General features: G+C 39.9%; 1 protein-coding gene across 1 annotated transcript; it reads left to right on the forward strand.

Annotated features, from left to right (window-relative positions):
• The first annotated feature begins 4584 nt into the window (after positions 1–4584).
• Positions 4585–39084, forward strand: LOC132485372 (zinc finger protein 474-like). The gene is made up of 3 exons (XM_060091884.1): positions 4585–5607; positions 35786–35966; positions 38933–39084. The coding sequence occupies exons 1-3, from the start codon at positions 4585–4587 to the stop codon at positions 39082–39084; spliced, it is 1356 nt and encodes a 451-aa protein (XP_059947867.1).
• The last annotated feature ends 33005 nt before the right edge of the window (positions 39085–72089 follow it).

The raw sequence follows: 72089 nt of genomic DNA on the forward strand, positions 1-72089 counted from the left end.
TCCTCTTTAATCTTTGAGGGTTTCAATAAAAATTGTTCACTCAAAAAAAAAAAAAAAAAAAAAAATTCCAGGAAAGGAGGTATTGTGAATCAGTTTCTTAAGAACCATTGGCTTAGTACTTAAAGTTTCAAGCTTTTTTATTTCTGATTTTTAGGGAAAAGTATATATTTAATAAGTCAATTTTGCCTAATAAAACCTCTCAATTTTTTTCCTCATCAAAAAACGGTCCTGAAATTTGAAATGTCACTAATAGAATTCATTTTATGCCTAGATAATGACAACTATTCAACTATAACTCAGTGTTAGGTTTTCATGTGAGTAAAAGACTCTTATAAAAATTGGCTAAAATACAAATAAACATTTATTTCTCTTATGTAAATAAGGCCCAAGGAAGGCACTCCAGAGCTTCTATGATGGCTCTAATATTATCAGGGACCAAAGTTCATCAACATCTCTACTCTGTCATGTCAAGGGTTACACAAATATAATCTGACCCAAGATGGCTGCTAGAGCTCCAGCCATTAGTTATCAGTATGAAGGAAGGGCAGAGGAGCAGGTTGTGTCCCCTACTTTTCAATAGGAGCTTTTACAAGTGCCACATAATATTTCCACTAGCTACAAAGAAACCTGTAGTTTTTTGTCTGGGAAATCATGTGCCCAGCTAGAAAGTGGGGGTCTGTTAACTTGAGAGAATTTGCACAGAGTAACTATTGGTAGGGAACTAGCTGTCTCTGCCAGACTCTGGGAGGGATATTACCTAATCAATCAGAATTCTTAGTGTAAAAGAGTCTATCGGCTCTTTTCTGAAAGCAAGATTTCATTGGTAAGGAAGACTGGAGTGTATATGAGGGTACCAGGCAGGGGAGGCTACTGAATGGGGTGGATGGAGGATATTGAAGACAAACCTCCTCTATTTTATAGTTTTACTCAGAGCCAGCATAAGTCCCAACTCCACCTTTCTTATTTATTCATTTGTCCATTTAAAGAATTTGGATTCTATACTAACAGAGAAAAGGTCATGTATCCATGTTTATTTTGTTTCAAAGAGCTAAATTATTTTTCAAAAGACTTCATCACACTTCTGCTTGTGTTCTTTCCCCTCTCTTTTAGAGAAACACCTCCTAATGCTAAGATGGGTTTTGGATTTTCATGGTTATTATATTCATCTTTGTGAGTTTGTCCCTCCCTTCCCATGAACACCAAAGGGCATGGAAAAATGGCATCATATTGATAAAACGTGATACCTTCCAAGACATTCTTTAAACAGTCTATTTGCAAATATGGTCAAAATGAATCATTCAGGCCAGTTGGAGTGAACATTTCTCCATGGATGCTTGGGGTGAAACTGGCTGGCTTTGCAAAGTGGTTCTCTTTATAAACTAGCAGCATTGCTTTACGATGTATCTGGGTGACAGGCCAAATTCTTAAGTGATTTAAGTATAAGTGTTTAGTATTTTCCAGCACTCTCACTTTTAGAACTAACTTATAGGATAGAGCAGCTGACTATGCTGTGCCTTGTCACATTGCCTTAGCAGAATCACTGGCAGAAACATCATAAATTTCTCCAGTTCCCCAAAATTTCACTCTCTTCCAGCTACCTCATCTTCCATACATTGATACATTTAATCACAATAAGACAATTTTCAGGAGGACACTGGAGGAAGAAAGAGGATGATTAAAAAAGAAAAGATGAAGATTCAATGGGAATTTTATGATGCTTTGTCATTTTTGCTGCAGAGAAAATATTTGTAGTGCACAAGCACCTGCATGCATAAAGATCCATCCCTAATCAAAATAGTGACAGGGCTGCAAACTGAATGCCATCTGACCTCTTTGGGAAGCCTTCACTTTCACCCTGCAGCCAATTCCCCTCACCCGCCACCTGCAGCTAGTAGTATAGATTTTTGTTAAGGATATTGGTGAGATCAGGAAAGGATTATGTATTGCATACCACACAGGGAAAAACTTCATCTAGAAAACCATTCACAGCAAAATAAAATGATCCCTATTGCTTAAGGAAAAACACTGTCTTCAGTAACCTCAGTTTCTCACCTGCTTTTTCCATCTTGGAGATTTCTCTTCTTCTGTGCCCTATTCCCCTCCTCCCTTTCACCTCTTCCTTCTTCTAAAAGGGAACATAAAAGCAGGTGAGAACTTAGTTACCTTCCCATGGCGTATATGAATCATACATTAAAACAGGGATAATAAACTTAAGAGAAGAAGCTCTGCCGGTGGAATTTTAGGCAGAATGAATAATGGAAAGAGTCGAGCATTGGAGCCAAAGAGAGCAGGAATTGATTCCCAGTTCTGTCATTTAGAAACTGACTGTCTTGGGCAAGTTACTTGTCTTTTCTGGGTCACAGTTTCTTCATTTGTAAAAAGAAAATAATAATACCTGCGTCATAATCATTTGAGAATTAAATGAAATTATGTAAATAAAAATTACAATATCTGATGCATAGCTGGCACTCAGTAAATATTAGTTCTCTTACTTTATGAATAGGGAGATGCAGGAGGTGTTGGAGCAAGTCATTGGGCTTTCTCAGAATTCTCATCTCCAGGGAGCAGTGTGAGGAGGGGGTCAGACTGCAAGCAAGTCTAGGGAAATAAGCTCACTTGATAGCACTGATTTTTCCAATCTGTCTCCTTAAGTACTTTTGCTGTCTGCAACTTCCTGGTATCAAGGAAAATGGGAAACTGAACCAGGAGATCCTTGGTGAACAAGAAATCAGAACCAAAAAAGCAGAGTGGTTTGGAGGATTATTTCAGTCATGTGCTGTTTAAAACCTGATGAAATAATTTTACTGGATTCTTTGTGTTCTCTAGAGCCATTTTCTCTTTGGATGGTGATGATCAAGTGATAAATTTTGTTTCTTCAAGCTTCATTTTCTGTGTTGGTCATTCTGTTTGGGGCCAATACATTCTTTTGTCACATGTGTTAATATCACTGTCTTAGGATCTGTCAAAATGAAGAATAACTTCCTTTTCTGTGCCAGACCTGATTTGATAGCCTTAATTGCAAAGATTTAGACCTTTCTTGGCACCAAAATACGGGAACTGGGTGCATATCTCACAATTCTTTTTGTCCCTTATCAACCGCAATGCCCAAACAGTGTTTTGATATTACCAGCACGGCTGTCCTTGCTGTGCCTGAAGCCGTGTCTGCTGTGGTCTGCAGGGTCCAACCTCAGATCAGGTGCTGCTCCCTCTGTGAATAGGAGCCTCTAATCCAGAGTGAGGTCATCCTTCAGGAAATGAAGAAGGTCCTAGGACTTTTGAAAATTATCTTTCTTGAGTTAGATTGTAGACCTGGGATAAAACTGACTCATGCCTTTACCCAAGGTAAAAACTCCTTTGGCTTCTGACCATAATGAGATCTTATCAGCTCTTTCTTCTGGTTTAATAAAATTGTTGGCCATGTTTTTTACAAAAGGTAATTTGAAGATAGATAGATAGATAATATCTATATAGAGATATATCTATAGAAAACAAGAACGTGAACACAATAGCTATAAAAAGAGCATCAAGTGAAGTCTGAGCATCTTCATCCCAGGAAAGATGTACAGATATACTACCAGGAAGAGTATAGCCCTGGGTTGCATCCTTGGCTTGACAGTTATGGCCACAATTTAATAATACTCCAGTCCCATGATGAAGAAGAGTGGATACCTGGTAGGTTACAAGAAGATTACATCTCTCTGATGGTTTCCCTGATAATCCTCCTATTCACTATTGAATTACTTCTTCTGCCGGTTCTTAACCCTAGGCCCATGGACACTCAAAAATTCTAGCATATTACTATAGCTCAAGTAAAAGATAAATCACAACTAAAAATATTTGATAAATTATTTCAATAAAATTAGTTTCACTTGTACTAGTAAGAATTTTATTTTTTGCTTTTAAAATTATTATTCTGGGAAGAAGTCCCTAGGCTTCAAAGAACTGACAAAGGAATCCATGGCACTAAAAAGAATCCCTAAGGTAGTGGAAGGAGGTCTTTTTACATGATCTGCAGTTTCATTAATCTAATTTTCAGAGACCTTGGTTCTCTCCTGCATGATCTCACCACCATGCCTCTTGGTTTGTGCCATATATGTCTGTGATGTGCTATTAATGTCCATCTTCCTTTGGGCAGAACACTACTTTCAACACAGTAACAGTGCAATTCATAATGGAAATTTTTTTGTATTTATTTCAATGTTTACTGAACAAATCCTAAGTGCTAGTTACTATGCTAGCCAAAAAGGATACTAGGTCAAAAAAAAAATCACTGTTCTTTATCAACTTAAAATCTAAGTGTGTGTGTGTGTGTGTGTGTGTGTGTGTGTGTGTTTGTATGTGGTAACTTCTTGATTTATGTTTCCCCTGCAGATCTTGGAGGCATCTGAGGTTTCATGGGGACTTTCCAGCATTCCAGACTGCTGCCCTGCAATGAAGCTCTGAGTCACTGTCTTTGGGTCTAAGGTACTGGCTACAATGTGGAACCCCAGAACAGCCAACCTGACTAACCTTCTCTCTAAGCAGAAGCCCAAAATATGTCTGGCCTGAAATCAGAGCAAGCACTAGAGAAAGACTTCTTTGTTAATGGAAAGAGGAAAGGAGAAAAGGGTTTCCAACACGTTGCAACAGTCTTTCCACCATTCTAAAGAGCCTACCTTCCTTATAAACCAAGCTGTTCTATCTAGTGCATGCCATTCTAGCTTTTTGCCAGAAATAGAGCATGTCAATCCTGGTGAAAAAATAAAGACGGACCCTCAGAAAAATAGACCTGGAACTGTAATACTCCTAAAACGGTCCAGTAGGAGGATTATGTTGGAAAGTCAGCCCAGCCCCCCTGTGATTCCATCCCGCAGGCCCGGGTTCCAGGTGTGCCATATCTGTGGCCGAGAATTTGGGTCCCAATCGCTTGGCATTCACAAGCCCCAGTGCTTGGAGAAGTGGCGTACTGAAAACAGCAAGTTGCCCAAGCACCTGAGGAGGCCAGAACCTTCCAAACCACTGCCTCTCAGTGGAAGTGGATCCTACAATCTTCAGGCAGCATTCCAGAGTTCCCAGGCTCAGCTGCTGCCCTGTGAATCCTGTGGTCGCAAGTTCTTGCCAGATCGGCTTCTTGTTCATCAAAGAAGCTGCAAGCCGAAGGGTGAGGGGCCCAGGGCACCAAACCCCAACAGTTCTGATAATCTTGCTGCTCTCAAGAAAGCTTCTGGTGGCATCCCAACCCGACCAAGGGCTCTCATCTGCTACATTTGTGGTAGGGAATTTGGCACTCTGTCCCTTCCTATACATCAGCCCAAATGCCTGGAAAAGTGGAAAATAGAAAATGACCAGCTCCCCAGGGAGTTCTGCCAGCCACTACCGCGGAAGCCTCAGCCCCTTCCAACTGGACAGTCCAACCAAGAGGGGCCAAGTCGAGCTCAGCTCGTACCCTGCCCAAATTGTAGCCGGACCTTTGCCCCTGACAGCTTTCTGGTACACCAGAGAAGTTGTACAGCTCAACTTAGTGGGCCAAAAGTTCAGGATTTGACATTATGGACTAAAGGTGGCCTCAAAGAGTCCACTAATTCCAAGCAGCAAAGGAACATGGCAGTACCCACTGTGACTGATAAGGTAATTCGTGCCACATGATACGCACTGGGTGGGTCTGGGGGGTACATTCTGCCTCCAGGGGAATGAGAGAAAAATGTCCCCAGAATCAGCTCCCTCAACTCCTAGGATGTTTTCTTTCAATGCCTTATTTCTGCCTCAGTACAGCCTAACTTGACCCCCTGTCAGACTCCAGGGCTATATCTCTGTTGGCAAAGTAGACATAAAAACACCCTTGCCTGGTGGATTCATAGTCCTCTTCCATTCTGCTGCCTAAAAGAGAGATGGACTTCTTTCTTCCTTGATCCCTCATACCAATAATCCTTGGGAGAGACTGTTATTTGAAAATGAGTCAGTAATGCTGTGTCTACATTACAGAGATATAATTCCCATTCCAACAGCCAATATTTATTACTGGTTTATTTTAGTCATCTACCTTAGGAATTCATTTTTGGCAATGCTGGTTATACTGAGTTTATCGTACTAAAATAAAATCTGTGTCAAAAACCCCAGATGACTTTAGCATAATTAAACACTGGAGCACTTGCAGAAATAAACATGCTCTAAAATGCAGCATGTTTTCTTTTAACAATTATATGGTTGTAGTACCTGGGGAATGAACCCCAGTGCAGACCCAAAGCCAACTATGTGTGTTCATGGATCTAGGAAGTGCTCAGTTTCCGCTGCTGCTCTGTACCCTGTGTTTGGGTCAGACAACAGGCCATGACTTGGGCAGTTGTAAATAACCATGACCACAGGGATCCCCAACCTGTATGGTGAAATGTTGTTGGGCCTTCACCTGAAATTTCATCATCAACCAGGACTGGGGAAGGATGCAAGATAGAGTGTGGTCCATGTGTTTTGTCCTTCCATGAAGCCAGGGAAGTGGTTGTGCTGCCAGGTGTCACACCTTACAGAGCATCAAGTCGTGAGAAATAGGAGGTGGTCAAAGTCTTTTCTCTGTGATTTGCTACTTGAAATGTCCCACCTGCAGGGGTTCTTTAAATGAACTCTTCTCAGGAAACTAAGGTTACCCAAGCTATTGCAAAAATTAAACCAGAGGGATTGGGGGATGGGTAGCCATACTTCATTTTTTTCTTCGTTACTTCTTTTATTGAATTACTTTGGCAAATGTCGGGTACTTTTTCCTAACTTCTATGTTTAAAATGAAATCTTTAAATGAGATCTTTCACTTACTGGTTTAGAAGGTTCCAAGGCAGTGAGCCTAAAGCTGAAGAGTCAGACTAATGGGCATATTTTCCGATGAACTTGAAAAAGAACAGCTAGTTTCTTTGCCGAATGAAAACCCGAACTCGTAAGTGTGGCATGGGCTTCAGGCTGGTCTCATAAACATGAACTGTTTTTCTCATCTTCTGGCTGTTGCTTTTCTTCCAAAACGTGTGGGGTCTGGATTAAGTGAGCAAAAGAATCCATGTCTTAGAGCCACAAATCTGAAACTAGTGTTCTGACTTTCAGCCCTGTTTCCTGATTGTATGCATTTGCTTTAAGTGTTCTCATTACAGATCTCAAGATAGGAAAGAGTGTGGTCAGAATTCTCGTGCTTGTTGCTGTAACACATACTTTGTGCTCCCAAGAGTGGAGCCAGCAGGCTGAGCATAGCATGTTCTCACTCAGTCACGACTGCTGAGAGAGGCTGGCCTGGGCCCCCGGCTTCACAAGAGGACACCCCTGACTCACTCAGTCATCTGGAGGGAAGAATGTCAGGAGGAGAGGCCAGTGAGGGCTGTTGGTGACTTGCGCTTTTAGATCAGAGTAGAAGGAATCCTTTGGAACAGGGGCATCTAGAGGACACAGCTCTGTCAGAGTATGACCAACTCTGAAAAGGTGCGTGTCAGTGAGAAACTGGCACCCACTGCCATCAGATGTGTGCTGGCCCTTTTGGGGACCACACAGGCTTTAGTGGAGGGCATAGAAATGTCATCCAACATAGGGTCCCTTTAGCTGCCAGATTTGGAGCAAGCTTGGGTTCATTAAAATGGAGAAAACTCCTAGTCTTCTGAGAGGCATAAGATCTCTTGAACCAACAGACTTTATCCCTTGCCTTGAAAAGACATTTGCCACTGCATTGTGCTTTCAGCAGAAAGCCTCTCCTGGGTGGTGTAGTTTTCTCTTTTGGTTGCATTTTGACCCTGTCTATTGCTGTTTTTCTATCTTTGTATCATTTAAGATTTAGATAGTGCAGTGAATCATTCATTTCCATAAAGATCACTGCCTTGTGCATTATTAGATTTCAGAATTTCATCTGCCTGTGGCGGCCAGCTTTTGGCTGACTGTGAGACACATGCATTGTTTTTTCAGTTCAGATGTTTGCTTCCTCTCTTCTCATGTCAATCAGAACAATTTCCCTCTAGAATCCTTGATCTGACTTCAGATTAGAATCAGCAGTCTTGCCCAGTGTTCTCAGGGGGCTCAATCTTGTGGTGAACTCAGGTGAGAAAAATATTTTCAGAATCATGATCACATAACTTGGAAACAACTCATTGCAGTTGGGTAACAGTGACTGTTTCGCTGGCAGAGTGGATTACCCTCCGCTCGGAATGTTCCTCCTACATAGATTGGCTCAGTTCTCTGATGACACAGATGGTCCTGTTACCCGTCAATCAAATCTAAACAAACAAACGCTGCTAAGACGATCCTCCTCCAAGTCTCGATGGGCATTCTGTGCCAGCTCTGCTTTGCCCTCTCACCACTGAATGGGCTTGAATTGTTCCATTGCTTCTCATCCAAAATGTAGGGCTGAATTCACTCTCTCTGATCTCACAGTGAAGTTGTGAAGGATCCCAAGCAGCATGTAAGAGGAATAAAACCCTTGATGCGGATTTTTATTTAAAAGGACCTAGAGTCTGTCATACAGAGTGAAGTAAGTCAGAGAGAGAAAAACAAATACCGTATGCTAACACATATATACGGAATTTTAAATAAATAAATAAATGATAAATGGTTCTGAAGAACCTAGGGGCAGGACAGGAATGAAGATGCAGATGTAGAGAGAATGGACTTGGGGACATGGGGAAGGGGAAGGGGAAGCTGGGATGAACTGAGACAGTGGCATGGACATATATACACTACCAAACGTAAGGTAGATAGCTAGTGGGAAGCAGCCACATAGCACAGGGAGATCAGCTCGGTGCTCTGTGACCGCCTGGAGGGGTGTGATAGGGAGGGTGGGAGGGAGACACAAGAGGGAGGAGATATGGAGATATATGTATACATATAGCTGATTCACTTTGTTATACAGCAGAAACTAACACACCATTGTAAAGCAATTATACTCAAATAAAGATGTTTAAAAATAAAAAAACAAATAAAAGGTGTGACTGCCTGGGGTGTTGCTCTCCCATTATATGGTGTCAGAGCAACCTCAAACTCCCCTTTTTTCCTCTAAAAGAAGGAAAGCCTGAACAAGCAATATCCAATTTAGCAAGATTTTAAAAGTAGTGTTAATTCCAGGTGAAATTTGATGCATAATATGGAAAACTATAGATTATCATTTTAAATTTTAATATTGCATTTATTTAATGCAACCCTTTGATGTCTGTTTTAGCAAGCAATGGTCTAAGTAATGCTAGAAGTATACAAGAATAGAGGTCACTATTACCTCTTATTTTAATATGAGTGAATACATTTTAATATTTACATTTAATATTTGGGAAAATTTTCCCTTTTCTATAAGCTGATAGTATTTCATTCTTTGACTTAAGGCCTTTCTGGCTAATTGGAACACAGATTGACAGAGTTAATTAAATATAACTACAACCTAAAATGAAGCATTTGTTTAATTACCTTTTATTAGTTACATAATGCTTAGGGTTATTTTCTTAGTATTTTTCTGGTAACATGTGAAACACTGTTTCTAAAAACCCTATACTATATTACAAAATAGGCACTATTTTTCTTTAGGGAATGTCTTTTTTTTTTTAATAAAAAATTGTCTCTCTGGATGTAGTTTTAAGCTACCTTTGGCATCCTTGATGCTCAGGTTTGAACTAAAATCCCATCAGACACATCTCTAGCATCGGGTGCTGCCATCTGGTGGTTTCTTTTAATGTAATGTCTTCTACACTTAAAAATATTTTTGCCTTTCTCTTTGTGTTACCTTCATATTTGAGAACGTGCCCTTATAATACAAACTCAGATTATTTAGGGCTACAGTTATATGTTTGGTTTAATATCATCAGTGATGTTCCATAGCTAAATATCTCATTCTCTAAAGGCAAACCTGTCAGTGGGAAGGTCACAATCAGAAAGACTCAGCAGGGTAGGATGGATGTTCTCACATTGTCAAGTGTTGTGTGTGTGTGTGTGTGTGTGTGTGTGTGTCAGGTAAAAAGTATTTGGAGTTTATTAGGAGGAATGGAATAAAGGGAAGTAACTTTTATTAAATATCTTTATGATCAGTACTTCATATACATGTTCTCATTTTAATCCTCATAATATTACTATATGACAGATATTACTTCCCTACTTTCCAGGTGGGGAAACTGACATTAAGCAAGTAGCCCAAAGTCACACAGTGGGCTCAGAAATGGTGTCAGAGCCAGATCTGTCTAATTCCAAAGAACAATACCTTTTTATGTCACTAAAGAGAGAGGCATATGTGTGGTACAAAAGGGTATGGCTATGCTGCCAGGCTTATAAGTGTTAATTAAGCAAGACAAAGAGGACAGAAGTTTGTTCATTCAATAAATATTTATTGTTAGGCATTGGACTAAGTACTAAGTATAGAGTCATAAAGAAGGTAGACACAGTCCTTGATCTCCTGGAGTTTTTAGTCTTATGGAGGAAATGATAGGAAATAAATAAAAATAAATATAAACATTCAAATTGTAATGTGACAGTGTCTAATGGTGGGAGGTGGACATTTAGGTTCTTGGTTAGAGACAACCTCATGACATTTCAGCTGAGACATGAAAGGTACGAAAGCATTAGCCAATAGTCAGGATGTGAGGGGATGGGAACGACAGGAGGAGGAGACATGCTGGCTAAGGGTAGCATGTATGAAGGCCTTGAGGTAAGAGAGATCTTAAAATGGAACTAAAAAGTCCACATGTGGCCAGAGTGTGATGAAGGGAGGGGGTAGGCACACAAGATAAAGCTGTGGAAACAGCACAGTTTCTGCCAGCTGCCCAGTGGACATAGGGACATCAGTTATTTGGCTGTTGCAGGAATCCAGGTAAAAGCACATGAGAGCTTGGCCTAGGGTGTTGGTAGCAGAGATGGAGATGAGGTATAATGGGCAGAACCTGGTAATAGGTAGGATGTGGAGGAGTAAGGAAGGGGGTCAAGGATGACTAAGATTTCTAGCGTGAGCAACTGCACTGCTTGTGTCACTTTCTATAATGGGAAAAACTTGAGAAATGGGTAGGCTCTTGGGGAAAAAGCCCAATTGTTTCATTCTGGACATAGCAAATTCAAAATGCTTGTGAGATATCTAAGTAGGTAAGTCAGGCTGAATATATAAGTCTGCATCTCCAAAGAGGAATTGGGCTGGGATATACATTTGTGCATTGTTAATATATATTTAAAGTCATCAGAATGAGTATAGGGCTAGAAAAATCAACCCAGGGCTGAGCCCTGAAGCATTGCAGTATTTAGGGGTTAGAGGAGAAGGAGCTGGAGAATAAGTGACTGGAAACACTGGAGGAACGACTTGAGAGCATGGTGCCCTGAAAGTTGTGACAGGAGAAAATGTGAAGAATAAGGGTGGGGAAAACAGTACGCAATGCACAGAGGTAGGATGAAGGTTGGAGTAGGATGAAGGCCAAAAAATCTATTTGATTTGGCAATGTGGATTTAGTTTGACACACTTGGAGAGAACACATTCAGAGTCGTGACGGGGGTTGCAGACTGTATGGATGATAAACATAGGATGTGTTTTGAGAACTTGGGCTTAGAGACTAGAAGAGAAATAATGGGTAGGCTAGAAATAGAGATTTTAGGTTAAGAGAGGTTCCCTTAGAAGATGGGAGCTTGTAGACTACATTTGAATATGCTGGATATTGATCCAGTAGAGAGCAGGAGAGGTGATAGGAGCAAATGTAAAACCTGGAGGAGAAATGGACACCAAGGTGGGATCCCAGCCTGTGCAAAGGGAGAGGATTAACAAGAGGGGACACTTCTCCATTTCAGGAGGAGGTTGAATGCAGGTGGAGGTAAGATTGTAGGTTGTTAGTGGGAAGACGAAGGAGCTATAGTCTGTTAGCTTAGATTTTATATTTTCTCAGTGAAATACCAGGTAAGCTTATCAGGCCTATCAGATGAGAAAGAGAGACATATAAAGAGAGAGGGAAAAGTGAATCTTAAGGGTCTACTTAGTCCTTTGTCTCTTCATGCCCTCAGTTAAACTGAGTTTCTGAAATAAAGACAGGCTCCTAGAACTGTTTGCCTCTTTAATTCCAAAACACAAGCATGACTTGGAACTCTTTGGAGGTGGTAGATAAAAAGTTCAGTGTGATCCTTCTGTGGGTTCTTATCCTTATAGCCATCTTCAGTGGCCCTAGTTCACCTCGTCATGCTCATCAGTGCTGATCATGAAAACCAGGCTCGACCTCACAAACCAGCCCCTGATGATGCTGCCAGCTGGGCCACTAATATCCAGCTCCATGTGCCATTTCTTCATCTTTCTTTGGTGCCAACCATGCCTGAATATCAGGGCAGCATTCTAGGATCCCATGGCTCTCAGGTGTACCAAGCGCAACTCTAAGGTAACAAGAGCATTCCCTTCTGCCCTGTTGGCTCCAGAAACCAACCCAAAGGAATCTGTGTGTATATAGCGTGTGTGAAATATGTGTTGAGGGTGAGAGTTACACATCTGATGTGAGAGCAACAACATCACCAATGAAATTGATATATATTACTTCCTAATATAAAAATTTGAAGAATAATATTCATCTGTACAAATTACACTCTAACGTATTCATTTTTAAAAATCAGCCTCAAATTATAATTATACGTATGTCGTACATATCCATAATGAGAGAGACCATAATAGATATAGCTACCTCTCTCAGAGCCCAAAGATGAAAGCAAAAATAAGTGGTCCTTGCATTGGTACTCCAATATGTGGATTTCTGCTTCTCTGAAAAGAAAAATACTGATGGTAACCTCTGTGATAAGAGAGGATCACATATTATAAATTCAGGTATTTTTCAAGCCTAAAATGAACAGAACTACAACATGCTGTACCCTCAGATAAGTTTTCTAGCTTAAATGATTTCATGTGTCTTCCTAAGCCTGCTCTTCATGTCACCCCCATCTCGCTCCTTCCAGCCCCAAACACACAGACATCCACATTTTCTAGTGATAGATGCTTAGGAAATCTTTATGTAATGACCGAATGGATATACATAGTTCTTAGAAACCCAAATTCCAAGGTCAACAATTAAAATCTCTCCCAAAATTCTTAGACCTCCACCAAAGGCAGTGCAACACAACCTTGAAAAAGTTCCTCTTGAAACGGAGGTGATTGTCCTATGAACAGACTCTCACTGCTAGATGTGAGGACAAGTTCAGCTTTATGAATAGGTGGAAATTGAGAGAATTTGACTTAGGACTCACCTCTTGCTTTCCCTTTATATTATGTAATTCATCTCCTTCTTACATCCATTGTCTCTTTCACATATTTACCTCTGTGAGGCTGTCTTATAGGGAGAGAGATGTCCTACAAATTGAAGAAGGGTCTAATAAATGGAGGAAATCAATAAATTTCCAATAATCCTGCTCCAAGCACCAACTCTGATGCCATAATGCTGTCATTAAAAGTCCCCAAGCAGCTCTCACATCCTGGCTACCTTTGTTTAAGCAGAAAAGGTAAAAACATAAAGATATCACTGGTCCCAACCTAAAGCTTCAGGAAATCAGAGGCAGAGGGTAGAGAGACAGAGAGGAAAGGGAGAGATTGGGACCAAAAACTCTGATAAGAAAAGAAAAGGAAAAGACAACGACCAAAGAACAAAACTATCTCCTAAGGTTAGAATCCTTTCTGTCCTATATCCAAGATGATATTTTTCTTCTTTTCATTGGAAAACTTCTTTCCTGGGCCTTCCCCCAGAGCTGGGGGCCCTTTAGCATACAAGTTGTAGACAAACCAGTCATGGGAAATAACCTGTCTTCCAAGTTCCAGGTCAGATAGTGCCTATGCTTTACTCTTTTTCTCTCTAACTATAGCAGCTGGAAAAACTGTGTCTGCCACAATTTTTAGGTTTCTCCTTTCTTGTCCCCATTGCTTCATTTTACCCTGTGACCTGGAGCCATCTGACCATGAAGGTCAGGCCTGGTGCCAAACTGAGGATCACAGGAACCAGACACCAGGGACACATCCATTTTCTTCAAGGAAAGTCATTCTTACAAGAATTTGCCAAGAGGTTGAATCAATATCTCAAACACCTCACTTTCTAACCAATATCCTTCCAAGGGATCAGAAAAGAACGCTTCTATCTCAAATGTGAAAAGAAAAAAGAAAAAGAAAAACCTTCAGCTAAGAAATTGTATTCCTTTCATAAACAGAAACTAATTTGGAATTCGTACTTTGACTTAGATTTTTCAGCCTTTGTATGTTAGAACAAGGAAGTAAATAGCTAAAATGCCAAACATGTATTCAAAATACCAACAGTTTGTTTTAAAAAAATCAGGAACATGAAAATACTTTAATGTTAGCAGCATTTCCAAATGAATGACTAAGTCTTATTGTTAAAAGGAGCAAAACAAAACTCCAAATCACAAATAGCAGACTCTCTAATAGTTGGCCAATAGACAGGTTAGATTGGAAAATTCCTTTACGTGGCATCCAGTGATTTCCAAAAAACAATTTCAAACAATGATCCTTCCAGATGTGACATTTTGGTAGGATTGTTTGAAAATGTGAAATGTGAAATACCAGTGGTATTGAGACAATCAAACTCTGCGATTGTTGAGGTTTGAGACTGAACTACAGAGTTACTCCTATATATTAAAATGCTATTAGTACTTTGTCCGCGTGTGTAGGACATGCCTGGGGGAATGGAAACTTAATTATACACTTTCAGTCTCAGTCAAGTTTGTTGAAATTGTGTTTTAAATGGCCACAGGCAAAACTCTGACTTTGGGAATGGCTTTGGGTGACCTGGATCTCCTTTCCCTTTCAGCACCTTCTGCATCTTCCCCGCTCCTACCAACCCCCATATTTTGATACTGTTGGAAGGGGGTTGGGAAAATCTGATAAAATTCTTCATGGAAAAATCTCTCGCATAAGACTATTTGCATTTTGAAAGAGGATCTGGGGAGAAAGTATTTTAATCCAAAGGAATGAACTTTTGAGGTAGTCGAGAGAGCAGAAGTAGGAATTTTATAGGTTTCTCTCAAATCCCATGCAATGGCTGACTGTGGACACATAAGGCAGAGCGTGATACTCTGCCGATGACGGATGACATTACTCCTCATGTTTCCAGAAGCCACTGAAATCAAACAGACCTGGAATCAGTTGACAGATGCACAACAAAATCACATATCTCTGAACAAATTACTTCCCTCAGCCTCAGTTCGGCAGGCAAGAGCTTAAATGTGAGAATACCCACAAAAGACCTGGGATCGTGTGTGACAAACCACCACATGTCATCTCCTCTGTGCTCCCTTCACAGTAGCAGTGCAGTGACAGGCAGTCTGAAGATCCACTGTCTGGGTGAAAAGCAACTTCACCATTTACTAACAGCTCTGTACCTCAGTTTCCTAGTTTGTAAAATAGGGGTATTACATTTTATCCAGAGGATTATTATGAGAAGTATTGAGATAAAACATGTTAAGTGCTTAGTACAGGGCCTGGCACATAGAAAGTGCCTCGTAACTGTTAGCTGCTACTTGGTCAGACATTTTCAATATTGTAATACGCACATGGATTTCTAAAAGAGGTTTTACTCTTTTTTCCACAAGTACAGGGAAGAAAAACTTTCCCTCATATTTCCCCATCTAACCTTACTGCATTCTACGACATGCCTTGTGCACTTACCACAGACATTTCAATTATTTGGCCTAATAGAAGAGATCAAGAGTGTGGAAAATCTAAAACAGCAGCTATGGCTCAAATTCTTTATGTTTAATTTTGTCATGCAGAAAGAGGAACACTATTGATGGAATGATACCCATTCAAAAGCTGCACAGTCACATAACAATTCCCTCAGACCCTGGCAGGATTGGCTCTGTTTTTGACAAACTGGAATCCAGCTAGAAGTGAGGGAAGCAAAATATCCTCTAGCAAGTAAATGACTTAAGGATTATGCACAGTTACTGTGTGGAAGTGCTGTTGGACCCTCCTCCCTTCATGGAGAGTTTTCTTTTGCCTAAGGACAGGTTTCCAGCCTCCTGTCAAGTTCAAAGTGCCTAAGTGCTTATACTCAAAGGGAGCAGGTAATTTTCAGTGTGACAATTGCTAATGTACCACTGTGCATTTGTTTTCTAAAATACCTCCCTACTTTTTAAATCCCAGAGCCAGAGATTCAGTCCTTTGACTCAAAGCACTGACTCCATAGGAAATTCCAGCTAAAATGCATAGATTCCCTAGCTAGGTAGCAAACCATGTCTAGCTGTTAGCATATTAATACAGATTAACCATAAGTTTAGCTCATTTCTTAGAAATGAGATGTAAGGCAAATACCTTTTATTGGGGAGATAAGTGGAGAGAGGGAGTGAAAGAACAGCTGCTCTAAGTCACAAGCTCATATGCTTTCAGGGTTTGGGCAGCTGCATGTAGGGCCATAGGGAATGGTGGAGCCTGTGTTATGCTGGAGAGTAAGTCCCACCTAAGGATATTCACACTGGAAACTTTTAAGAACTTTGTGCCAGTCAAATAAAACTTGGAAGTCCATTGGCTGAAATGGTGGCAAGTCCATCAGTTTACAATCTGAGATCCAGAGTGTAAAACAGAGGGGACATAGTTCCATGGGGTAGCCTGGGTGAGATGCTGTAAAGAGGACAGCCTGGGTCATGAAGGACCCATGAGGGGACCAACATAGTTGTGTAGTGATTGAGTACAGGGTCCGCTGGCACACATGCTTCATGCCGGGGCAAAGGGTAGCTCACCCTAGCTGCCAAACACCATTTGGATCACGTGTGGGAGACTCCAGAACAATGAGGCGATTCTTGTGGGTCAGATATCTGGGAGCCAAAGCTTCTAAAAATTTTACAAGACCACAAAAAGTCCAGGACCCTAGAGAGGTTTCCCATCTGGAGAGTAGTCTTCAGAACTAATCAGTCTGACTGAGTTCAAACATATCAATGGGCAAAGAAGTCAAGAATGCTTACTCCACTCAGCTAGCCCCTTTCTCCCCCTGCCCCTGTTTCTTGACTAATTTCAGGGGGAATGGGCTCTGTACACACCAAATAGGGATCTGTCAACTAGACTTATTGCCTCAGACAAAGAGCTTAGGAAAAAAATAAAAAATATTCCCAAATAAAGGTGGTGAATTTAAATACGATCATTCCCACAGTTAGGGCCAATTCCCGGTTCTGTCCCTAGCATAGTGCCTTGCACATTGCCTGTAATCAGAACATTCTTCTGAGCAACAGCATCTGGGCTACACTTGAACCACCTCCTGAGAGACAGCCCTTTCCTCCAAACGCATTTCCATTTAGTGCCATTCTCATCTGCTGAATCAGTCTCAGCTGTGTTTTCAGCAGATGTCTCTGGTTTCTTTCCACTCACAGTGCAACTTCAGTGTCAATATTTAGAATCCAAGTGCTTTATTGGCTTTCACGAAGTTGAAAAATCTCTGATTCAACCCAGATATTTACAGACTGGCTCGTTACCAGTCATGCTCCATCTGAGAAACAAAGTACACATCAACCTATAGGGCCAATTCTAGGCCTTGTCCTGAGACAGGGCAAGGATTGTCCTGTGTATTCTTTTCCATGGCCACCATATTTAAATTGTGTTATCTTGTGACTTGTGTCATTACAACCAGATGGTTTGAAAATGTCTTAAGGTGGGGCATCTTTTTCTAATTTACTCAAAGTGGTGGTGCAGGCCACAGGGATAGTTTCCCTTTCAGGACATTCTCACACCTCTGGGTTCTTTGATTTCTCTTTGACTCTTAGGTTAATGAATGTCCCCAAATGAACACAGGGTATGTGGCTGTTTTGCTACAGGGATGTTATGATGCAACCTAAAAGGAAGAAAAAGGACCATTAAACTCTCAGCAGTGTTTGTTTCTAAGTAATGTGTGAAGCATGTTACCTGGGGGAAAGAGCGAGGCATTTTATTTACATACATAATTTGGTAATAAAAAAGACATCTTTTACATTTTGATATAGCTGCTTAGGCCCAGACCCACTAAAATAGCCTCTTTGAAAAGAACAGGCCAACTGCTTCAATGACAGCAAATAAATCCAGGTAACTATGGCCTTACAATGTGCAAATGTGCGAGGCTTCCTTTGTTCCCTGGTAGCAGGGAGGTAATTGTACATGTGACCTTTTAAAGGCAAAGCTCTCAGCTCTCTTTCTTCCTGAGGGGATTGAGTCTGGAAATGATCATTGGAGGCTGAAAGGAGGGCAAAGGCAAAGCCAGGGAAAATGTAGTGGAATGACTAGTGTGATACAAAGAGAGCCTTACAGTACCCCTGAGATTTACTGAGGAAAACGACTAACTTAACTTACTTGTCTTTTGTGCACAGGTACTCATGCTCGTGCATGTGAGTGTGTGTGCACACGCACACACACACTCATATACTAAAGGACCTTGAACTTTCTCTTACTAGAAGATGAGAAACTGGCGTTAGTTATGTTTCAAATGCCAGATGCCATACACATGGGCACAGAGGGCTAGCCCTGCTTTTAATCTATCCATCCCTGGTGCAGGGGCTCAGGCCCTGACATTCTAAAATTGGATTTTCTGGATGAAATTGTATGTGAATGGAATTGTTACCCACTGCACTTACTCTGGCAAAAATGTTAATGTCCTGGAAAAGAAACTCAATAAAACACTTTATAATTTTCTCTAGTTGTTTTTTTTTTTTTTTTAATTTTCCTCCCATGGTATTTTTTTTTTTCAACTGGAGAATTTCTTGGGCGACAAATTAAAGGGTTTAGAATTTAGATCACTTAAAAATATTCTCCAGTTTCTGGCAAAAGTAACCCTAAAACACATTATTTGATTTTGGAATTTCATCTGACAATGTGTATTGCTGACTTTGAACTGACTGCATTGCGTGAGCAGGGGGATGCAAAAATACTCCACTAAACTAGGTCTGCATGAGTGGTGTTTAATCAGCTTCACTGAGGAATGATATACAAACAATAAACTCCATCCATTAAACACATGCAATACAATGAGTTTTGAAAGTTTTATATACCTGTCACCACCATAACCCCTGATTTGATTTTTAGCCATTACAGCTTAGTTTGGATGTTATATAAATGAAATCAGGCAGAAATGTAGTCTTTTATGTCTGACTTCTTTCAGCATAATGATTCTGAGTTTCATCCATGTTGGTGTGGGTAGCAGTAGTTATTTTTTATTGCCAAGTAATAGTCCATTGAATGGTGGAATTACACTTTGTTTATCTATTCATGGACGTTTCCAGTTGCGTTAGAGTTTTTATTATCACTTAAGAGTGCTGCCTACTTCAGTGCAGACAACCAGTTTACATTTTTTCAATACAGAAGAATCAAGGTGTTTTAATATGTGAAAAGTATAAATTGCCTCATATGGCCCATTCCTTGATCTGATTCTATCTCAAAGGTCCTCATCTTTGAACTGAGGTCTCAACACAGTCAAGACAGTTTCCATTACTGTTTTTCATTGCCCAGTCTCTGCCTGACTCCCACATAATACAGTGCCTTCACATGGCCAAGGCAGCTCTCTTGGTGTAGGAAGTATTTGCTTCTAGTACTGTCTGTCAAATCCCTCCCCAGCTACTGAAGCATGGCTACCTTCTAATGACAGGAGGATGGAGTCTGGGGTCAGGACCAAGGTGGGAAGCCAGGGAGACCCTTAGAAAAGGTGCTGATCTTTGACTGCATTCTTGAGGTCTGATACTCATGTTTTAGTCCTGTACTGAATAGCCCAATTCCTGCTTTCACACTTCCTCTGGTCAGTTATTCCACTATGGACTTTAAAGCTTTCATGTTAACATACTACAGTACTGTTAAGCAGTTTTTGAATAGGTCATGTTGTTGGGCAATTTGTTTGAGGGAGTTCTGCCCACATCAGTACAATTCTACCCATTCAACAAACCCATTTCAATTATCACCCTCCTCACTGGTTTCTGGTTAAGACTCTTTCCTTTCTTCCTACTTCAGGCTCCTATAGCACTCTGTCTCTGTATCATGACACATAAATTTTGCCTTCTAATTTAGTTTACATGCTTGTCTCCATTACTAAGGAAAACTAAGGATTGGGGTTCCCCATAACCTCCAGCAGGGTGAAGGTATATACTCAATTTAAATGCTTGTTGTTGGAAGGAGCAGATGAATAAATCCTTGGAGGCAATAAAATAGAGGACTGTGGCCTCTACCTTGGGGAATAATGTTGAGTTTGGTGTGGCTAGCAGACCTGTTTCATGGAGCTTAGGCTGGGCCTGAATGAAGTCAGTCTGAAGTGTTTGGACTTTATTCTGTAGTCATAGAGAACCACAGAAATTCCTGATATCAAATCAGACCAGCCAAGTTTGTACAAAACTTAGTCAAGTGCACAGGGTGAGGAAGCAGTTGGGATGCTGAATATTATACGATGATTTTTCAGTCCAGCCACAGTGGGTGACACAGGACCCAAGGGGATGGTTCAGTCCATCCATCTCCCAAATCATCTTTTTGGCTGTCACTTTTCAACATAAGATGGCTCATACCCTACAATCCCATCTAGTTATTTGTGAATTCACTTTTTGGTGAATGCAGCCAAGCTAGGGAAACAAGCCTGAATAAAATGAAAATATTAGGAAGAGCTATACTTAGATCATCTTATGGTGGAAACAGACTCGTGCTAAATCCTGTCCTCAGATTATTTTTCCAGGCCTTTTTACTGCTTTTTGAAGTAATAGTGCTGAATTCTAGGACTTCAGTTGAGTTACATCATGCAAGCATTTAACTAATGTATTTTCAACTATAAACCATTGACAAAATAAAATAGTATTGGAATAATGTAATTTAAGATATTGTCAATATTTTCATTTTGCATTGTACTTTTATGCTATGCAAAAGTGTATTCATTCTTAATGTTATTTTAATTCCAGTTACTAATTGGTTGCATTACTAAACTGTATTATATTCAATACCTTGAATATCGTCTTTTATCAGTTATTTAAGGAATTTTCAGAAAGCAATTGGGTCTCCACTTGATTTTTCCTTTTAGGACTGATTTTATTACCTAATCTCTGCTTAAGTTTTGACTCGGGAGTTGACATTCTTTTTTATTACTTTATTATTCTTATAAAAATGACACAAGTTCATTACAAAAGTTCAAGCTGTTATAAAAGTATAAAATTAGCATAAGTTACCCCAGCTTAGTTTGACCTTAGTGAGTATCATTCCAGACATCTATGTAAATAACATACAAATAAATAGACCTGCAGGTTTTCATAGAAATGAGATCATCACATTCAAGTTATTATTGATAGAGGTAATATATTTAATTTTACTTGAATTCAACAAAAAGAAACCAAAGTGAAACTTATGATATTGCTGAACTTCAGAAAAATATTTCTTCACTAAAAGAATGTTAGCTTTTAAAGGACCCACTAATGCTAAAAAACAAAGATACATTATTAAAGAATATGAAAAAATTTTTTAACTATATTTCAATTGTATACTGCTTTAATTGACTGTTTGCCATGAAAGGTGGAGAATTTAGGACCATTAACATCCTTGTACCTACCTCTCCTTCTGTGGCCAATTTTTGTAAGTAAGGTATTTTTATTTGTCAAGGTGTGTTGCTTTTCTATTCTCTTCCCTAACCATAATTTCTATAGTCATTTTACCTTAGTTCTGTGTTTAAATTGATTCATTGCCATTCTTATAAATCTATATTTCTCCATATGGATTACAGCTTCAATATTTCTGAGCTTTTTTTTTTGTTTGCTGTTTTTGTTTCATCTCTTGATTGCTTATATGTTATCGATTGATGTTTTTCAAAAGTGTGTAATTTATTGATGAAACGGGGACATTTTAGAGAGTAAAAGAAGGAACTATTAATACTTAGTCAAGACAACAGGTACATTAGGGGCTGTTTTACACAAAGCAGAACTTAAGATCTTCCTAAAGCCAGAGGTGGTATATTTCATAAGTTCTTGCAGGCTTCAGTTCAGTACTTTTAGAGGCATTTAAATGGTGCCAAATGGCTCCTTACACAAAGGAGCATCTATTTGAAAGAAAAGGTTTGGCTCTGACTAAAGGCCCAATATCTCACTTCCTGGGGTTAATGGATGGGTTTTAGGGAGTCCCCCAATCATTCCAAATCATATCCACAGTTCTCTGTACATGTGCATTTTTCTGAGGAGATGGCCATTGCAACCATTATATTTTCAAAGGGGCTTATGGCTCCGTATATATTACTAATTAATATTTCACAACATAGCTCCCAAAAGCTACATCACTGGAGCATGTTCTCCTAAGTCTCCTATAAATAATATCACACAACTATAATTTCGCACTATTATTACTTAGTATTTATTGTGGGATTAATATAAGAAATGACCAAATCTACTAGTCATAACTTCTACTTTAGTTTTTAATGTCTCTTTCATTAAGGTTCATGCAATAGTATTTAATGATAGGAATATCTTTTCCTTCTGACCAATTACTATACTTCCTTCTATAAGCTTCCTTCTATAAGTTGTGTGGTTCACTGTGGTTTTCTTTCCGCCTGAGCACTCAGGGAGGTCATCAAAAGCTATGTGAAGCTATTTGAAATAGGTATCCTAGTCTAGGTTTTCTGGAACTATGTCCATTCCTCTTCAATCAACACCTCTCTTAAGGTTCTCCACTAAACCACCTTCTTTCCTTGGTCCTTATTCTTTCCCCTTTGATTCAATGGTGATATTACAAATTGTAAAAAAGAATGGATGGATGACAGGTCATCTACACTGATTAGGAGAAAAGTTGTTAAATGTCCACTTCCCTTTGCATTGCACAGTCCTGGCCTAAAAGATTGAACATGAGGCATTCCTGACAAAGAAGAGACATTAACAGAAAGAAAAAAAAATGCTGTGTGGAAAATAGAATAATACTTCCAATGGTGGCCAGAAAAATGATTGAAAACATATGAAAGTTAGTGAATTCAACTTGAAAGAAATATACACATATGAAAACTTCCCCTGAAGTGTTCAAGTGCCTCTGGCTACATCCAACCTAAACAGACTTTCCCAGGAAACTGAAAGAACAAGGGCAAAATGTGATGAGCCCTAATAAACTTGCTGTGTAGGGGCATTTAGCTGCCCCCCTAAAACAGTTCACATCAGAAATAGTGCTTATGTAGTGCTTATGTAGATCAGAACTGTTGATCTAATCCTTTGCTTTGCAGAAACTTTAGACTGACTGGCTTCCTCTTTGCCCTCCTTTGATTACACTTCCTGGAGTTGGCTTGCCCTGGCAGGCCCCGTGTAGACAAGCCCCCTGGGCACACCTTCCGCCACCCTGCCTTGCTCAGTTATGCGAGTCCCAGTAGCACACTAGCCAAGAAGCAGCCGTCTACCCTTTCCACCTGGAATATGGTCTCTTCTTCCTGTTCCTCCTCTCCATCCCCCACTCATCCACTTCCATCTGAAAACACTGAAAAGGCTAAAGAGTAAAACCTTGGCAGTGGCCGTAACCACAAGTTGGAGATTGTTCAGCTTTCTCTGGAAGTTTCAGACTGACAGTTGTGAAATTAATGGACAATAAAAGAGGTTCTCTTATCTCTGTTCAGACCCATGGGGATGCATTTTTCTCTTCAGCTGTGTGTCTGGGTTGCTTGCATTTCCCTAGAGCGTGGCTTAGGAGCAAGATGCTCAAAACTTAAGAATATGGAATATGTTGCAAGTTCAACTGCAGTTCACCCACAAATATAGAGCATGGGGCAGGCTTTGGAAAATATAATATAGAATATCTTAGCCTTTTTATGGTATTAATTTTCTCCCACATCCCTGTAAGTTATTTTGTGCCTGTCTTCTAGCCTCTGTGTCTGCCTATTTTCTTCTAATTTTTCCTTCCAGAAGAAGCCTTATGACAATGTGACATGAATGTCTTCATTTATGACCCATACAAATTATTTTGCTTACATGCTTGGTTAAATCCTACATTTGGCTCATACTTTCCATATGGAGTTTTAAGAAATTCATTATTCTCAAAGTAAAAAGAATAACTTCTTATTTTCAAACTTCAAAAACCTGCATCTAATTAATCTTTCAAGTAAATAAACATAGAAAAATAAGAAGGAACTTTTGGATACTTTGAAGATTATTACTTCTGCTTTACTCTTTCTCTTAGGTCTTGAATTCCCTAAATATTTATAAAGTCACTTTTCAAGTGTTAGACATTGCTACATGGCTAATAAGAAGGAAAGATAAAGAACTATTTCATTTTTTTGATTAAGGTGGTATATTGACATAGGTCAGTATAGAAAAATAGAATAAAAGTATTTTTCCTCAAACAATGTGCTTTTTTAAAGACTTGGCTCATCCCGGAAGGAACTCTTCTTTCCATTTTGCTTGGTCTGCATTAAATGTGGATTTACTCATCTAGAATCTGTTATTTCTGTTCGGGCATGCAGAAGTCATAAAACTGTTTCCTTCTGATTTTGATCTTGCCCTGTGCTTTTTCCACTGCAGATGTAACCCCTAAGAGTCTTAGTTAAAAGCAAGCTGATTCTAAAGCATGCACACATTTCACCATGTTTTATTTCCCCAGTGGAGACCACACGACCAACTTAATTTGGTTCTGCTTTCATGCCACCCCAGTGCTACTTCAGAAATATTGCAGAAGTTCATTTAATTCCACTGCAATTTCTTGCAGCTCAACTTAACTGGGCCTTTTCCATTATTCTGTGAGTATTCTTCCCTAATTGAATCACTATTTCCCACAGTGCTTAATCCCAGTATTTTTCACTATTCTATTTCCCAGAATCAGAATCTCTTCATTCTCTAAAGATCACTTTGCCTTATACTTAGAAGACTAAATTCATTTTATATTAGCTTCACTAGTGCCTCGCTTCTCTACAATAATCTTTCTCTAACTCCACCTATTTTATTTTTCTTCCTTTTCCCCTTCCCATTTCCAGTTACACCCTTGACCCCATCTTCTCTTGCCTCCTCAGAGACCTTTTTCTATTGATTATCCCTTTTCTCTTATCTTAGTTCCCCAGCCAGGGATTGAACCCAGGCCCTCAGCAGTGGAGGCTCGGAGTCCTAACCACTGGACTGCCTGGGAATTCCCAGGCCTACGGTTTCTTATTCTCCATCCCAAACACTCCTATCCCCAAAACAGCAAAAAAAACCAAATCTTTCTTAACTCTACTTATCTCTCAAATTTTCTTTATGCAAACTTTTGGAAAGTGTATTCCTCTTCTTCTTGACCTAATCTTTAACTCCTAACAATTTAGTTTTTATTCTTATTACTCTTTTGGAACTAAACTATCCAAAGTCACTGGCTTATAACCTACTGTTAACCAGATCTACCTGCCTTCCTCAGCCACCCATTACTCTCTGTAGCATTTGACAGAGTTGATGGCACCAACTTTCTGGAACCAGAAGTGTTTCCAGAATTCTGAAGGGAGTCTTTTTTTCTCCATGCCCAAGTTTCTTTAACTTCAAACTTGAACCTTTATCTTTTTAGGCTGCAATTTCTCTTGCTCGATCTCCTTATTGTAGATATTCTCCTGGGAATTTTTCTCCATACACTCTCTATATATGCCTTTTCTAGAATTTTTATGGTTTTAAACCTCTTTTCTGTGCGAACAGTTCTGAATCCCACTAATCCTGAATTACAGGCCTCTGTTTCTTATTTTGCCTGGACTAATTTGTGTTTAAATTCTACTAACACATCAAACTCAACAGGTCCAGAACAGAATCTCTTCTTTCTCCTTCCCCAACCTGTCTTTCCAGATTTCTCCCTTTCTGTACGTGACATCACCATCTTCCCTGTTATTTAGAATAAAACATTGGTGTTCTCTTGGACCCATGATTTACTTAACCCCAGAGCCATGAATGCTCAAGCTCTCAAAGATATGCTGCCCTGCTACTCCTTTTATATACAGCCAAACAGAATTTCCTGCAGTGAAGTTATAGGTTATTTCCCTGCCTAACAGCTTCCTATCACTTACAAAACAAAATCCAGATCTTAGACTGCCATTCATGGTTGCTCACAGCATGGCCACCGCCTACTTATTTGATTCTAGTTCTCAGCACTACACTGAGCATCAGGCAAGCTGAATTATTTGCTATTCTCTGTACTAACCTTCAGATTCCTGTCCATGGGGCTTTGCTCATGCTGTCTTTGCTCAGCCTCCAAAATCTTTCTCCATCCTTCCCAGCCCTTGTGATCTAAATTTTACCCATTCTTCAAATGCTACCTCCTTAAAGCTTTCCCTGATCTTCACAACTGGAAGAAACATTTCCAACCTCTGAATTTAATTACATTTTAATAATATAGCCATACTATTTTCTTTGGCTTCATGTTTATATGAATTTTTCCCTTCCTTTTACTTGTAATCAGTTTGTGTCTTTATGTTCATAAAATGTGTTTCTTATAAGCAACATATAATTGGGTCTTGCTTTTTTTTTTTATCTAGTCTGTCAATCCATGCCTTTTAATTGTGTTCTTTGGTCCATTTATATTTACCCCAATTATAAATATACATAGAATAAAGTCTAACACCTTGGTGTTTTAATCATGCTTGTTCCTCCTGCCTTTATTTTTCTTTTTTTTAATTTTTTAATTTTTTTCAGTTTTATTTTTATTTTATTTTTTAAAATTGTATTGAAGTATAGTTGATTTATAGTGTATTAATGTCTGCTGTATGGCTAAGTGATTTAGTTATACATATATATATTATTTTTCATATCCTTTTCCACTATGGTTTATCAAAGGATACTGAATATATTGTGTTATACAGCAGGACCTTGCTGTTTATCCATCCTATATATAATAATTTGCATCTGCTAATCCCAAACTCCCAACCCTTCCCTCCTCTACCCCCTCTCCCCCTTGTCAAACACAAGTCTGTTCTCTATGTCTGTGAGTCTGTTTCTGTTTCGTAGATATGGTCATTTGTGTTGTATTTTAGATTCCACATATAAGTGATATCATATGGTATTTGTCTTTCTCTTTCTGACTTACTTCGCTTACTACAATAATCTCTAGGTCCATCCATGTTGCTGCAAATGGCATTATTTCATTCTTCTTTATGGCTGAGTAATATTCCATTGTATGTGTGTGTGTGCACGCTCACACATGCATGTGTGTGTGTGTGTGTGTGTGTGTATGTATATATATATATATATATATATATATATATATATATATATACACATATATATACCACGTCTTCTTTATCCATTCTTCTGTTGATGGACATTAAGGTAGTTTCTGTGTCTTGGCTATTGAAAATAGTGCTGTTATGAACATAACGGTGCATGTATCTTTTCAAATTATGGAGTTTTTTTTCTGGATATATGACCAGGAGTGGGATTCCTGGATCATATGGCAACTATATTTTTAGTTTTTTGAGGAACCTCCATACTGTTCTCCATAGTGGCTGCACCAATTTACCTTCCCACCAACAGGGTAGGAGGGTTCCTATTCTCCACACCCTCTTCAGCATTTGTTATTTGTAGACTTTTTAATGATGGCCATTTTGAATGGTGTAAGGTATGGTACCTCATGTGGGGTTTTATTTTTTTAACATCTTTATTGGAGTATAATTGCTTTACAATGGTGTGTTAGTTTCTGCTGTATAACAAAGTGAGTCAGCTATACATATACATATACATATATCCCCATACACACCCCCTCTTTCGTGTACCTCCCACCCTCCCTATCCCACCCCTCTAGGTGGACACAAAGCACTGAGCTGACCTCCATACGCTATGTGGCTACTTCCCACTAGCTATCTATTTTACATTTGGTAGTGTATATATGTCCATTCCACTCTCTCACTTCATTCCAGATCACCCTTCCCCCTCCTCGTGTCCTCAAGTCCATTCTCTACATCAGGGTCTTTATTCCTGTCCTGCCCCCTAGGTTCTTCCGAAAATTTTTTTATCTTTTTTTTTTTTTTAGATTCCATATATATGTGTTAGCATATGGTATTTGTTTTTCTCTTTCTGACTTACTTCACTCTGTATGACAGACTCTAGGTCTATCCACTTCACTACAAATAACTCAATTTCGTTTCTTTTTATGGCTGAGTAATATTCCATTGTATATATGTGCCACATCTTCTTTATCCATGCATCTGTCAGTGGACACTTAGGTTGCTTCCATGTCCTGGCTATTGTAAATAGAGCTGTAATGAACATTGTAGTACATGACGCTTTTTGAATTATGTTTTTTTCAGGGAATATGCCCACTAGTGGGATTGCTGGGTCATATGGTAGTTGTATTTTTAGCTTTTTAAGGAACATCCATACTGTTCTCCATAGCGACTCTATCAATTTACATTCCCACCAACAGTGCAAGAGTGTTCCCTTTTCTCCACACCCTCTCCAGAATTTATTGTTTGTAGATTTTTTGATGATGGCCATTCTGACTGATGTGAGGTGATACCATGTTGTAGTTTTGATTTGCATTTCTCTAATGATTAGTGATGTTGAGCATCCTTTCATGTGTTTGTTGGCAATCTGTATATCTTCTTTGGAGAAATGTCTATTTAGGTCGTCTGCCCATTTTTGGATTGGGTTGTTTGTTTTTTTGGTATTGAGCTGCATGTGCTGCTTGTATATTTTGTAGATTAATCCTTTGTCAGTTGCTTCATTAGCAAATATTTTCTCCCATTCTAAGGGTTGTCTTTTTGTCTTGTATGGTTTCCTTTGCTGTTCCAAAGCTTTTAAGTTTCAGTAGGTCCCATTTGTTTATTTTTGTTTTGTATTTCCATTTCTCTAGGAGGTGGGTCAAAACGGATCTTGCTGTGATTTATGCCATAGAGTGTTCTGCCTATGCTTTCCTCTCAGAGTTTTATAGTACCTGGCCTTACACTTAGGTCTTTAATCCATTTTAAGTTTATTTTTGTGTATGGTGTTAGGGAGTGTTCTAATTTCATTCTCTTACATGTAGCTGTCCAGTTTTCCCAGCACCACTTATCGAAGAGACTGTCTTTTCTCCATTGTTGTATTTGTAGACTTTTTAATGATGGCCATTTTGAATGGTATTTGTCTTTCTCTTTCTGACTTACTTCGCTTACTACAATAATTTTGCAGTCAGATAAGGTGACCATATGTGCATGGTTGATCTTTGGGCTTTATATCCTGTTCCATTGGTCGATATTTCTGTTTTTGTGCCAGTACTATACTGTCGTGATTATTGTAGCTTTGAAGTATAGTCTGAAGACAGGGAGCCTGGTTCCTCCAGCTCAGTTTTTCTTTCTCAAGATTGCATGGCTATTTGGGGTCTTTTGTGTTTCCATACAAATTGTGCAATTTTTTGTTCTACTTCTGTGAAAAATGCCATTGGTAATTTGATAGGGATTGTGTTGAATCTGTAGATTGCTTTGGGTAGTATAGTCATTTTCACAATGTTGAATCTTCCAATCCAAGAACATGGTATATCTCTCTATCTGTTTGTATCATCTCTAATTTCTTTCATCAGTGTCTTATAGTTTTCTGCATACAGGTCTTTTGTCTCCTTAGGTAGGTTTTTTCCTAGGTATTTTATTCTTTTTGTTGCAATGGTAAATGGGAGTGTTTCCTTAATTTCTCTTTCAAATAGTGTATAGGAAGGCAAGAAATTTCTGTGCATTAATTCTGTGTCCTGTTACTTTACCAAATTCACTGATTAGCTCTAGTAGTTTTCTGGTAGCATCTTCAGGATTCTCTGTGTATGGTATCATGTCATCTGCAAACAGTGACTGCTTTACTTCTTCTTTACCGATTTGGATTCCTTTTATTTCTTTTTCTTCTCTGATTGCTCTGGCTAAAAGTTTCAAAACTATGTTGAATAATACTGGTGAGGGTAGGTAACCTTGTCTTGCTCTTGATCTTAGGGAAAATGGTTTCAGTTTTCACCTTTGAGAACAATGTTGGCTGTGGGTTTGTCATATATGGCTTTTATTATGTTGAGGTAAGTTCCCTCTATGCCTACTTTCTGTAGAGTTTTTATCATAAATGGGTGTTGAATTTTGTTGAATGCTTTTTCTGCATCTATTGAGATGATATTGTAGTTTTTATTCTTCTGTTTGTCTATATGGTGTATCTCACTGATTGATTTGCATATATTGAAGAATCCTTGCATTCCTGGGATAAACCCCACTTGATCATGGTGTATGATCCTTTTAATGTCTGTTGGATTCTGTTTGCTAGTATTTTTTGAGGATTTTTGCATCTATGCTCATCAGAGATATTGGCTTGTAGTTTTCATTTTTTGTGACATCTTTGTCTGGTTTGGTATCAGGGTAATGGTGGCCTCGTAGAATGAGTTTGGGAGTGTTCCTCCAAACTTTTGGAAGAATTTGAGAAAGATAGGTGTTAGCTCTTCTCTAAATGTTTGATAGAAGTTGCCTGTGAATCCATCTGGTCCTGGGCTTTTGTTTGTTGGAAGATTTTTAACCACAGTTTCAATTTCACTGCTTTTGATTTGTCTGTTTATATTTTCTATTTCTTCCTGGTTCAGTCTCAGAAGGTTGTGCTTTTCTAAGAATTTGTCCATTTCTTCCAGGTTTTCCACTTTATTGGCATACAGTTGCTTGTAGTTATCTCTCATGAACCTTTGTATTTCTGCACTGTCAGTTGTTGTTTCTCCTTTTTCATTTCTAATTCTATTGATTTAAGTCTTTTCCCTTTTTTTCTTGGTGAGCCTGACTAATGGTTTATCAATTTTTTTTATGTCCTCAAAAACCAGATTTTAGTTTTATTGATCTTTGCTATCATTTCCTTCATTTCTTTTTCATTTATTTCTGATCTGATCTTAATGATTTCTTTCCTTCTGCTAACTTTGGGGGGTTTTTGTTCTTCTTTCTCTAATTGCTTTAGGTGTAAGATTAGGTTGTTTATTTGAGATGCTTCTTGTTTCTTGAGGTGGGATTGTATTGCTATAAACTTCCCTCTTATAACTGCTTTTGCTGCATCCCATCACAGGTTTTGAGCCGTTGTGTTTTCATTGTCATTTGTTTGTAGATATTTTTTAATTTCCTCTTTGATTTCTTCAGTGATCTCTTGTTTTTTAGTAGTGTATTGGTTAGCCTCCATGTGTTTGTATTTTTTACAGTTTTTTTTCCTGTAATTTATATCTAGTCTCATAGCACTGTGGTCGGAAAAGATACTTGATACAATTTCAGTGTTCTTAAATTTACCAAGGCTTGATTTGTGACCCAAGATATGATCTATCCTGGAGAATGTTCCATGAGCACTTGAGAAGAAAGTGTATTCTGTTGTTTTTGGATGGAATGTCCTATAAATATCAATTAAACCCATCTTGTTAATATATCATTTGAAGCTTGTGTTTCCTTATTTATTTTCATTTTGGATGATCTTTCCATTGGTGAAAGTGGGGTGTTAGAGTCCCCTACTATGATTGTGTTACTGTTCATTTCCCCTTTTATGGCTGTTAGCATTTGCCTTATGTATGGAGGTGCTCCTATGTTGGGTGCATAAATATTTACAATTGTTATATCTTCTTCTTGAATTGATTCCTGGATCATCATGTAGTGTCCTCCTTTGTCTCTTGTAATAGTCTTTATTTTAAAGTCTATTTTGTTTGATATGAGAATTGTTATTTCTGCTTTCTTTTGATTTCCATTTGCATGGAATATCTTTTTCCATCCCCTCACTTTCAGTCTGTATGTGTCCCTAGGTCTGAAGTGGGTCTCCTGTAGACAGCATATATACTGGTCTTGCTTTTGTATCCATTCATCCAGTCTATGTCTTTTGGTTGGAGCATTTAATCCATTTGCACTTAAGGTAATTATCCAAATGTATGTTCCTATTACCATTTTCTTAATTGTTTGGGGTTTGTTTTTGTAGGTCTTTTCCTTCTCTTGTGTTTCATGCCTAGAGAAGATCCTTTAGCATTTGTTGTAAAGCTGGTTTGGTGGTGCTGAATTCTCTTAGCTTTTGCTCCTCTGTAAAGATTTTCATTTCTCCATCGAATCTGAATGAGATCCTTGCTTGGTAGAGTCACCTTGGTTGTAGATTTTTCCCTTTCATCACTTTAAATATGTCCTGCCACTTGCTTCTGGCTTGCAGAGTTTCTGCTGAAAGGTCAGCTGTTAACCTTATGAGGGTTCCCTTGTGTGTTATTTGTTGTTTTTCCCTTGCTGTTTTTAATATTTTTTCTTTGTATTTAATTTTTTATACCTTGATTAATATGTGTCTTTGCGTGTTTCTCCTTAGATTTATCCTGGATGGGACTCTCTGTGCTTCCTGGGCTTGACTGACTATTTTCTTTCCCATATTAAGGAAGTTTTCAACTATAGTCTCTTCAAATATTTTCTCAGTCCCTTTCTTTTTCTCTCCTTCTTCTGGGACCCCTATAATTTGAATGTTGGTATGTTTAATGTTGTCCCAGAGATCACTGAGACTGTCCTCAATTCTTTTCATTCTTTTTTCTTTATTCTGCTCTGTTGTAGTTATTTCCACTATTTTATCTTCCAGGTCACTTATCCGTTCTTCTTCCTCAGTTATTCTGCTACTGATTCCTTCTAGAGAATTTTTAATTTCATTTATTGTGTTGTTCATCATTGTTTGTTTGCTCTTTAGTTCTTCTAGGTCTTTGTTAAACATTTCTTACATTTTCTCTATTCTATTTCCAAGATTTGGGCTCATCCTTACTATCATTACTCTGAATTTTTTTTCAGGTAGACTGCCTATTTCCTCTTCATTTGTTTGGTCTGGTGGGTTTTTACCTTGCTCCTTCATCTGCTCTGTGTTTCTCTGTCTGCTCTTTCTGCTTTGCTTACTGTGTTTGGGACCTCCTTTTCACATGCTATAGGTTCATAGTTCCCCTTGTTTTTGGTGTCTGCTCCCAGGGGATAAGGTTGGTTCAGTGGGTTTTGTAGGCTTCCTGGTGAAGGGGACTGGTGCATGTGTTCTGCTGGATGAGGCTGGATCTTGTCTTTCTGGTAGGCAAGACCACATCCGGTGGTGTGTTTTAGGCTGTCTGTGAACTTATTATGATTTTAGGCAGCCTCTCTGCTAATGAGTTGGGTTGTGTTCCTGTCTTGCTAGTTGTTTGGCATGGGGTGTCCAGCACTGGAGCTTTCTGGTCATTGAGTAAAGCTGGGTCTTAGCATTGAGATAGAGATCTCTGGGAGAGCTCTCGCTGATTGACATTACAAGGGGCTGGGAGGTCTCTGGTGGACCAATGTCCTGAACTTGGCTACCCCACCTCAGAAGCTCGGCCTGACACCTGGCCAGAGTACCAAGACCCTGTCAGCCACACAACTATGTATGTGGGGAGCTTCTTGCCTTTGGGGAAGTCTGATTTCTTCTGCCAGTGTTCAGTAGGTGTTCTGTAGGAGTTGTTCCACATGTAGATGTGTTTTTGATGTATTTGTGGGGAGGAAGGTGATCTCCATGTCATACTCCTCCACCATCTTGAAGGTCCTCTCCCTGCCTTTTCTTTTAATCCTCTGTTCCTCTTTTCCTATCTTTCTTTGGGGGACGGTTAACTCATCAATTTTTTTAAAATATTTTCTCTTCTCATTGACTTTTTTTTTATTCCTCTTGGCATGACTTTGTACTTTAGTGGTTATTATAGAGGCTAAAACATGCATCTTTAGCACATCACATTCTATGTTTAAAAATTACTTCAAAAAACTCTAAGAATTCTATGACAATCTATTTCCAGTTTTTAGTCCCTACAACTTATGCTCTTGTTTACTATAACTTTACACATTAGAGAATATAAACTCCATTTTCTTTTGTTATTATTTTTCTTTAAAGAGCCCATGGTCTAAAGTGATTTTGTCATATATATGTACAAAAATTAGAAACATTTTTTAAAAGAGTGTTTTAATTTATTGACCTATTTGCATTTTATAGTGTTTTTCCATTCCTTCTTGCAGAACCAGCTTTCTAGCTGATATTTTCCTTCAGCATTTATAATGTCTTTTAACATTTCTTGTAAATCAACTCTGCTGAGGAAATTCTTTTGCCTTTTGTGTAGATAATGATGTCTTTAGGACTTCCCTGGTGGTCCAGTGGTTAAGACTCTGTGCTTCCACTGCAGGGGACATGGGTTGGATCCCTGGTCAGGGAAGTTCCACATGCCACAAGGTACAGCCAAAAAAATAAATAAATAAATAAAAAGTCTTTATTTCACCTTCATTTTTGAAAGGTATTTTTACTGACTATGGAATTTTGAAATGACTTGATAATTTTTCCCTTTAAGCATTTTAAAAATGTCATCCTCTTGTTTCCTGTTCTTCATTATTTTTTTCCTGATGAGAAGTCACTTGAAATTCTTATCGTTTCCTTATTCCCTTGTATGTATTCTTTCTGTTTGAGAGCTTTCAAGCTTATCTTTGGTTCTTAGCAGTTTTACTAGTATATATCTAGTTCTGTTTTTTTATTTATCTTGCTCGGATTTCTCTGAGCTTCTCAGATATGTCATTTTTAGTTATGTTCAATGCATTATAGGCTTTAAGTTCCTCCATGGTAAACTGCCCGTGCTTTGTACTTAGTGTAAGGCCTGGAGCCAAAGGTCTCCTCCTGGTTCTTCTACTACACCTTTAGACTCCTGTGGACTCTACATGCCTGCAACAGAGGGGGGTTCCCTCTTAGTGCTCCCAAGCACCCCCCAGCAGTATACTGCTCTTATCTGGGACTAGCACATGGCCTAATTCTCCAGCTTTACTGTCACATTTAGGCAGGCCCTGTGTTCCTGAATTGGTGAGCGTTGATCTCAATGCTCCTGACTCTCTCCAGTGTTGGACTTTCACCCTCTGTTACTAGGTGCAAGACCCAGTGGGTGGGAAAGTTTCTATAGACAGGACCTACTGCACCTCTGAATGGTATGCTGCACCTCTGAATGGTTCACACTCAGCTGTCCTGCCCTTATCTCCGTGGCAGACAAATGTTGTTTCTAATTCATGTAAAGTTGGAGGGTGGGAGTTGTTCTCTTGTTTCTGCTGATCCACCCTCAAACTGAGGCAGTCCTTTTAGTTCATTAGTTTACCTTGCAACTTTGAGTATCTAATAGGCTCAAAAATTATGTTTCTGCAGGCTATCTGATTTGTTCCCATTGTTTAGGTGGGAGAAATGTTTCTTGTAGTGTTCTATATCCTAGACAGAAGGGTTATATCCTTAACTCTTCCTTAGATATGGTTCTCCCAGAAACAAATGTTAAGAAAAGGATTTGAGTTCAAGTAGTCTGAGGGGAGGTGATCCCAGGAACCCCAATAAAAGTAGTGGGAGGAGAGACAGGGAAAAGAAGGAAGTCTACATAGTGTGTTAATGAGTGACTGTGATACAGTCCCACTGGGGACTTCTGGAGGACTGTATGGAAACAGCCTAAGTGAGCAAGCTGGGTCTTTATCCACCAACTCCCATGTGTAATTGATTAGTTGTCCTGCCTATAAGTGGAGTCTACAGCAGATCAAAAAAGGCAGAGACTCGCAGGTGCAGCAGAAATTTTATACATGAAGGAATGCGAGAGGGCACAACAGTGTCTGTTAAAAACTCTCTCTGTGCCAGTTAGGACATTAATTACTTTATTCCTCAGACATATTGATGTACTGAGAGGATGATTCATACCTGATTTATCTTTGTATTCTCCCAGCATGGAGAATAGTCAGAAGACAATCAATCACTATTTATTCAATGAGAAAATACCTTTTATAAAGTACCAATATGTAAAATTCTGGTTAGCTCTTCTTCATTTCCTGTCCTCCTCCCAAACCAACATCCTTACCCCCCACCTCAATCACTCAGGTAGTATAGTTTATTCTCTTAACTGCCAAAAAAGGTTAAACTCACCAGAATGGTTAGACTTTTTAAAGTTTTACTGATTTTTCTAGCTAATTTAAATGTATTATAATTTAAAAGTATAATTTCCAAACCTGAACTTTATCTAACAGATATTTTGTATTACTTGCAGCCAACAATGATAAGGCATCCACCAAGAGTTGTTTGCTACATCTGTGGTCGTGAATATGGAACAAAATCAATTTTCATCCATGAGCCACAATGTCTGAAAAAATGGCATATTGAAAACAACTTGTTGCCTAAAGAGCTAAGGAGACCAGAACCGAAAAAGCCAGAAGTCAGGACCATTACTGGTAAGTTTTTGGAAGAAAAGACTTGAGTGTATAAGGGAAGACTTTTCTCTCTAAATTTAAAAGAGTAGAGGTATTCTTTTATTACTTGTTCAAGTAACTGAAGTCAGCAACATTTACTGTCTTGGCTATAGCCAAATTGAAAAAAACAGTTCCAGAATACCTGACCAAATTGTTGTCTTCAGATGCTGAGACATAAAGATACTATGTCCTGGCAAACCGTACAAGGAGAGGGACTCACTGGTATTTGCTATATTTCCCAAAAGTTACTTTCATATATTATCAAACACAAATCTTTAAAACTTTGTAGCCTAAAAAACCTTTGGGGACATCTGGAAACATGTTTTCAAATATGAATGTGTTTTAGTGTTCAAAGAGCGGGGGTACCAAAGTGAAATGCTTATAGGGTCTGCTAGTCAGGATACACAATTGAATAAATTTGTCCATGTGTGGAAAAAGGGAAGGTGGGGACTATGAGCGGGAGAGCACTGTCTTTCTTTCTTTCTTTTTTTTTTTTTTACGGTACGCGGGCCTCTCACTGTTGTGGCCTCTCCCGTTGCGGAACACAGGCTCCGGATGCGCAGGCTCAGCGGCCATGGCTCACGGGCCCAGCTGCTCCACGGCATGTGGGATCTTCCTGGACCGGGGCAAGAACCCGTGTCCCCTGCATCGGCAGGCGGACTCAACCATTGCGCCACCAGGGAAACCCAACACTGCCTTTCTAAAGGAGACAGCTGCTACCCAGTTCCAGCTGGTGTTACACTTAAGAAATTTAAATTTACTTAAATTTACTGTGATGTATCTTTCAATAATACAAAAGAAACTGGAAATCTAGACTTCTATATGAAATGTCCAGATTTTAAAAATTTTGCAATGAATACTTTGTAAAACACTGCACAGGCTATATGACACTGGAACTTCATAAACTGCCATGTGTGGTTGCATTACAGAGCCTTATGCTTACTCATTTAGGGTGAGAAAGAAGTAGTTCAGAGAGTGTGTTTGCCATACAAGCTCAGACTTGCTCATCATCTGCCATTGTCATTTTCTCAGTTGATCTCCTGATTCCCCTCAAAGGAAAACTATTCCTGGTTTTAAGAGAATCATTCAATTAATTGATTTTCTTTATGTAACCATAGATGTACATGTCCGGAAGGTACCTTGGAGGTGATTTAGTATCAGTTAGCCCTAAGCACTCTTGTTAGAGATGTGACCCAAAGAGACTTTTTTTTTAACAACCCACAGAGTGGAATCTAGATTGTCATGATAAAGTTCTAAAGGCTGCTAGAACCTAACTATTCACAGTCCTTGCCTAAAGGAAGACTCTGCATGAAGGTGGGAAAAGAGCTCAAGATGAAGATATCCATCTGCTGAAATTAGAGCATTTGCTCACAAAGAAATTGTTCACCTCTTTGAGACTGTCTTCCCATCATTTCTCATTTGGTGTCAAAAATCTATTTCCTTCACTTCTGATCTTTATCACTTTCTCTGCTTGAGCATGCTTATCACAATTCTAGAAGAGTTGAGAGAAATGACTGGTTTGGAAGCCCTGGAGTGTTCGCCATTCTGTTATTGGCTACAGATGGAAAAGTCAGGTCCTATAATTGCACTTTCTACAGTTTTTCTCTTGGCTCCATGCTTTTGTTATTTCAGAAGTTGCCCTTCCTCTCTAGGCAAAGAGAAATCCCATGAATGTTTCCATCCCATGGACTTACTGTAGTCATAGGACTCAAATAGCCCTTCCTCCAGATCCAAAGTACAAGCCCTAAAACTTTCAGAAATGTGATGAATCACCTTCAACTGAGAATCAGTGAATACTCTGGAATTTTTGAGTCCATATTAAAACTCATATGAGTAAGGAGAAAGTCAGTGCCATTCCTTTTTTAACTGTTTTTAAAGCACTCAAAATATACATTCATATCCTGCATGGAAAGTGACACTTGCTTTATCCAAGGGAGAAATACTAGGTTGTCCTGTTGTGCTGGAGTTTAACTTCCCATGGAGAAAAAAATAAAAGAAAAAGAACATGAGTAAGCTTGTTAAAGAATCTAAGGTTTGCTATGTTTGTGTGAACCACTAGACAGAAGTCATATGAGAATTGCCTGGGCTTTAATGAGGAAATATATGCTGTGAAAATAATTTTTTTAAAACTATGTGATATATTTTTGCATGCCTGGCTACATTTTGCGGGGCCTATTTTGGGAAATTCTAAGACATAGTCAATTTAATGTACTAAAGCCATTCTATTTAAATAAGTTTTATTAAAGTTAAATCCCACACTGTTTCTCTAAAATAAACCCATATGCCTTTTTTCCTGTGCTCTGCCAATGGAGATTATATATCTCTCAGCTGCCTTTGTTGTTTTCTTAAGGACGCTTTTTTTCGTCAGATGAACTATTCTGTTTGCATTCTTCACTTTAATTACTTAAAGAATCTCTGAGTTTACAGCCATAAAGAGATGATAAAGTTTTAGGATATAATTCATCTTAAATTCACTCTCAACTGTCAGTTATGTCCTCTAAAAACATTCCACTGAAGGATTACAGAAGAAGAAAATACAAATAAATGTTCTTTTCCTTTTGTAAGCTTATATTTAGAGTCAACTGAAAGAAAGCCAAAAGTTATATTTGCAAGATAATAATGTATAAGCAAAGATGTTAATAATTAGTGAAGAATGCATATCACAACACATAAAACAATGTCTTCCCCTTTTTAAAATCTGAGGACTGAAAAACCTCTAGTTCAGAGCTAATGGTTCTCAACCCTTAAAAGACTGAGCAGCACTTTTTTTTTTTTGGCAAAAGTAATATGATTTGTTTAAAAGCCTCAGTCAACAGGTATTTCCTGAAAATACTTTCCATAAAAAGTAGAGCATGGTTCTCCAGAATGAAAACTGATCCATTTTCCCATTTTCTTTTTCTTTTATTTTTTGTTCTTTTTTTCTCCTCTGTTTTTCTTTAACTTTTCAGCCAAGGGTTTCTATGATCTTGATGCCTTAAACGAAGCTGCTTGGACAAGTGCCCAGAGCCAGTTGGTTCCCTGTAATATTTGTGGGCGTACCTTCCTGCCAGACAGACTGATTGTTCACCAACGATCCTGTAAACCAAAAGTCGCCAAGTAAAGCCCTTTCTCCCTACGAAATAGTTACAGGAATTAAATCCTTTGGAAAGAGCTGGGATATGATGGGGAGGAGGAAAAGGAGGGGAGGAGAGGAAACAAGGAAAAGTGGAATTGACCAAAGGCCATCGAGCACGAGACGCCCAGCTCAGTGCTTTGGGGGCCTGGTGTGACCACTGTGTCACTGCTTTTAGCATGCAGCTGCGTGTGTGTGCCTTGGCATGCCAGGGCCTCGCATGTCACACAGTTGTCAGGCAGAATTACACGTGGCCGCGCCTCATCAGAGCTGGCATTTTTATCTCCAGGAAACTTCAGAGCCAGTTGTTGCTGTTTTTCTTCTGGTCTGATTTCCTGAACAAGATTCTGAACCTAACACTTAGGACTATTATTCAGTGAACAGAGACTTTGGGTGGTGACTTCAGGCAACTCTTTAGTTCCCGAGAAAAACTGGATTCCCTCCCATCCCTGTGCTTTCTGAAATAATGTGCCACTCCCTGCTATTTCTGATCCAGGGAAATGTTTTTAATTGAGTTAGTGACCAGGGATCTTCTTTTCTCTATAAAATTGTTCAACAGGAGACACAAACCAAAAAAGATCTAAGGACTTAAAGTACTAGAGCTCATACTAGAACTCATACTCCCTTACTAATAGTGAAAAATGCTACAAGGAAAATTCAGCATCAGTGCCAGCCTCATATGTTGGGAGATTGCTGTGATGTGATTCATCACATGGGTGGAAGCTAGCTCCCTCCTCCTACAGAAGAGGTCCAGCAAGAGTTCTCTCTGCCCTCCTAGGGGCTTATAGGTGTTTTATTGTGGAGATCTAAAAGCCTGCCTGGAAGTCCTGTGCCTCCCCACCCAAGGGCCATGCACAGTACGTGGGTTGTGCAGCTGCTCTGGATTTGAGTCCTTGAATGTATATTCAGAGAGGTGGGACTCCTGGGAGGAGGCCAGGGCCAGGGAGGTGCTCTGCCCAGGAAATTCTGCTCCCTCGGGGCAGCGCTGCTTTGCCTGGACTCCCAGCAGTTTTGCTTGAGATCTTTGTTCATTTTATGGCTGACTTTCAGCGCCATTTTGGATCCACCAGGTAGGTTCCTGCAAACCTTGCATTCATGACCTTACACAGCACAGTTAACTCCAAATTATACAAGCAAATTTATTTGACCTAATAATTTGGTCATAATCTGCAGATTATAAAAGTTTAGGTTAGGATAACTGTGCTAATTATTTGGGTTTTCCTGCATGTTCCAAAGGAAGCAAGAGATGAACTTTTTTTTTTTTTTTTTTTTTTTTTTTTTGCAGTACGTGGGCCTCTCACTGTTGTGGCCTCTCTCGTTGCGGAGCACAGGCTCCGGATGCGCAGGCTCAGCAGCCATGGCTCACGGGCCCAGCCGCTCCGTGGCATGTGGGATCTTCCCGGACCAGGGCACAAACCCGTGTCCCCTGCATCAGCAGGCAGACTCTCAACCATTGCACCACCAGGGAAGCCCAAGAGATGAACTTTTTAAAAAGTCTTTTAGATATCCCCCCAAAAGATTAGCATCTTGTAAAGGATAGCCTTTAATGACTCATACCTGATGGTTTGTTCTTTTATTTTGTTAAAAAAAAATGACAACATCTAATGTGTAGTGAGTGTACTGTGGGTCAGGCACTGTGCCTAGTGCTTCCTATATATCAGTTTATATAAATCTCACATCAACCCTACAAGTAGATAGTATCCTTATTTTACACGTGAGAAAACTAATACTTAGACTAAAGTAGCAAATTCAAGGTCACACTGGACTTGAGTTAAGGGTTGGAGTCAGGAAGCAAACTCAGGACTGTTGGACTTCCAAGCCCATAATCTTATCCATTGCCATTTGTGTGCTAGATACCACCATTAATAAGATTAACTCCAACACAAATGATCTGACAAATGTCAATTTTGTACAATGTTTAGTAACTAAGGCAAATGGGAATTTTAGCATGCTTGCAGTTTGGCTGCTGGTCTGGGTTTATCTTAAACCGAGGTGAAAACAAAAGTTTGAACTGCATTGTGTTCTAAAAGCCACTTCTGTATTCTGCTGATGTTTGGAAGTCAGACAACAAGGGAAATAAAGCAAGAGTTCTGGCCTCAACTTTGAAATGAGTGACCATTTGGGGTCATAAAGAGAGATTCGTGGGCCTTCGCTTTCAAAGCATGAGAAAAACAAAACAAAACTAAAAATCTGTAGGAATTATTAAATCTGAGTTCTTGAAGCAGTTGAAAAGAAGCGGATGAGCTCTTGTAAGAACTGTGCTTCCACAGGGAACAGCTTGAGGAATGTCAAGGTGCCGACCGTGGGACTTCCACTTCTGGCTCCAGCTCCAGCTCCATCTGAGCTGGCCTGAAAATGTTACAGGGGATCAAATCTCAAGCAAGTTCAGTCACAATGACATCAATCCAAGGGCTCCCATCTTTCATCAAGGCAAGTCACTGAAGTCTCACCATTAATAGGACAGAACTCATCTGCTCTCTGCCAACTGCCCTCCCCCCAATTTGTTCACATCTGTGCAGATTTTTGTACTCTAAAAAGGAAAATGATTTCTTTAACAATGGTTGGCACATCCATGAGCTTTGAATCTGAATCTTGTAATGGTTCCCATAGATAGTCTCCTAGGTGGTGAAGAGCAGGTACTAGATGAAGGTACTTGGAGCTCTTACACTGGCTCAGGTAGGTATCGGCTTGGGATGCAATGTTATTAGAGGCATCAGCAACAATACAATTCCCTCTCTGCTCTGGCAACTGGCGCTGCACAATCTTTTATTGAATTCCCCTTTAGTTGAGGTTATGGGAAGAATTCCAGGATTTCTTGATGCTCATTTGCACATTAAGTTCACATCAAAGGTGCAGGGCATGTCTTATCAGAAGGGAACACTGGAGACAGAACAAGCCTATCCTACTAAGGGATGTGGACAGGGAGACTCTTCTCCGGTGAGTAAGCATGGAGATCTGTTCGAGCTCCGTTGTGGGAGCTCCTCAGGTTGTGGGAGCTCCTCCTCATCAGGCAGCCTTGGATGTATTTCCAAGTAGGGTCCCAGTATTTCCAAGGATGGCTCCCAGATGACACTGCTTCAGCTTGGGGAATATTGGCCTGAGTCTCTTCACAAAAAAAGAAACTTCTACTGAGAAGCAGACCCATTGGTGAGCAGGGAAGAGAAAGAGGGCAGATATCCGAAGTCTTCCATCTCCTGAAAACCTGAAAACAGCCCTTGGTCTCTCTGTACTTCTGACATTAGCAGCATCTCTTCTTTACACCCCCATCTAAACCAACTCATATGGCTTTAATCCCATACCAGGTCAGGTCAGGAAGTTCAGCCCCTTCCTTCCCCAACCCTGTGGGGACCTTTCCCTGCTCTGGCAATGGACAACCTTCCTTTATCATTTATTACTTCCCTCCTGACTCTCTGTCTGGCCCACATGAATGGCCGTGCCTGTTTCAGCTGGCCCTGCCCACTCTCTGTGAGCACTGTGGCCAGAGATGGAAATGAGGTTTTCCTGCACTTGGAAGAAACAGCACACATGAGAGGCAGTTGAGTTTCCGGCGGGGGCCAAATTGAATGGTGTAGAGAGAATTACACCAGGAAAAACACTGTTAATTTAGCATAGGATGGTACACTTTTATGCTTAGTTCTTTTAAATTTTTGTTATAAAAATATTCAATAGATAACACCTGTAGGGTAAAGGATAATGAAGTTTTATATCCTCCACACCCAGACAAACTTAGTTGAAACCCCACTAAGGTTGAATCTGAATGGTCTAAATTTCAACTACTATTCTTTTGGGTATAAGAGGATGAAGGAGGTGGGGAGAGGTGCTGGGAGCACAAGACTGCAGAGTATCTCTGATAATGCCTCTTATTTCTACTTCTGGAAACATGAGATTAAGCCAGCATAGATATAAACCAACTGCAAGTAAGAAAGTGAAACCTGGCCTAGGCATCATGGGGGCTAAGTCCTATCATTGATTCATACTGATCACCTATAGACCAATGTTTTCAGATAATACTTAATTGAGAGTGTGTTTGGCAAAATAATGTCCCCAAATATGTTGATACCCTAGTTCTCCAAACTTATGAATATGTTACCTTGCATGTTATGCTACCTTTGCAGATGTGGTTGAGGTTTTGGGCCTTGTAATGGGGAGAGTATCTCGGATTATCTGGGTGAGCCCAGTATAATCATGAGTCCTTAATAGTGGAATAAGAAGAAAAAATGGTGCTTGAGAGAGATAGCAGCATAAGACGGATTCAACAGTCTATTGCTTGCTCTGAGATGTAGGGAACTATGTGCAATGACCAGAGAAAAACCTCTCCGAGTTAAGGGCATCCCCAGCAGACAGCCAGCAAAGAAACTGGAACCTCAGTCCTATAACCACAGGAACTGGATTCTGCCAACAACCTGAATGAGCAAGGAAACAGATTCTCCCCTGGAAACTCCAGAAAGGAACACAGCCTGCCAACAACTTGTTTTTATCTGGTGAGTCCAGGGTTGAACTTCTGACCTACAAAACTGTAAGAAAATAAATGTGTGTTGTTTAACCCATTGTTTATAATAATTTATTATGGCAGCAACAGACAACGAATAGAAGAAGCATCCACAGGCAGACCTCAGAGATATTGTGAGTTCATTTCCAGATGACCTCAATAAAGTGAATATCACAATAAAGCAAATCACAGAAATATTTTGGTTTCCTCATGCATAGAAAAGTTATGTTTACATTGTAGTCTATAAGTGGACAGTAGCATTATATCCAAAAAAGCAATACACATACCTTAATTTAAAAAATGCTTTATTGCTAAAAAATGCCCAATTACAATAGTAACATCAAAGATCATTGAATGCAGATCACTATAACAAATATAATAATAATAATAAAAAAGTTTGAAATATTGAAAGAATTATCAAAATGTGACACAGAGACATGAAATGAGCAAGTGTTGTTGGAAAAATGGTGCTGATAGATTTACTTGATGCAGTGTTGCCACAAACTTTTAATTTGTCAAACAAAACAAAAACTCATCTGCAAAGTACAGTAAAGAAAAGCACAATAAAACAAGGTGTACCTCTATGTGGCATAGGGTAGGACCCCCAAACCTTCTATTGATCAGAGAAATAGAGTCCTCAACTCCACGTGGGACACTGGCCACCTCCACTGCTTGCATTAGTGAGAAGGTACCATAATCAAATTCAGTAGGGCCAGATAGCCCAAGAAAAACTGGCTCCAAGATTTGCTACCCGCAAAATACCCAGCTATTTTACAATATGCACAAAATATGGATGCAAATCTTTAATGTTCTGTTAATATTTTTAATCATAAAATGGATTCTGTTACGTGTACACACTTCTTTAAAAAATTATAAATGGACAAATGCAGTTGAATTACTTGGCAGTTGACTTTTCAGGCCAATGACCCCATGACCTTGTCCTACCCACCTGTCTGTCTTTTCCATGAGCTGCAGAAAGAAAATAACTGCATAATCTGAAATGGTAGAAGGTTATTGTTATGGGAATCTCTAAATAAGGTACTAGCTGAAAAACATTCAAAATATCCGAGCACTGAAAATGCAGATATGGCTTAAACAAATCTCATCGTTCTCTTATGATCTTTACCAGGGCTTTTCTGAGGAGCCATATGCGGATCTAAAAAGTAGGCTGGACCATCAAAGAAACGTGCTCAAAGTGTAGGGGAAGGGTAGAAAAAGCACCTGATTTGAGGACCGTCATTCAGCTGAATTATCAAGCAAGAAGTTTCCCTTCAATGCCTTCATCTCCCATCTTTGAACCTTCTGAACTCTTTCCTCCCAACCCCATGAAGGTTCCTCCAGGATCCTGCTGTCCTGTCTTCTATCTACGACTGCCCAGACTTCTGTTTCTGTTGGAGAAGAAACTCAGGTGCTCCACCTTCCAGATATCCCTCCATCTCTCCTAGTCTGCCCATCCACATTTCTTTTCCTGTGTCCCTTTCTGGACTTTTCACTAGCTATTTCATTAGAAAGAAACTTGAGAAAGTCATCCACGCTAAGGGGTTTATGGAAGTTGATGGTTTGATGCTCTATCTCTCTCAGATGGTATGGTTATTAAAAAAAAAGTTTCTTAGAAGTATTATGTCTTTATCCAAAATAATGAAGTCCATGTGGTGGAATCTTAGACAAATTGTTGGGATAGAAGTCAATAGGGCATGGGAAGCAGGCTTCTCCTTGACCTTTAGTGACCCTCATCACACCACATAGACCTCTGTTAACTCCACACCTGAGTACAGACACCTCTGATAGGGTTTCTACTGACAGCTTGTATTAAGGTAGGCTAAGTGCTGTAACAAATAGACCAAAATATTCTACGGGCTTGGATAAGACAGAATTTTATTTCTTGCTTTAAAAAGAGCCCTGAGCAAGTGACCAGTATAGTGAGGCATCCCTCCTTCGTGACATCATTCAGGGCCCTAGGCTGATGAAATCTCTGCCACTTTCAACATGTGACACACAAGTTGCCCTGGTAGGTCCTCTCCTTTCCACTCATCCACGAGGAGAAAAGAGCATGGAGTTACCTCTTCGACCTAGAAGAAATGCTCATCATTCCACTCATATTCATGGGCCAAATCTCAGCCACATGACTGTACCTGAGTGCAAGGAGGTCTGGACCTTGTGTTCTCACTGCCACAGCAGGAGGAAGAGGTGACCAGGGATTTGGGGGAATAATTAGGATTTTCTGGCATGAGCTCAAATCTCTTTCTGGCTTCTTGTTAGGGGACCACTTTCCCTTTTGTGGGAAATTGACAATATTTGGGCATAAACCTCAGAGGACAAGAAATTATTCTTGCCATCAAGGCAGGCAAGGTTGGTAAATAAGACCCCCCAAAAGATAAAACTTTAAAAAATTATAGCCATTTTCACATATCAGAAATAGCAGCATTCAATATTGGAAGGAAAGATTGTCCTTTTTTTTAATTATTTGAGGAAACACTTTAAAAGGCATTTTTGATATGCAAAGTTTAGTCCTGAGTTTAGTCTCATAAGGGTAGCTGGGGCAAAGAAGAACAATTCTGCAAAAGAATGTGAATGGCCACCTTTACAGTGGACAAAGCTCCAACTTTGAGGAAGTATTATTGAGTACACTGGTTTTTCATCCTCTTGTTAGAGACTGACAAAAAAGAAATTGGAGTTTTGGCCTCAGAACTAGGTCAAGGGGAACTCCCAACTATGTGACGAGGGACTGAAACCACAGCAACACCTCAGCAAGACAGCAGGTAGGGGGTGCCCTACATTGGGACAAGGCTGGTGGACTTAGGAGCAGCAGTCACTGCTGCCGAATTTTAAATGTCCCTTTCCTGCACTCTAATTCTGTATGTTATCTTCGAGCCTTCACTTTGCCTTATTGTTAGCTGTGCTGGGGTGTGGGGTGGAGCTGTGAAATAAGAGAGAAGCCAATGTCTACACATGGACAACCAGACCAAGGAACACCTTGAAGCTACAAGGAGCCCCCAAGCAGCAGTCAGGAGCAACAGATGGCAAGCAACAGCCAAGGCAGGTGCATAGTCTCCAGAAATCCTCAGAATCACCTGAGGAGAGGACTGGGATTCCTGACATCATCTATGAGCAACTTAGATCCTGGTTTTTCAGCTAACAAAGGGGTAAGCAACCCTGGAATGCCAGAGACCGTAGGTATATGGTTAAACGTGCTTCAGTAAAGCATCATTGAACAACACAGCACTGCATGTAACTGACAAGTGGTGGTACACAGGTTCTGACTCCTGCAGCCAAAGCAGATGGGGGAAATGACATCTTTATGAAGACCTCAAGGCAGAGGGAGTTCGGAGCTGGCGCTGAAACGATGAACAGGTAGAGGCAGCAGGGGTGCTAAAGGACACACGAGGGAAGAAGCTCACAGAAACTGTGGTCTACTCCATATCCTGTAAGCAGCCTCAGGGATGAACACTCTATATAATACCAGTATCAGCATTTTCCAGGTGAAACACAGCGGGAAGCTCTATATCCTTTATGGGGTTTTCTAAATTTAATTTTTATTTTATATTAGAGTATAGCTGATTTACAATGTTGTTATATTCTTTATGTTGATGTGTGACTTGACCACAGGAAAGACAAGTACAGAGCCTTTAGACTATGCGATCAGTTCATACAAGAAGTTATCAAAGTTAACGGCTGAGTTACTTGTTCTGGATAAAGGTATTTCTCTTCCTCTTTTTAAACATGCTTCCTGCCCAACTTCTCTCACCAGTGTGGTATTTTCCAGAGATGAAGAACCCAGATCTAGAAGGTGATGAAGCATTAGCACAGAGGGTTAGAAGCAGTCCCCATATGTAACTGGGCAAACAGGGCAGGCTTAGGAGGGGCTCAAGAGCGCCCTGTTGTGCGTGGAGATTATCTAGGAGAGCAACAGTGGACAGCAAGTGAGAGGAACAGCTGAGCAAGGACGAAGGGCATGTGCAGGATTTGTGTGCAAGGAAGGTGAGGGGCAATGACAAGGCAGAGGTCAGGGTGGTCGTGGATTTATTCTTCCAACCCTGCAACTTGAGGTAAGTGCAAAGCAAATCAGAAGAGGTGTACAATTTTCTGTTTTTATTCAGGAGGGCACTGGACAAGATGACATCTAAAGGAAAAATGAGGGTGAGTGAACACAAAGGGTAGGAGGGGTATAAATCTGCTTTTCCCATTTTGTTCCCACATTTGCTTTTTCCTCCTTTTCCTCCTCTCATAGTATCACTGTCTCTGGCCCCCAGTTCCCTTTCTCTTTCCAAGCAGGCTCATTTCGCACAGCTCCAGCAATGAGCACGCTCTGCCAGAAGAGGACAGCATTGGGAAGCAATGAGCAGAGGCATCCTCACTATGCAGGCACAAGTCCCGCCAGGCAGAGACAGGGTCTGGTTTTCTGTTTATTCTAGCAGCAAACTCTGAAATAAACATGAATTTATCCCTGAAGTCATATCAAATGACTCCTTCATCTCCCCCGCTCCCAGCTTCTTAAAGGAATAATCATAAATATTCAGGGTATAGATACCAACTTGGCTTCATAACAGGCGATGTTTCAGCCAGTTTTCTGACAAAACTTACATAGAATATTGAATGCAAATATCTAGATATTGTGAGTAATTCAGGCCAAAGAGTCACTTTGCTTAAAGTATGCTGGCTCTTATTATGCAGTTGGCAGGTTGAATTTGTATTCTACCATTTTTTGTTTTTTGTTTTTTAATGATTGCACAAGTCACTTATTAACTTCCTCAACACATATTTCTTGAGCACCTGTGAGGTGTCATGGGTTGCCTGGACAAGGGGGAGGTAAGTAAACAGCCAGGTGGTATAGATGGATGATGTGGGATTGAACTGGATTTTTGAAGAAGGAAGAGAAAGTTCTAAAAAGGGAAAGCAATGGTGAGTACAGATGACACCTGCCCCATCCCCAGGCATTATGTTATATGGGATATGGGGATCCGACAGTGTCCTTGGGGGACAGAACAGACTTAGTTAGAGTAAGAAGAATTGTTTTGAATATTTAGAGAAGAAATTGGGGATACAGGTAAATTACAGATAAACTGCTGATAACAGAGTATTAAGGAATAAAGAAAGGGTTTGAGGTAGGAAACATAGGCGGCCTCATAAGTGTATAATCGGTGTATCACATGGAGCACCACACTTAGAAGGCCCCCATGCTTGATTTAATGTCTCGATTTTACAAGCAGGAAATTCTTACTAATTTTTGAACAGGAGATCCCCATTTTCATTTTACATTAGGCTCTGTAATTTGTGTACATGAAGGTGGGGGATATGTGGAAGTTTGGGTAAAACAAGACTAGGGAATTTCCAGATCTGTCTGTAGATAAGAGTTTCCCTGATGCTCTGGGAAGCTGGAATTTCTGTTGGTGTTGAAAGCACACAAGGGTGTAATTCCCAATGGTATAAATACTGATGGTCTTTTATTTATTAATTTTTAACATATTTATTGGAGTATAACTGCTCTACAATGGTGTGTTAGTTTCTGCTTTATAACAAAGTGAATCAGCCATACGTATACATATGTCCCCATATCTCTCCTTCTTGGGTCTCCCTCCCACCTCCCTACCCCATCCCTCTAGGTGGTCACAAAGCACTTAGCTGATCTCCCTCTACTATTTGGCTGCTTCCCACTAGCTATCGATTTTATGTTAGGTAGTGTATATATGTTCATGCCACTCTCTAACTTCATCCCAGCTTACACTTCCCCCTCCCCGTGTCCTCGCGTCCATCCTCTACATCTGCATCTTTGTTCCAGTCCTGCCCCTAGGTTCTTCAGAACCATTTTCTTTTTCAGATTCCATACATACGTGTGAGGATACGGTATTTGTTTTTCTCTTTCTGACTTACTTCACTCTGTATGACAGACTTTAGGTCCATCCACCTCACTACAAATAACTCAATTTAGTTTCCTTTTATGGCTAAGTAATATTCCATTGTATATATATGCCACATCTTCTTTATCCATTTGTCTGTCACTGGACACGTAGGTTGCTTCCATGTCTTGGCTATTGTAAATAGAGCTGCAAAGAACATTGTGGTACATGACGCTTTTTGAATTACGGTTTTCTCAGTGTATGTGCACAGTGGTGGGATTGCTGGGTCATATGGTAGTTCTAGTTTTAGTTTTATAAGGAACCTCCATACTGTTCTCCATAGTGGCTGTATCAATTTTCATTCCCACCATCTGTAAAGAGGGCTCCCTTTTCTCTACACCCTCTCCAGCATTTATTATTTTTTGATGATGGCCATTCTGACCAGTGTGAGGTGATACCTCATTATAGTTTTGATTTACATTTCTCTAATCAGTGATGTTGAGCATCCTTTCACGTGTCTGTTGGCAATCTGTGTATCTTCTCTGGAGAAATATCTATTTAGGTCTTCTGCACATTTTTGGATTGGGTTTTTTTTTTTGATATTGAGCTGCATGAGCTGCTTGTAAGTTATGGAGATTAATCCTTTGTCACTTGCTTCATTTGCAAATATTTCTTCCCTTTCCAAAGGTTATCTTTTCACCTTGTTTATGGTTTCCTTCACTGTGCAAAAGCTTTTAAGTTTCATTAGGTCTCATTTCGTTATTTTTGTTCTTATTTCCATTTCTCTAGGAGGTGGGACAAAAAGGATCTTGCTGTGATTTATGTCATAGAGTGTTCTGCCTATGTTTTCCTCTAAGAGTTTTATAGTGTCTGGCCTTACATTTAGGTCTTTAATCCATTTTGAGTTTATTTTTGTATATGGTGTTAGGGAGTGTTCTAATTTCATTCTTTTACATGTAGCTGTCCAGTTTTCCAGGTACCACTTATTGAAGAGGCTGTCTTTTCTCCATTGTATATTCTTGCCTCCTTTATCAAATATAAGGTGACCACATGTGCGTGGGCTTATCTGGGCTTTCTATGATGTTCCATTGATCTATCTTTCTGTTTTTGTGCCAGTACCATACTGTCTTGATTACTGAAGCTTTGTAGTATAGTCTGAAGACTGGGAGCCTGATTTCTCCAGCTCCATTTTTCTTTCTCAAGATTGCTTGGGTTATTCGGGGTCTTTTGTGTTTCCATACAAATTGTGAATTTTTTTGTTCTACTTCTGTGAAAAATGCCATTGGTAGTTTGATAGGGATTGCACTGAATCTGTAGATTGCTTTGGGTAGTAGAGTCATTCTCACAATGTTGATTCTTCCAATCAAAGCGCATGATCTCTCCATCTGTTTGTATTATCTTTAATTTCTTTCATCGGTGTCTTATAGTTTTCTGCATACAGGTCTTTTGTCTCCTTAGGTAGGTTTATTCCTAGGTATTTTATTCTTTTTGATGCAATAGTAAAATGGTAAATTGGAGTGGTTCTTTGATTTCTCTTTCAGATTTTTCACCTTTAGTGTATAGGAATGCAAGAGATTTCTGGGCATTAATTTTGTATCCTGCTACTTTACCAAATTCATTGATTAGCTCTAGTAGTTTTCTGGTAGCATTTTTAGGATTCTCTATGTATAGTATCATGTCATCTGCAAACAGTGACAGCTTTACTTCTTCTTTTCTGATTTGGATTCCTTTTATTTCTTTTTCTTCTCTGATTGCTTTGGCTAAAAGTTCTAAAACTATGTTAAATAATAGTGGTAAGAGTGGACAACCTTGTCTTGTTCCTGATCTTAGAGGAAATGGTTTCAGTTTTAAACCATTGACAGTGATGTTGGCTGTGGGTTTGTCATATATTTCCTTTATTATGTTGAGGTAAGTTCCCTCTATGGCTACTTTCTGGAGGGTTTTCATCATAAATGCTTGCTGCATTTTGTTGAAGTCTTTTTCTACATCTATTGAGATGATCATATGGTTTTTCTCCTTCAATTTGTTAACATGGTTTATCACATTGATTGATTTGTGTATATTGAAGAATCCTTGCATTCTTGGGATAAACCCCACCTGATCATGGTGTATGATCCTTTTAATGTGTGGTTGGATTCTGTTTGCTAGTATTTTGTAGAGGATTTTTTCATCGATGTTCATCAGTGATATTGGCCTGTAGTTTTCTTTCTTTGTGACACCTTTGTCTGGTTTTGGTATCAGGGTGATGGTGGCCTTGTAGAATGAGTTTGGGAGTGTTCCTCCCTCTGCTATGTTTTGGAACAGTTTGAGAAGGATAGGTGTTAGCTCTTCTCTAAATGTTTGATAGAATTCACCTGTGAAGCCATCTGTTTCTGGGCTTTTGTTTGTTGGAAGAGTTTTAATCACAGTCTCAATTTCAGTGCTTGTGATTGGTCTGTTTATATTTTCTCTTTCTTCCTGGTTCAGTCTCGGAATGTTGTGCTTTTCTAAGAATATGTCCATTTCTTCCAGGTTGTCCATTTTATTGGCATAGAGTTGCTTGTAGTAATCTCTCATGATTCTTTGTATTTCTGCACTGTCAGTTGTTACTTCCCCTTTTTCATTTCTAATTCTATTGGTTTGAGGCTTCTTCTTTTTTTTCTTGATGAGTCTGGCTAATGGTTTATCAATTTTGTTTATCTTCTCAACGAACCAGCTTTTAGTTTTATTGATCTTTGCTATTGTTTCCTTCATTTCTTTTTCATTTATTTCTGACCTGATCTTTATGATTTCTTTCCTTCTGCTAACTTTTGGGTTTTTTGTTCTTCTTTCTCTAATTGCTTTAGGTTTAAGTTTAGGTTGTTTATTTGAGGTGATTCTTGATTCTTGAGGTAGGATTGTATTGCTATAAACTTCCCTCTTACAGCTGCTTTTGCTGCATCCCATAAGTATTGGTTCTTCATGCTTTTATTGTCATTTGTTTCTAGGTATTTTTTGATTTCCTATTTGATGTCTTCAGCAATCTCTTGGGTATTAAGTAGTGTATAGTTTAGCCTCCATGTGTTTGTATTTTTACAGATTTCTTTCCTGTAATTGATATCTAACCTCATAGCATTGTGGTCAGAAAAGATACTTGATACAATTTCAATTTTCTTTAATTTACCAATACCAAGGCTTGATTTGTGACCCAAGACCAATTATCCTGCAGAATATTCCATGAGCACTTGAGAAGAAAGTGTATTCTGTTGTTTTTAGATGGAATGTCCTATAAATATCTATGAAGTCCATCTTGTTTAATGTATTATTTAAAGCTTGTGTTTCCTTATTTACTTTCATTTTGGATGATCTGTCCATTGGTGAAAGTGGGGTGTTAATGTCCCCTACTATGATTGTGTTACTGTCGATTTCCCCTTTTATGGCTGTTAGCATTTGCCTTATGTATTGAGGTGCTCCTTTTTTGGGTGCATAAATATTTACAATTGTTATATCTCTTTCTTGGATTGATCCTTTGATCATTATGTAGTGTCCTTCTTTGTCTCTTGTAATAGTCTTTATTTTAAAGTCTATTTTGTCTGATATGAGCATTGCTACTCCAGCTTTCTTTTGATTTCCATTTGCACGGAATATCTTTTGTCATCCCTTCACTTTCAGTCTGTATGTGTCCCTAGGTCTGAAGTGGGTCTCTTGTAGACAGCATATATACTAGTCTTGTTTCTGTATACATTCAGCCAGTCTATGTCTTTTGGCTGGAGCATTTAATCCATTTGCATTTAAGGTAATTATTGATATGTATGTTTTTTTTTTTTTTTTTTTTTTTTTTTTTTTGCTGTACGCGGGCCTCTCACTGCTGTGGCCTCTCCCGTTGCGGAGCACAGGCTCCGGACACACAGGCTCCGCGGCCATGGCTCACGGGCCCAGCTGCTCCGCGGCATGTGGGATCTTCCGGGATCGGGGCTCGAACCCGTGTCCCCTGCATCGGCAGGCGGACTCTCAACCACTGCGCCACCATGGAAGCCCGATATGTATGTTTTTATTACCATATTCTTAATTGTTTGGGGTTTGTTTTTGTAGGTCTTTTCCTTCTCTTGTGTTTCCTGCCTAGAGAAGATCCTTTAGGATTTGTTGTAAAGCTGGTTTCATGGTGCTGAATTCTCTTAGCTTCTGCTTGTCTGTAAAGATTTTAATTTCTTCATCAAATCTGTATGAGATCCTTGCTGGGTAGAGTCACCTTGGTTGTACCTTTTTCTCTTTCATCACGTTAAATATGTCCTGCCACTCCCTTCTGGCTTCCAGAGTTTCTGCTGAAATATCAGGTGTTAACCATTTGGGGAATACCCTTGTATGTTATTTGTTGTTTTTCCCTTGCTGTTTTTAGTATTTTTTCTTTGTATTTAATTTTTGATAGCTTGATTAATATGTGTCTTGTCATGTTTCTCCTTGGATTTATCCTGGATGGGACTCTCTGTGCTTCCTGGACTTGATTGACTATTTCCTTTCCCACATTAGGGAAGTTTTCAACTATAGTCTCTTCATATATTTTCTCAGTCCCTTTCTTTTCCTTTTCTTCTTCTGGGACCCCTATTATTTGAATGTTGGTGTGTTTAATGTTGTCCCAGAGGTCTCTGAGACTGTCCTCAATTCTTTTCATTCTTTTTTCTTTATCCTGCTCTGTGGTAGTTATTTCCACTATTTTATCTTCTAGGTCACTTATCCGTTCTTCTGCCTCAGTTATTCTGCTATTGATTCCTTCTAGAGATTTTTAAATTTCATTTATTGTGTTGTTCATCATTGTTTGTTTGCTCTTTAGTTCTTCTAGGTCCTTGTTAAACGTTTTTTGTATTTTCTCCATTCTACTTTCAAGATTTTGGATCATCTTTACTATCATTACTCTCAATTCTTTTTCAGTTAGACTGCCTATTTCCTCTTCATTTGTTTGGTCTGGTGGGTTTTTACCTTGCTCCTTCATCTGCTCTGTGTTTCTCTGTCTTCTCATTTTGTCTAAATTACTGTGTTTGGGGTCTCCGTTTCACAGGCTGCAGGTTTGTAGTTCCCATTGTTTTTGGTGTCTGCCTCCAGTGGCTAAGTTTCGTTCAGTGGGTTGTGTAGAATTCCTGGTGTAGGGGACTGGTGCCTGTGTTCTGCTGGATGAGGATGGATCTTGTCTTTCTGGTGGGTAGGACATTGTCTGGTGGTGTGTTTTGGGGTGTCTGTGACCTTATTATGATTTTATGCAGCCTCTCTGATAATGGGTGGGGTTTGTTCCTGTCTTGCTAGTTGTTTCTCATAGGGTGTCCAGCACTGTAGCTTGCTGGTCGTTGAGTGGAACTGGGTTTTAGCGTTGAGATGGAGATCTCTGGGAGAGCTTTTGCTGTTTGATATTACATGGAGCCAGGAGGTCTCTGATGGACCAATGTCCTGAACTCAGCTCTCCCACCTCAGTGGCACAGGCCTGACACCCAGCCGGAGCACCGAGACCCTGTCAGCCAAACGGCTCAGAAGAAAAGGGAGAAAAAAGAAAGAAAGGAAAGAAAGAAGGAAAGAAAGAAAGAAAGAAAAAAAGAAAAGAGAGAAAGAAAAAAAAGAAAAGGAAAGAAAGAAGAAAGAAAAAAAGTTATTAAAATCAAAAATCAAAAAATTATTAAAAATTAAAAAACAATTTAAAAAAAGAAAGAAGAGAGCAACCAAACCAAAAAACAAATCCACCAATGATACCAAGTGCTAAAAACTATACTAAAAAAAAAACAAAAAAAACAGACGGAACCCTAGGACAAATGGTAAAAGCAAAGCTATACAGACAAACTCTCACAAAGAAGCATACACATACACACTCACAGAAAGAGAAAAAGGAAATATATATATATATATTTATATTTTTAAAAAAGAGCAACATACTCAAAAAACAAATCTGCCAATGATAATAAACTCTAAATACTAAACTAAGATAAGCATAAAACCAGAAACAAATTAGATTTAGGAAGCAAGCCCTAAGTCTACATTTGCTCCCAATATCTACCACCTCAATTTTGGGATGATTCGTTGTCTATTCAGGTATTCCACAGATGCAGGGTACATCAAGTTGATTGTGGAGATTTAATCCGCTGCTCCTGAGGCTGCTGGGAGAAATTTCCCTTTCTCCTCTTGTTCACACAGCTCCTGGGGTTCAGCTTTGGAGTTGGCCCTGCCTTTGCATGTACGTCGCCTGAGGATGTCTGTTCTTTGCTCAGACAGGACAGGATTAAAGTAGCTGCTGATTCGGGGGCTCTGGCTCACTTAGGCCAGGGGGAGAGAGGGGTATGGTTGCAGGGCGAGCCTGTGATGGCAGAGGCCAGCGTGACGTTGCAGCAGCCTGAGGCATGCCGTGTGTTCTCCAGGGGAAGTTGTCCCTGGATCACGGGACCCTGGCAGTGGTGGGCTGCACAGGCTCCCGGACAGGGAGGTGTGGATAGTGACTTGTGCTTGCACACAGGCTCCTTGGTGGCTGCAGCAGCAGCCTAGCGTTTCATTCCCGTCTCTGGTGTCCGCGCTGATAGCCGCAGCTCGCGCCCGTCTCTGGAGCTCGTTTAGGTGGTGCTCTGAATCCAGTCTCCTCGCGCACCCTGAAACAATGGTCTCTTGCCTCTTAGGCAGCTCCAGACTTTTTCCCGGACTCCTCCCGACTAGCTGTGGCGCAGTAGCCCCCTTCAGGCTATGTTCACGCAGCCAACTGCAGTCCTCTCCCTGGGATCTGACCTCCGAAGCCCAAGCCTCAGCTCCCAGCCCCCACCTGCCCTGGCGGGTGAGCAGACAAGCCTCTTGGCTGGTGAGAGCCTCTCTGCAGGAATCTCTACACTTTGCCCTCTGCACCCTTGTTGCTGTGCTCTCCTCTGTGGCTCTGAAGCTTCCCCCCGACCCCGCCAACCCCCATCTCCACCAGTGAAGGGGCTTCCTAGTGTGTGGAAACCTTTCCTCCTTCACAGTTCCCTCCCAGAGGTGCAGTTCCCGTCCCTATTCTTTTGTCTCTGTTTTTTTCTTTTTTTCTTTTGCCCTACCCAGGTACGTGGGGAGTTTCTTGCCTTTTGGGAGGTCTGAGATCTTCTGCCAGCGTTCAGTAGGAGTTCTGTAGGAGTTGTTCCACATGTAGATGTATTTCTGATGTATTTGTGGGGAGGAAGGTGATCTCCAAGTCTTATTCCTCTGCCATCTTGAACGTCTCCTGTGATGGTCTTTTAGGGAGCAATGGTTCCCAGTTCTAATGAAGTAGGGATGTCTGGAGAGAGTCGGGGTCCTGGGAGCACTTCTTGTTCTTTGGATTTGGAAAGTGGGTCTACCCTAGAGCACGTGGGGCCTCATTCAGATTTAGGGGTATTTGGTGCAGAGTTGTCTCTTTTCTAGGCTGTAGTGTCATGTGTGATGGGGTAGTTAAGGGAGGTTTGTAGGCCTCCCTTAAATCCCATAGTAGACAATGCTGTATCTGGAAGAAAGGCATCTTATCAAGAGCCAGAGAGCCAGTAAAACATCTCCATGTGGTAAAGTATGTTAGACTTTTCCTGTGTGCTTATGTTACTGAACCAAACTTAGGTCTGCTTGCCCAAGCACAGTAAAGCCAATCTACTGACACTGGGTTGTGGTAAAGGAAAGTGCAGCATTTATTGCAGGGCACCAAGCAGGGGTCCAGGGCAAGTAGTGCTTAAAAGACCTGAACTCCCCAAAGGCTTTCAGGGAAAGGTTTTTAAAGACAGGGTGAGGAAGGGGGGGTTATGGGATGTGTGATCAGCTCGTGGACTTTCTTCTGATTGGTTAGTGGTGAAGTAATTGGCATTCAGCATCATGAACATTCTTGTTCCAGCTGGTCTGAGTGAGGGTCTACGTGTTTGTGGGCAGCATGCAGTTAACTTCTTTCACCTGGTGGGGGTTTCAGTATCTGCAAAACAGCTCAAAGGACATGGCTCAGAATATTATCTATAGCCCTTAAGGGGGAACTAAAGGTCCTTGACTTTTTTAATGCCTAAACTATTATTATTTGGCTTTGTTTGACTGTTTTCCTTTCTTTCTACATTTTCTCCCTTCTTTTTTTAAAATATTTTTTAAAATTTTATTTTATTTTTTTGGCTGTGCTGTGTGGCTGCATTTTCTCACTTCTATGATTAAATTTATTCTTTGACTGAAATTGTTCTATAGACAAAAGACAGGCAGAGGACATGGCGGGTGGTGGAGTTTTGTTCTGGGAAGGCCCCATAGGGTCCTGCTTGGTGTTTACACTTTCTGAGTATGATGTCTAGCTTAAAGAGCCTTCTCCCTCCGCAAGACTCTATAGATTCTTACATTTCTTCTAACAATTTTCAGTTTTTATATTTAGCCTTTAATTCCTCTGAAATTTTATGCTATATGTTGCAGAGTAGGGATCTAACTTTTTTTTCTTCATTGCAGTTTTTCCATATCATTTATTAGTTAGTTTATCCTATATATGAATGGATGTCGATCTGTTTTCCTATCTCTGCAACATTATCACATGGTTTACATGCTGTATCTTTAGAGGACATTTTGATATTGTATGTCAAAGGCCTGCTTCTTTTTCAAAAAAAAAAATTGGCTCTTCTTACTTATCTCTTCTTCTAGATGAATTCTAGAATCAAACATGTCAAATAACATAAATAATTCTGCTAGGATATTGATCTGTATTGAATCAAACTGTTAAATTTTTTTAAGGAAGAATTAGCATTTTTATAATATATAGTCTTTCCATTCAGGAACACTATACAATTTGTGTTCAAAATAATAAATCTTCAATCCTGAATTCCATTCACCCACCCATGCTAATTTGTTTTGCCAGTAACAATCTTTTTGCATCTTTTCTACTTTTTTGTGGACCCCTTGGCATCTCCCTTTTCACAGCCATGTGTTTTCAGATAACTCTGAGGGGCAGTGAATACACAGGGAATGGAGAGTTTGAGGATAGTAAAACGTCACACTCAAATTTTCTAGCTACTGGGAGTTTTTGTTCTTTTCTTAAATCTATCTTGTTAATTTGAAGTATTTCTTCTCTTAAGTGCTCCAGAAAAGATTTGGAAAGTTTTTCTTTAGACCCTGAAGATGTCCACATCAATAGTTTCTCTATAATCAGATAGTTAAAATACAAAGCCATATGAAATTAAATGCCAAACATCATTGCAAATCAACATACAGCTGGAAAAGCACTCTACATAACTCAATATATTTTTCAGGAAACCAAAATCTTCAGCAATAACCATCTCGTAAAATGAGGATGTTCATAAAGAAGAAAATCATTTTTATTCAGCCAAATTATTTATTCCACCGACCAAGGCTAATCAAGGCATGTGATTTATAATATTCACTTAATATTGCATCCTGGGAAGTGTTTTCACTTAGGTTTAATGAAAAACACTTGGAAGCAATTGAATGCTGTGGAGACGTGGTTAGTTATTATCCTTGTTTATGAATTAGCATGATCTTAAAGAGTAGTTGATGCTGAAGGCTAAAGTTTTTATTTCTTTTTCATAACAATATTCCACCCAAAACTGAAACAGAGAGATTGACAAATGTCAGAGGGCATTTAGCCTGCAAAAGGAGCCAGAAGCTAGAGATTTGGAGTCAGAGGTGGTGGGACTGGATAGTCTAATGAAAACCGTGGAGCCCAGAAGGTGGTGATAGAGGCTCTTCTCTCCCTTCCCTGTGCAGGCATCTCAAGTTGTCCAGTTTCTTAACCCAACGTTAGGGTAAACCTAATTTCAATTATCTATGGTCTCCTTGTTCTCATGGAAACAAGAATAGGAGGAGACAGGGTAGCATAGGAGGAATGAAAACTTGTATATAAATCTGAGCCCTTGGGAAGGACTTTGCTTTCCCAAGTCACTGAAGACTCCTATTCATAAAGAACATGTATGTTTCGATAGCCTCTGTAAGGATTGTTAGGATTTTTTTGGGAGGGTGGACGATAAAATTTTTTTAATTAATTAATTTTATTTTTATTTTTGGCTGCATTAGGTCTTCATTGCTGCACACGGGCTTTCTCTAGTTGCGGCGAGTAGGGGCTATTCTTTGTTGCGGTGTGCGGGATTCCCATTGTGGTGGCTTCTCTTGTTGCGGAGCACGGGCTCTAGGCACGTGGGCTTCAGTAGCTGTGGCCCGCGGGCTCTAGAGTGCAGGCTCAGTAATTGTGGCACACGGGCTTAGTAGCTCCACGGCATATGGGATCTTCCCCAACCACGGATCAAACCTGTGTCCCCTGCATTGGCAGGCGGATTCTTAACCACTGTGCCACCAGGGAAGCCCCTAAAATTTTAATCATCAATAGTTTCAGCTTAATAGTAAGGTTCTTGGCAGATTTTGGTACGGCTAATTAGTTCAAAGGGAGCTTACTGAAAGGCTTAAACTACTAATGACTGTCATAAACAGCAAAAATTTAAAAAGTGTTTTCAAGCAGAGCACATAGATAACTGAGATGTTACAAGAAGGAGCTGGAAGACTAAAGGTGCCTTTTGTTATGTTAATGAGGTGACCTTTGGAAAGTGCCCAAGGATGCTGGATGGTAGCCAGAAGAACCAAACAGGTGATTAGAGGGTTGGAACTTTCAGCTCCACCCCCTGACCTCAGAGGAGGGGAGAGGGCCCTGGAAACGGCATCAATTGTCAATGGTCAATGATTTAATCAATCATGCCTGTATAATAAAGCCTCCAGAAAAACCCAAAGGAGAGCTTCCAGGTTGGTGAATGCATGGAGGAACGGAGAGAATGGTTTGCCTGGTGAGAGCATGGTAGCTCTGTTTCTGAATTAAGTCATTAAGTCATATGGACCCTGCTTGGGCCCTAGCGTCTCTGTCTTGGTAGGGGGAGGGTTTTTTACCCATTAGGGTGGGGTTCGGACAGCCTAATATCGAAACTGAATCTGACGTTGACAGAGCACAAGCTTTATTCAGTGGCCAAGGAATGGAGAAGCAGGAACTAAGTTCACAGATCTACTTCTCACCCATGTGGTGAAAGGGATTTAATTTTAAAGAGTAAAGACAAAGGGAGGAGGAGTGAGGCTATTGATGAGGAGGCATACATATTAGTCGACCAGGGAAGGGGCAGGGCTTTTTCCAAGGGAGTGGGGTGCCACCCCCTTTTTATCCTTTTTTGGTCCTGAATGTCTGGTCGTGGCCACTGGTAGGTGTGTCATATAATACACTAATGTAGTAAAAGCAGCATATAATGAGACTCAGGGTCGGTTGGAGGTCAGGTTTGTGGCCACCTTGGTCTCAGCTGGTTCCATCTGTTTTTTGTTTGTTTGTTTGTTTGTAGCTCCCTTTCTTATCTCTGGACCCTTTAACTTAAAGATTTATGTTAACTCTTGCTAAGGGGTCTGGGGGTGGGGAGGTGTTGGCAGGTTTGAGCAAAGACCTGGAGCAACTCTGGCAACAGCTCCATGCTCTTTCCCCATACCTTGTCCTATTCATCTCTCCCATCTGGCTGTTTCTAAGTTTGGTATACATTCTTTCATTAAAAAAACAGTAATCTAGTAAGTAAAATCTGAGTTCTGTGAGCTGCTCTAGCAAAATAACTGTCCCAAGGAAGGGGTTGTTGGAAGCTCTAATCTATAGCTAGTTGGTCAGGAGCACAGGTGATAATCTGGATTTGCAATTGGCATCTGCAGTTGAGTGGGGAGGGGCAGTTTTGTAGGACTAAGCCTGTGGAATCTGATGCTATCTCCAGGCAGATAGTGTCAGAATTGTGTTGAACTGTAGGACATCCAGCTGGTGTCTGAGAATTATTTTTGACATGGACCCTCCACCACAGTGGAATTGGATAAGAATCTTTAAGCACTTAGAACAGTATTGTCACAAAGAAGTTCTCAACACACCCTGGCTATTATGGCAGAGATAATTAGTGCTCAGAGCTTATTTATTTTTTCCATTGCATTTCCCAGCCTCCCTTGAAGTTAGTTTAAGGCCAGGTGCCTAATTATAGTCAATGAACTGGAGCAGGAGGACTGAGGCAGGTAAGAGCCAATGTGCCTTTGAGATCTCTCCTTCCCTGATGAAGAGAACTTGGAGACCATGAGTTCCCATTGGTAGAGTGCCAAGATAGAGCACCACCCCTGCTACATCAGGGTGCAATGAGGGTGACAAATTGTTGTGTTACATTACTGAGATTTCAAGATTAACTCATTAACTTAAGATGTCTTCACTAGGTAAGGAAGACATACGATTTTACTACTAGTTTCTTTGCAAGTATTAATTCCAGATAATGACTAATAAAATGAGTAACTGACTTCTAGTTCTTCATAAGCAGAATTTAATCCCCTTGAGGGTAAGGCCTTTATCTATCTTATTTACCATTGAAACCCCAGTGCATAGAGTAGTGCTTGCTTTGCACATAATTAAGTGCTAAATATATCTTTTCTGTGCATGTACTCTGCCTTTTCAATATGTATAGCACTCTTCATATGTTGTATAGTGCTCAAGAACTTAAAACCATGGTCTTTACCCCCAAGGAGTATATAATCCAAATGAGGAGACAAATATACCTTTTCTTCCCTTGCCTCCTTCCCCCCTCACCCCCAGGTACACAAACCAATGACATTGTTGCTTTAACTAAAGACACTATATTTAAATGTTAATTTATGCCATAGATGGAAGGTGTTCCATCTATAATAGAGAAAGAGAGACCAGGTGAGTGAAAGAAAGAGGTTAGTGGCAGAGCTAGAGGAAAGACCCAGGATTCTGGATATGAGACTACAAATGTTGATGAGACAGAGCTAGGCTAGAAGAAAAATATGGGTGGAGAGGAGAAAGAAAAAAATTGGATGGTGGATGTCATGATAGGCCACCCAGACACCCCCCACTTCGGGACTTAAGCACTCACTCATTCCTCCAGCCGCTGGGACGGTTGACTGCTGAAGACCCCTCCATAAACAGCCCTCAGCTGAAGAGAGCCATCTGGGTCAAGGTCTCACCCTCTTTCCAGGGACAACCCATATCCAATGATTAATTGATGTTAAGATGCAAAGGCTGGGCCTCTTGCCTCAATGAAGGGTCCCAGCTCCAAGCATCCTGTGGGGTTACAGAGGCCTCTGTTGTGACCTTATCACGTTTGTCTTTGCCCAGTCCTGCTCTCCTTACTTCCCTGCAGGTATCACTTATGAAAGTAGGCCCCATACTTGCTGCATGCAGATTTCCACCTCAAAAATCTTCTCAGGGACAGGCAGCAAGTTATGAAGCATCACACAAGCCAGGAAGAGCTTAGACTTGTTGGAGTTGAGAAAACAGTCACTAATGACTTCTGAGGAGGGGAATGAGAGTCTAGGAAGGATTCGGCTGATGATGGGATGGAGGGTAGGTGGAGGCGAAGATCCTTCATTTGCAAAGGCAAAAATCACTTTGACAAAGTCTGCTCCACACTCTATGAAGCCCTTCAGTGAAATTCCATTGTCTAGACCCCAGAATATTTTCCCAGAATGTGTCTAGAATTTCAAAGTTCACTCAGGACTCTGAGCTACATGTCTGACGAAAGGAAGGGAGTGAAATTCCTTCCTTGGCTCCGCTTCAAGGAGGATCACTTGACTAGAGATGAGTGTGAGAAGTAGCCAGAGTTGAAGGTGAATGCTCTTTTTCTTGAAGAAAATGTCAGCATTTTGTGACCTTTCTCAACATAGAATTGGGATTGTGAGGGAGTGAGCAATTGAAGGGAAGACAGCATCCTTATGTGGTGAGCTGACTACAGCTGCCCATTCTTACCATTCAGATCTTAGTGTTCCACAGTAGCACTGGCCATAGAATAAAACACCAGCTGATAGGAATATTGTGTCAGGAGAGAGAGAGAAGCCAGGGGAAGACAACCAAGACGAGCTAAGTCAACCTAAGAAGCTGTGGAAAATAGAGATCAATGAATATTGTTGATTGTTTGATGTGGTAACATTTTCAGGTACGATTTATGTAACATTTAGGATCCTTTCTCTACATTAATTAAAAGACATTTTCTCTCTTCCCAACTTTGTTTTCATCTCTTACCTGTTGTTTTAAAGATGTTTGTAATGGCAGTGGGAGTACCAAAGCATCAGGTCTTAGAGAGTGATCGCTACTAGAATGATGCTCATTTCACAGAAACTATGTGCAGATCTAACAAATGGTATCAATGGAGTCTTGGAAAACTATTATTTTGATTGGAGCAGTTTTAGAAGTGTTGATTGAATATTTAAATAAGAACTTGGGGAAAAAAGTTAGCCATCATAATGTTTTTATAATGGGGCCATTAGCTCGAGTGAGCTTGGCATGCTGTCCTATTGATCGTAGGTGGATGGAGCCGATGTCCTAAGGTGTAAATGTGGGGATCTGTGGATTCAAACAGAAGAACAAAGATGGGACATCCTGAGGCAGGACGTGTGCAATGAGTGGTTTGTTTGTTTGTTTTTTAATTTATTTATTTATTTATTTATTTTTGGCTGTGTTGGGTCTTCGTTTCTGTGCGAAGGCTTTCTCTAGTTGCAGCGAGCGGGGGCCACTCTTCATTGCGGTGCGCTGGCCTCTTCACTATCACGGCCTCTCTTGTTGCGGAGCACAGGCTCCAGACGTGCAGGCTCAGTAGTTGTGGCTCACGGGCCTAGTTGCTCTGCGGCATGTGGGATCTTCCCAGACCAGGGCTCGAACCCGTGTCCCCTGCACTGGCAGGCAGATTCTCAACCACTGTGCCACCAGGAAGCCCCAATGAGTGGTTTTGACACTAATGAGCCCAGTAAAATGGGAATTACCTGCTTTCTAACCTTATTCAACAAACATTTCTTAATCCTTTACCTGTGCCAAGCACTGCATGGGAGTGTATTTGGCAAACTGATGAAAAATCAGAACTAGTAAGGCCTTCTGAAGTCAGAAAGATGAGGGAAAAGATAGAAGAGACAAAGGGTTTGAGAAAGGACTGAAAGTTGGAATTAGGCAAATGAGGAGAGCTGAGTCTGGATGGAGTGGTCACTGTGAGAAGCAATTGTTCTGTCAGATTCCCTTGTGAGTCCGTGGAGTCACCAGCTGGATCGGGTGATCCTGCGACTTCTGGGAGCAGAGGCATCTGTGGCACATGGGACTTTGGCTAGTTCCTTAATCTCTCTGTCCCCCGGTTCCTCATCTGTACAATGAAATTAATAACAGGACTTCAGGGGATTGTTGCTAGAAGTTAATAAAGTAACTCATCTGGAGTGCTTCACACAGTGACTTGCACTCTGTCATGGTGCTCAAATAGGTTTGCATGTGCTGTATGACAGTGGACACACTGTGTATGGACAGAGAGATCACTGGAGAATTGGAAAGGACACCAGTCCCTGGGATGTAGTCCTTTCAAATGTCTTCCCTCCCTGAGTTCCCTAGGAGATAAAAATAGAAAAATCACCCAGCATAGCAGCATGGGGAACAAAGAGGGATACATTCTCTTTGGAGTCATTCATCTCACCACAGACATCCATAGAGACATGCAATTTCTTTTCTCTTAAGTTTATAGCTTATGGAGTATCTTAGCTTCTGATGGACTGCAGGTACCTTCTGGTGAGACTTAAGCAATTTTCTCAATTTTTGCTTAATCAGAATAATTCACTCTATGTGCTAAGTCTGCATAAATAGTTTCTGACAGATGAAACAGTTTATAAATCCTCAAGAGTTTTTTATTATCCTTGAAAAAACCTTTACACTTACTGTGTACCCTGAGGGCCTGTTGTATGGAAAGGTCTCTCACGCTAAAGAACAAAGGCAGGCGATGTTTTCTTAGAAAACAGGCATATTGTCCTGCTTGATTAAGGCTCCCTCTGACTCCAAACCTTGAAAATCCTGCTCGTTTTTAATATAAGTGCTCTAGCAAGGATAGGAATAAGCCAGATTCAGAGGATTTCCATGTCAGCAGTGCCGGATCCTTGCATGACAGGTGGCAAATGGCTTTTCTTCTTTTTCTTTCACCCTTGAAACCTCTGGCATATCTGAACTCTTGTTCTTGTGTCTTTTCTGGCCTTTGAGGATAACAATGCAGCTGTGTGTTAAGCGAAGGTAAAACAGCCTTTAAAGGGATATTCTGGTTTTCATAGGCTCCACATAAGAATAAGATAAAGAGAAGTGATTTAACGTGCCCCATATGACAATATATTCTGACAGGAGAGCAGAATAGCTTATTTGGAGTTTTTCCTCATCCCTGTTTTAACTCCCATCTTGACACACCAAAGCCAGTTGATAGAAGGGGTGCTCGCCTCCTGCCCTCTCTTCTTAGCTGGACACTTTGCTTTCTAGATCTTCACTCATCTAATTCCATCTTCTGACGTTAGCGTGTGTAAGCCATGTAGAGGGCTGGAGGATATCTTTGTGTGTATCTTTGTGCCCATCCCTGGGTATCAATTAATTTATTAAAGGCCCTAGGGAAAAACTTTTCAGAGACATGGTGTCTGGTGACAGTTCTCCATGAGCCTCTCACGTTTCTGCACATCTTGCAACAGAGATACCAACCATCCTTTCCTCTGAGCTATCTTTCTAAGGATGTGTATAGAGTGGACAGCTTTGGGAAATAGAGCATCTCCCTCTAGAGCAAAGTACAGGCATGTTCCCTCCCCATCATAAAAGATTCAGGTTCTGTGAGCTCAGGGTTCCCCTCCCGTGGCATAACCCACTGCATGTACGGGTTTAGTATGGCTTTCCTCCCAGGGCCCTGGGGTTCAGTGACTAACATAGAAATGTTCCTGCTCTTGCTGTATATAATGAACTGTTCTGTGTCTCTGATCCAGGGGTCCTGTGTCATCTGCTGGCCTCCATGAAACTGTGGCAAGCTAACTTGTTGGTATGTACGTTAAAATCTCAGACCCATCTCAGTTCTTGACACATAGTTCCAAATTTAAAACGATCCTGAGAGATTTACTGATGTACAAAACCCCTGATGAGGATTCTTTTTTTTAAATTAATTAATTAATTAATTTTATTTTGTAATACAGTTTTAAAGGTTACTTTCCATTTACAGTTATTACAAAATATTGGCTCTACTCCCTGTGTTGTATAATACATCCTTGGGCTCATCTTACACCCAATAGTTTGTACCTCCCACTTCCGCATCCCTATGGTTCCCCTTTCCCCCTCCCCACTGGTAACCACTGGTTTGTTCTCTATATCTATGAGTCTGCTTCTTTTTGTTATATTTGCTAGTTTGTTGTATTTTTTAGATTCCACATGTAAGTGATGTCATACAGTATTCTGACAAGTATTCTTAGCGTGTTGACCCCTGTGACACTACACCAAACTGCTCAGCATGTCCCACTGCTTCCTCAAATTCTCAGAAACTCATGCTTCGTGTGTGTAACAATAGCTTCACTCAATCACCGTTCTTCTTGGATCATTATTTTGGAAACTTCTTAAAAATTGGCAAAAAAAGCATTTAACTCTCAGACCACTTTCTAAATATTATCAGATCTTTGATCTATGCAAGGAGGATTGAGTTCCTGTAAATGGCTTGGACAAGTTGTGACTGGCAAAAACACAAAGGCTGTCTCTGTTCCCACTGTATAGATTGGCTCAGTCATTCAGACCCATTCATTTATTCAAATAAATTTATGCATTAACTTAAAAATATATTTCACAGAGTCAAGTAAGACGGGCACATTCCTGCCTTCTTGGAACTTGTAGGCTAATGGGAAATAAAATATTAAAAATATTTACATAAAATTATTTAATATGTCGTAAATACTAGAAATGAAATGACTACTGTGAAGTACTATGAAGCATGATAAAGGATTTAATAGGGAATTTTTTTATTCTCTCAAATTTCAAATGTAGCATAGACTAGCAAATAACTCTGCTACAAAAGTACAAAACTTTTTGAACAATTGAGATCTTTTTTCTTTCCTTTTTTTTTTTTTTGCATTGGATCTTTCAGATAAACAAGAAATAAGAACTAAAATTTGTATGTTCTTTAAAATTTTACCCAAATAAAGTAACATTTCCCCCTGGATAAAGTGGATTTGGGGGAGGTTCCACGATTTCTTTTAAGAAAGAAGATGTTGCTCTATTGACAATCTTTAAGAATAAGTTGAAATTTGCTGGCCATTATGTAGAAGTTAGAAGCTGAAGGGAACATGAGACTAAAAGAGGAACATTTCACTTCTCAAAAGAATGAGGTAGACTTAAGACCCGAAGAAATTTTTTCACCTTTCCCAGCAATGTTTTATAACTATGTTAGGTGACTATAGCCTGTGATGATAAGCACCTAATCTGTTAAGTTTTAAAATAAGTCTTTTGAAATTATGAGAAGGGAGACACACATAAAACAGTTGTTATTTATAACATTTCCAATTAAAATTTCAGAAAAGCAGAAACTTGTAAAATTTTCTAGGCAGCTCTCACCTTCATTCAATTCACAGGCTGATTTGAGCAGAAAAACTGCAAAATGGCAGGATCACCCAGTATTCTGGGGCTGGATGGTATAGTCTTTATCATATCTGTCTGCCTCTCTCTTTCTCTCTGCATGCATGTGATTTATATTTATCTCCCCAGTTTTCTGAATAATTCAAACATTGTGTTTTAATTTGTGAATTATTCCAAATAATGCAGATAATTGATTAAAATCTGTACTTTTGACTAACATTGGCAAGGTTTAATCATAAAACCCAAGATATAAAAGCTATTTTTAAATGGGAATGAAGAAAGCATGTGATAGGGATTTGACTGAGGAATGGTTAAAAAAAGAAGGTATTATTATGTTCATATAGATTAAAAGAATGTAATCCCATTGAAATTCTTCTTTTAAGGTGGTGCCAGAAAGGAATTTATTTTTCTTTGTAGTAATACTAGGACTGGAAATAACTTATCTACTAATTAGTTACTTCATGGGAAAGAAAAAGCTCATTTGTGTTTGCATTACTAAACATGAAGGCAAAGAAGCCAAGATGTTGTAGACCAGTTCTCTTTATCTGTCAGCAATGGCAGATGTTTATCTCTGTTTTTCCCTGAACGCTGCATGAATATCTGGTTGAGGCTGAGTTTCTGCCTAAGCAGGCAGAGCTGATCCTTGCATCCAGCAAACCACAATGCTCCAGCTATTGCTTCTGGCTTGGTAAGCCTCATTACACTACCCAGCTCATTTTAGAAGGGATTGTTCAATATGATTGTCCCTTGCTCCTAAAAGCAATTACATTACAAACTGGTGTAAGATTTCTGGTTTCCTTTCAGAGCATTGGTAGGGGAGTGTGTTTTCTCCAATTATATTGGCAGCACAAATGCCCTCGCATTCAGCGTTTCAATTTTATGAGAGCTTCAACCCTGCCATCAAAGTCAAATAAAAGTTCAAAGCCTGCAACCCTTTCTTTCATTTCTTCATCCCTTTGAGGGAGGGACTCTTGGGATGAGGTACGGATGGGGGTAAAGTGACTTTTTGTGTAAGAAGCAAGACTTCATTATATTGCCTGTGTTTGGAAATATCCATGTGGAGCTCAATTTATTTCTTCACATCTGACACTGACAGTTTCTGGCACATAATAGTAAAATTCTAGTGTTTCCTAAAAGATTCTTGGTAACTGGTTCTATTTTATCTGAATTATAGCTTATAAAATAATGTAAGCAACTAACTCATATCATATTAATAAAGGAAATTCTCCTGCTAGATACAAGTCAGTATTACAAGTCTAAACAGAAGACAATTGTATTGGGTTTATAATGGAATTCTTAGTTCTATCTACTTCTATGAGAGTGGATCTCAGTGATGCTGCCTGGAGAATTTTGTATAGTGTAAGCCATTTCCATTTAATGACCATCGAAACTAAGGCAAATATTTTCTTCTTTAGGATGTTATCTTTCACAAATTCCACTGACAATTTGAAGCATAGCAATTCAATGAGGGATTATAGAAGCCATACCTTGGGATGTGTTTTTAAGTGGGGTAGAATAGGGACTCTTGCTGGTCTGTATATCTCCCTATGTGTCCTAGGGTTATAAGTACAGAGATATTTACCTTAAGTACTGGGTTTTGGACTAGCTACATCGTAATCAGTTGGGTAAATTTAAAAATAATACAGATTTGAAGACACAAGTCCCAGAGATTCTTATTCAATTGGCCTGAAGCAAAGCTTTAGAATCAATGTTATTTATAAGTATCTTACTCAATTTTAAGTTATGCCATGTTTGGGAAACTGTTTTTAAACCCATAAGCTACTTTACTTTTTCCTATAATGCTTTTTCATGAAAACATGAAGAAATAAAATAATAACTTCTGATGATGCCAAAATAAATGTCCCAGTGCTTTTGTCTGTTTGATTTTATCTTTTCAAAGAAAATGCTGTGGTAGGAAAACAGTAGCTTGTTTAGGAAGAAACAACTCAGGCAAACTTATGTAATTTGTCAAATATATTTTAGGTACTCTTGGGCCCTATGGTTGCATAGGTGTGTCTACCAGTCAGGATAAATTAGGTTATACTGTAGAAATGAACAGGCCCCAAATCTCAGTGGCTTAATATAGCAGTTTATTTACTACACATGCCACAGATCCATATGATCAACGGCAGCTTTGCTCCACAGCATTTTCTCTGGGGCTCAGGCTGACAGAGCAGCCTCTGTCTAGGACATGGCTGGTGATTGTGGAGGAGTAGCAAAGAAGGCACGGTAAGCCATATGCAGGCTCTTAAAGCCTCTGCCCAGGGAAGGTCCCACAGCCATGCCTGAATTCCATGGGGAAGAGTGTAGAATCAATCCCCCAGTAGGAGGGGATAGCAAATATTTGAGAATCAGAGTGCACCACATAATTCTCTTTAGAAAATGAACAGAGCTGATCTTAAACCAACAGAAAACAAGTATTTATTGAGTACCTACCATGTTCCAGATACTGGGAATATAACTGTAGATGGGAAACACAAAATCCCTGAACTCTTGGGGCTTTCACTGAAGGGGTGGGAGGAGGAATAAAACAAATATTTTTCTTTGAAGAAAAACAAAGCAGAATAGGAGACTAAGAGCGATGAGAGTGTTGGGAGTTCTATTTAGACAAAGTCATCAGGGAAGTGTCTTGTGAGATATTTGAGCATAAAATTGAGAGAAGAGAATGGACTCCATTCCAAGACCTGGGGGAGGAGACTTTGAGACAATGAGAGCAGCAATTGCAAAGGGCCTACAGCAGGAACATGTGTGGCCTGACAGGTACTACGAGAAGGTCAGAGTGAATAGACGCTTCCATTTCAAAAGGGAGAAATAGGAAAGAAAACAGGGGTAAGAGGTCCCAAATAAGTCCAAACTACAAGGCAAGTTCCATGAGATTTAAGGCTTAAGTACAGTCCTCTTTGACTTGATGCTCTGCCCTCCAGGTCCAGGTGGGGCAAAGGTCCCACCTTCCAGACACTGGGGCAGAAGTTCCATCTTGTAGGCCCACTAGGAAAGCAGTCTTTCCCCTGAAGCTTTGGCAGGGCTGGGTGGGAACCCCAAGACGCTGGGCAACCCCACCCCCCATGGCTTTGAGCAGAGGCCGTCTGGCCTGTTGAAAGTGAGGTGATAGGCTCCCCTTTTGAAACCAAGGGGGTGGCCCTGATGATCTCTGCATTGCCTTCAGGGTTATTCTTTCCTTGTCTCGAAGAACGGTGCACATTCATAATCAAATAGTTCTAGGGTTCCATCTTGAGAAATTCCGGAAGTCCAACAGTCTGGTCTCCCTTCATCTTTCCCATATCCTTCCTCCTCAGTTCAGACTGGCAGTTTTCCTGCTGGGGTTGCTGATTAGATCCATGGTGCACACACAGACCAATCTCTTTATCAGAGAGATGCTTGGCCACATCCTTAGTGTTCTCTCCCGAACACACTTTCTCAGTTTTGCAATACGGGTAGGATGAGAATTTGTCAAATCTCTAAGTTCTGCTTCCTTTTTGCGTAACAATTCCATCTTTAAGTCATTTCTCTCTTCTTACATTTTCCTATAAGCATTCAGAAGGAGCTAGGCCTCACCTTCAACACTTTGCTTAGAAATTGCTTTAGCTAAATATTCCATTTCATTGCCTGCAAGTTCTACCTTCCACAAAACACCAGAACAGGAGCACAATTCAGTCAAGTTATTAGATACTTTATTACAAGGGTCGCCTTTTTTCCAGTTTTCAATAACATGTTCTTCGTTTCTGTCTGAGACCTCATCAGAATGGCCTTTATACGCCATATTTCTACCAACATTCTGGTCAGGATTACTCAGGTATTCTCAAGAAAATGTGAGGCTCTCCCTAGAGCTTTCCTCTCCTGAGCTCTTACCAGAATCACCCTCAATGGTCTGTTCATAGCAATGTAAGATTTTTCTAGCATGCATCTCAAAACTCTTCCAGCCTTCACTCCTTACCCAGTTCCCAAACTGCTTCCACACTTTTAGGTGTTTGTAATAGCAACAGCTCACTCTCAGCATCAATTTCTCTCTTAGTCCATTCAAGCTAAGACAGAATACCATAGACTGAGTGGCTTATAAACAACATAAATGAGAAATTTATTTTTCACAATTCTGGACACTAGAAAGTTCAAGATCAAGGCACAGACAAATTCTCTGATGAGGGCCCACTTCCTGGTTCACAGGCAGCCGACTTCTTGCTGTATCCTCACAGGCTGGAGGGGGTGAGGAAACTCTCTGAGGTCTCTTTTATAAGGACAATAATCCAATGCATGACCTATTTATCTCCCAAAGGCCCTACCTCCTAATTCCATCACAATGAGGTTTAGGATTTCAACATATGAATTTTGGAGGGACACAAACATTCAG

This window comes from Mesoplodon densirostris, chromosome 3 (assembly GCF_025265405.1).
Source record: "Mesoplodon densirostris isolate mMesDen1 chromosome 3, mMesDen1 primary haplotype, whole genome shotgun sequence".
NCBI classification, from domain to species: domain Eukaryota; kingdom Metazoa; phylum Chordata; class Mammalia; order Artiodactyla; family Ziphiidae; genus Mesoplodon; species Mesoplodon densirostris.

Coding starts and splice junctions, on each gene's coding strand:
- LOC132485372 (XM_060091884.1), top strand. CDS start 4,585: ATGGAAAGAGGAAAGGAGAAAAGGGTTTCCAACACGTTGCAACAGTCT. Junction 5,608..35,785: donor TACCCACTGTGACTGATAAG/GTAATTCGTGCC, acceptor TATTACTTGCAG/CCAACAATGATAAGGCATCC. Junction 35,967..38,932: donor AGAAGTCAGGACCATTACTG/GTAAGTTTTTGG, acceptor TTAACTTTTCAG/CCAAGGGTTTCTATGATCTT.